Consider the following 72,089-nt stretch of genomic DNA (forward strand, 5'->3'; position numbering starts at 1 on the left):
CCTCTTAAACCTGGTTGATTTCTTTGAAACAGTCACCAAGGCCATTGACGAGGGGAAGGTGGTCCACACAGCCTACCTGGACCTCGCAAAAGCCTTCAATACAATACCCCACTCGGGCATTATAGATAAGCTCACCTGCTTAAATATAAACCCCTATGTCACTAGATGGGTTGCAAACTGGCTCAAGGACAGAACCCACATGGTTAGGATTGCTAGAGCTATGTCAGACTCCAAACCAGTTGCAAGTGGCATCCCACAAGGCTCAGTCCTGGGACCTCTCTTATTCAGTATATATTTCTCAGAGGTATAGACCAACACGGAAGGACTGTGGCTGACCAAGTTCGCAGATGACTGCAAACTGGGCGCCATAATCGACTCTCCAGCCGACACAAGCATCCTTCAAAAGGGCCTCATAGAAACAGACAACTAGTGCCAGAGCCATGGCCTCAAGCTAAACGCCAAAAAGTGTATAGTCATCCCCTTTGGAAAAAACAAAGTGCCCACAAATTACCACATAGGTGGTAATCCATTAAGTACAGAAGAAGTAATTAGGGACCTGGGGACCCAAGTTGATACCAATCTCTCATTTGACAACCACGTGGCCAAAGTGGTTAGAAAAACATTTTATATAGCCCACCTAATCATGAAGGGATTCACATCTAGATCAGGGGAGGTCATCGTGCCTCTTTACTCATCCCTCATCAGGCCCATAATTGAGTACAATACCCCTTTTGGGATGTACCTTACCAGACACCTGCAGCAACTGGAAATACCCCAAAAGTACCTCACCAAGAGGATCAAAGGGCTCAAACAGATGCCATATGCTGCCCGGTTAAAGAAACTCCAGCTCTACTCAGTGGCATACTGCCTGTTCAGTGGCGATCTGTGCCTGACGTATAAAGCCATGTCCAACCCGGAATTAATGGACATGCTGCACCTCAGAAAATCCAAATCCCATCGAGCTACACGCTTGAGAGACTTGACCCTCAGCAATGAAATAAATAGGACATGCTGGAGGGACAGATTCATAACCCAGAGGCTCCCTTCACACTGAAATAAAATCCCAGGCCAGGTTAGGCAGAGTCCCTCATTGACTCTCTTCAAGAGGAATCTTGATGAGTGGATGGGAGATCGTAGGTTTACCCCGGGTATCACTTCTGTGTCACTGTTAGACAGAGGCACAGTATACTAACCTCAAAAAAGGGCATAGCAAAATTAATTTAAAATGGGTGGCGAAAGTCAAACACATTCTGGCTAGGCTTATAAATGCCCTAGGGCAGATAGCCTAGTATGAACCTATGAACCTATGAACCTATGAACAACACCCAACTACAGGAAAAGTATAAATTACATATACATTCAGCTACACAACTATATTACTATACATACATTTAACATAACCCTACTTCTAACCCTAAAGTAAAAGTTGCATGTATTACTATGTATGCACTTAACTTAACATGCACCTTTATCCTAAGGTCCGTAACTATTGCACACTTACGTTAGTGAGCTATACCAGATAAGGGCCAACTATGACGATTTGACATTTTGAATTCCGTGCTTCAGGACATTTAGTGTTTTCGTGGTTTGCTATATATGTGTCAACATTTCTATATTCACGTAAGTGAGGTTTCGTGATTTTAATATAGACCCATTAGCTTCAGTGTAAATGGGGACGAAATGTAGAGCTATGTATGGGGCAAATTTTTTTTTTGCGGGACAGATGTCCTTTTTTTAAGGTGAGAGTGGGAGGTTGGGGAAGGGCTGTAGGTATGTTTTGGGAAGTAGGTTGGGTAAGATAGGTTGCATTTGCAGACAGACAAGACAGCAGAAAGGGACGGTATATTACACATGAGGGGGGGTGAACACCTTTGACAGGGAGGGTGGTTGGGAATCCGAAGGTCATAAGCCCCCAAATGGATGCAGTGGGACTGAAGTTCCCACCCATGGGCAGTCCAAACTGCTCCTGCACGGCCCATAAGGTGGCTGTGTTAGGGACTGGAAAGAAGGGGCAGCCTGCTCCTCGAGGTGCACCAGGCAGCCCTCAATCTGGTAGATGACCACCCAACTCTGCTCGGATGGCACTGTGCACCAAACCCTGGAACTGACTGTGGGTGTCCATTTCTGTTCCAAGGGTGGACAGGCCCCATCCCCTGAGGTAGTTCCACCAGGCGATCCATGACCAACGAATGAGGAAGTCACAGGTTGGGTCCCAGACATGCTGCGGCTCAGTGCCATGGGCAGATGAAGTGGGACAGGCAGATCTGCCAGGATCTACCTTCCCAAATGTGCTATGGTATTGATGTTTTACAAACTATGTTGGTTAGTCATGAACAACACATTTCAAAATTAGTTATAACAGCATGCATGGCTGTGCCCATTAACCCAAACCAACAGATTTGAAACAGTTGCATAGCAAACAGAACACATGCATAAATGGAGCAACAGTATGCATTGCAACAGCATGCCAGTAACATTGACATCAACAGCCCACCAACAATAGTATCTGAACAAGGTATGTTAACATGCAAACAATCAAACATATGAACAATAATAGAACACAAGTCCCAACATTAGGTTTGGAGAATAACATACCCATAGTATATGAATTATAGTATTGATCCAGATGAGGGGTGGGGGTACAGACAAACAGTCCATTAACAACTGTTTATGCTTCTATTTTACACAACAGTACTGCTCAATACTCTATGGATCTGCCCTCACTTTACATCTGCCTATGGCCCATAGCTTCTGTAACACTAACATCCCTATTAAACTGTCAGCCTGTTATGGTATGGGGCAAACTGTGACAACTCTGGTTACATGACTAGAGGGGACTCATGCATGTCAGGGTTACATATCTGGCACAGAAGGGGTACCCTGAACTGCTGTTATGTGAGGGTGCTACTGACATGCTGCAACTGGTTTCCTTTCTGTGTCAAGGATTATTGGCAGCAGTGACCACTAGCTGTGACAGCATGACACTTGAGAGATATGTATCATGAACATACCTCTCAACCTCTTTAGAGCATGAAATCTGGACAAAGTCATAAATAAAAGTGGACAAAGTCCCAAAAATAGGGACAATTTTAAATGTTGTTCTTACAAACTTAGAATGTTGATAGAATAACAGGTTTTGCATTTGCATGGATTTTCTGAAGGATTTAAAGTCTGAGACTTAAATGTCTATCATTTTTTTTCTAACTTCAGTCTTTAATGATTTGCCACTAATTTGCCATAAAGCCAAACTTTATGAAAAACAGACCATAAATCTGAGACAAAATTCTGGGCATTCTGCAAAAATCTGTACAGTTGAGAGTTATGATTCGGGAAGTGGGCATGTTGTATGTACCTGTCCTGCTGTCATTTGCAGGCATGTGGTGGGACAGTTGAACAATTGTACACAGTTTACAGCACTTTCACAAGGCAGACATTTCTGTTTCAATCTTCATACCCTGCAGAAAGTCCATGCTACTGCAAACCTTTTATTCTATCAGCTTTTAGGTTTGTCATTGCAATATTTAGGGCGTTTCCCTATTTTTTGTGGCTTTGTCCCCCCATTATTTGTGGCTTTGTACTCCTTTATTGCTGTAGGAATGTGAAACATATGTGAGGCGGACATCTAGGCATTCTGCAGACACCTGTACAGTGAATGGCTATGGCTGTATGGCACTTTTACAATGCAGGGGGTGTGGGGCAGAAGCTGTCACACACCCCCTGCATTTTCTTACCGATGTACTAGCTATTTCAGTATCCACAGACACTGACATAGCTATTTTATTAGCTGTCAATGTCTGTCGACACTGACAGCACTTGCAAAGTGCCGTACGGCACTTTTACAATGAAGGGAGTGTGTGACAGAACCTGTCACATACCCCCTACATTCCTTACAGATCTACTAGCTATTCCAGTGTCTGCGGACACTAACAGCACTTGCAAAGTGTCATATGGTACTTTTACAATGCAGGGTGTATGTGAAAGAACCTGTCACACACCCCTGCATAGTTTCTTGCTTCACTAGCTATTTCTGTATCTGCGGGGTTCCCTTCAGAAGGGGGAATGGCTGAAATCTCGCAATGCATATGGTTGAGACCATATGCTCAAAATTTCAAAGCTTGACTTTGTGAATGGGGATCGGCATACAGTGCAGAACGGGAGATTTCCCTTTCTGCACTGTAGTGTGATCTCAGAGTTGGTATAACTAAGTAGCGGGGGTGTGGGGCTTGCAGGGTGCTTGCCCCCCTGCAGAAACATTGTTTTATGTTTCGTTGTTTTTTTTTTTTGTTTCCATTCAGAAGATCGAACTTCGGCCATATGCATTTCCAGATTTCAGCCATTCGACCTTCAGAAGGGGAACCATCTGCGGACACTGAAATGCTCATTTTAATTTCATTTTGGTGTCTGCGGACACTGGAATACTTTTGAAAATGCTGTATGGCACTTTCTGAGTGCAGGGGTGTGTTCAATGTCCACAAACTACTTAAATACACCCCTGCACTCATTAACACTGTTTGTGTCTATTTAGCCTTAACAACAATGCGCCCTCATGAATATGCAAGGCGCGCTGCTGTTAATGCTAATACTGCACACACATGAACCACCCCATGCAGGAATAACACTATTCCTGCATGGAGTTTATTGAATTCAAGGGAATGTTAATGCTTTACCATCTGAAGGTTTTATTATTTTTGATATTCCAATGCAGTTGTGAAAAAAGTGATACTCAGGAAGCAATGCACAGTGCAATTCTGCTGATTCTTTGACAAGTAATATTATCTGATTACTAACAGTGAGGAATAATAGTCAAATATAGTCAAAAGGAGCAATTTATTGCAGTTTTACATTATTATAAAAAAGACTGGTGGCTGGTGAAATACACAATCTAGGTTGTATTAATTGTAAAACAACAGGTTGATGCTCCAGTACTGCCAGGTGTAAACCAAGGAGAAAAAGTGCAAAAATTCTTGATAGCTGTTAAATAATCAAAAGGTAAGCCACACAACTTGTCTCTTAAAATGTAGCGATTTATTTATAAAAATACAAGAAATATGTAATGGTATACCTAATACATATAGATAGATATTTGCTCTTAGATATTCTGGTTGTTAGGTGGAACGTCAGATCTCATTGTGATATCTATCTATATGTATTAGGTATACCATTACATATTTCTTGTATTTATACCAGTTGTTTTGGTATGTCGGAAATTCAGTATATACTGTGCTTATTTTAAACACTAGTTGGCTGGCTCTTTTTTCCGGTGGTTTGTTAGGTATTGGCCCTTTCAGGCATCTTGGGCCTTTACCTCTTTTTGGTGTAAGCAGGTATTAGATCCAGTCCTATACTAATTGGGTTGTATACACGGAGTGCGGCAGTCAATTCATTTCATGGGGTTGAATTCGCTTCTGTGGATTTACCATGCCCTTGGAGCTGCAACAGCTACTGAATACACTTCGTGAACTATTTTTCATTTTTTTCATTTCTTATTTCTTATTCTATGTATTGAATAGGCAACTTGTTGTATGTGTTAAGCTTGTTGGGGTGTTTGTTTATCACCTTGTTTAACATCTCGAATATCTATACTGTTTAGGGGCATGCATTTATTTTCGGCGTACAATTTCGTAGGTACGAACGCAGGCATTTTGTTCTGGGCAGTGTATTTATTTTATTTTTATTTTTATTTTCAATTGAATTTCACTTGTTTTTACTAAATGGTTATGCAACTTGACTTTTTCAAATGGGTGGTGTGTCAGTACTTGATTCAACTAATTAGTCAATGTTGATCATGTGAATTTAAATGTTTTTTGTATAAAAGTCAACGGCTGTAGTGAGATAGGGCAGGATTCACAAAGGCTTGCACGGAGTCTAAGAGTAGTGTAAGACTCCATGCAGCCCTCGCGATCCAGGAACAGCCCGAAATTCCATGTAAGAGACCAGCTAAAACGTCTCTTACACGGACTGGGCGTGGATATGCTAATCACCTCACTTGCAGCCGAAAGGCATGCAAATGAGGTAGATTAGCGATCCACGAAGCTCAAACCAGCCCGTGTAAGAGTCGTGTTAGCTGCAGAAATGTACTCATTTGACAACTGAGTACGTTTCTGCAAATAACACAATGGAGCCATGTCAGCTCCAAATAAAGGGTGCATATGTGTCAGGCAGCATGCCAATGGCCAAATATGTGGCCATTGGCAAGGTACCCCGATGCAAATATGCGAAAAAAGTAATTTTTTTTTCAGCGATCGCCGATGTTTAAACGCAGCGCAGCCCTGTGCAAACGGGCTGCGCTATATAAAACATAAAAATGAAGGTTATAAACCCACAAATGTGGGTTTTATGCAATACATGGATTTACAATGCAGGGACCAGCAGAGCAAAAACAACATGGCCACCGTTTAGTGGTTGCTAAGGGGGGAAGCTGAGTCTAAGACATGTAACTAAGCATTAGTAGTCAATCTTATGTAAATGAGTGTTAGGATACTGAATCCCACTGTCACATAGCAAATGAGCACATTCCGAGTAGTGTAAGAGTTACATAAGGGGGAGGAACAGAGTAGGAGATAGGTGACATCACAGGGGGGAATAGCAGAAGGAAATGCAGTTCATTGGAGGACAGTGTTACGTGACAGATGTCAGATACATATCATGGAAAGAGGAGTGCCACAAGATAAGCATGGGAAAGTCAAGAAATGGAAGGTGTACACTGTAGCCAACACCAAAGTTTCTTGCTGGGCGTGGATGCGCACGTGTGCGCACCAGGAGGTGCAAGTAGGGCAGTGTGCGCGCGTGTAAGGCAGACTGAGCATGTGGGAGCCTGTTGGCAGACTTGTAAGACTGTTTGCGCTGGTGTGCACGCGTTTTAACCCGAATAAGTAGATTCTGAACTGTGTAAGCATGTGTGCAGGTGTGTAAGCCACTGTGAGCGTGTTTCCGCTGGTATGCGCATTGCTCCCCCCTGAGGAAACAGAATGGAAAAAGGAAGCAACAGAAATAGTAGGAAGCTAGCAGGGAATACTGCTGGAGCTAACAGGTGAAAACAATTAGAAGCAGGCAATTACACAGGCTGAATACTAGCCCAGCCCACCTCTTCAAACTCTGCAAACAGCAGTGCAGGATGTTTCTCTCAAGAGACACTGCAAGACAGGAGTAAGCTATTAGAAGTGAAAACTGAAAAAGCCTCACTCAGAGCAGAAATGCTGCCATAGCTGTCATAAGGAGACATAGGCGACTTTCTGAGGGTGGTGACAATGCAAATGCTGTCAGACAACCCACAGTGAGGAGACGGAGAAGAGTGTACAGGCCCAGGGTCACCTACATGAGCTGGAGATAGTGGAGCACTATAGAGTGGACAGAGACCTCCTGCAGCAAATTGTTGAGCTGTGCAGGCCACGCCTCACACACAGAACCAACAGAGGGGAACTCATCCCAGTGGAAACCAAGGTATGTGTTGGCCTAAGAATACTAGCAACAGGTACCTTCCAGAGACCAACTGGTGATATGATGGGGATATCACAGGCATCAGCCTCCAGGGTACTGCACCAGTTCCTGGATGCCATGTCAGCACATGTCGGTGATCATGTGTATTTCCCCAATGCCCATGAGGTATTGGCTAGCAATATGCGTCTCTTCCAGCAAATAGCGGAATACCCTGAGGTAGTGGGTGCAATAGACTTCATGCACATATGCATCAAAGCACCAGCCGGTGAGCGGGGTAGGGCCTACATTAACCGCAAGGGCTTCCCCTCCATCAACTGCCAGGTCATGTGTGATGCCCAGGGCATAATAATGAATGTGTGTGCTGGCTGCCCTGGAAGCTACCATGATTTCCATATCTGGCATCTGACGCAGCTGTACCAGACATTTGCCAGTGGGGACATCCCACATGGTCACTTAGTAGGGGATGCTGGATATGCACTGGAGCCGTGGCTGATGACACCCATCAGAAATGCACACACATCTGAACAGGAACGCCATAATGAAGCACATGCACAAACATGAAATGTAATCGAGTGTGTGTTAGGGCTGCTCAAGTCACGGTTCCGGTGCCTGGATACATCTGGTGGAGCCTTGCAGTACTCACCAACTACATGTACCCAAATTGTCATGGTATGTGCTATGCTACATAATATGATTCTGTGAAAACAGCTGCAGCAGGATCACCATAGGGCTGGGCCAAACAGCCCCCCACCATTGCCAAGTCAATCACAGGCAGAGCGTGACTCGGAGGAGGAACAACCTGAGCCTGCCCCAGTAGGCAGAAGGAGGCATGCCCAGTATGCCTTGGCCTTGGCAAAGTGGCAATGCATAGCACATACACTGGCTCAGTAGGGACCCTGGAAATGATACCTCTCTCCGCTCACACATATAGTAAAAGGGACATCTAAGTTGACACAACCTGCTTTCAAACATGTACAGAGAGTGTAGTATGTGCATCCAACATAGGCAGCCCTGCAGCACCACCTGAGGCATGCTTGCCATGTGTTAAGCAATGTAACACCATGTAGTATATGCAAACTTGATGACCCTGACTAACATCCTACCCTCACCAAGCATGATGCCACAATATGAAGATAAGATGATCAATTGCAATAACTGGCTGAAGTATTGCTGTTAGTCAAAGGGGATCCAATGTGTGCCAGCCTGGGATGACATGCTGAGCACGACATGATGCTCCACCTGCTAGGAGTGGCGTGCACCTATCAGTCCTGGCCTTATGGATACTGGCAAAGGCTGTTGTTACCCCCAGCGTGCCTTGAATAGGTAAGGCTCAAAACACAAACCCACCTCCATAGGTATCACAAGGGATAAGAACCTAGATGTAATGCTACCCAATGCCAGAAGTCTAAACAGCAAGATGCATGCAGTCTAAACTCCCCCAGCATGGATAATGTTGATATCTGTTCTGTAACAGAGAACTGGGTCAAGGCTCACAACAACACCCTAACACTACTAGGTTACACCTCATACTGTGCTGTACAGCCCCAAAACATGGAACACGCTACAAAAGGAGGGTGACTAGCAATAATTGTCAAGGATAACCACACCCCCATGTCGGTACCACAACAAGAAGCAGCATGGACTAGCCATGGTCAAGTAACAGTGGCTAAAACTGCCTCCCAGTTTATAACATCCCAACACCAGGAACTGCACTTGGCCTATATTGGAATACATGAATATATCAAGCTCTCCAAACCACATTATATTGGGTGACTGAAAATACCCAAACATAGACTGGGAGCATTATTCTAGCTCCAACACCCTAGGACAAAGGTTCCTAGAATCCATAAACCAAAATGCTCAGGAACAACGTACCACTCCCACAAGAGGAGTAAGCATACTGGATGTGATAATCAGCAACATGGGTACTGGATGGCAAGATGAGAAGTGTATCCCTCACTGGTAAGATCAGACCATAGAGTAATCACACCGGATATACACATCCTGACCACAGTCCCTGGCCAGAAAACCACAGTGAAAAACATGTGTAAAGCAAATGTTGCACCCCTCCAAACTGATGTGGAATCCATTAAAGGCCCTGTTCATGTGCAAAATATGGGCCACACCTCAGAACCCATTATACAGGCATTCCATAAACACTGCCAGGAATGCATGGTTTATGCAATCCCAAATAAAACCAAGACATAATGCCATACACGCAGGCATCTGGCATGGTGGACCCCAGCCATTACCAAACCATGCAAGAGAATGAGGAAGCTACTACATGATAGAGCAAACCTAAAAAGGGAAGTAATCTCTGATCAGTATTATGGCAATAAAATATGTCCACTCATACAAGCCACTAAGGTCAGCTACAACAAGTTGAATCTGTGAATCTTGAGGCAATGTTACACCTGCCCCATGTACACAGACAACCCTCTCCTCCCCCCAAGAAATACAAATATATGTGAGAGATGCAACCATTTATCCAAACCGGAGGCTGAGCTCTCTCAACACAGTACTGTCAAAACTAGTCAGGAGGAGAAGGTAACCACACACACCACAAACCCAGTCTCACATAGACCTATCACAACTGCAAACCAAAGACAAACACAGAAAAACATTCCTGGAGGCTCTAATTACAAACACACCACATCAACAGAGGCCTCCAAAACAGACACCCAAGCAACCATTACCTCCAATCATAGCACATGCAACACATAGTACACAAAGCTGGTGTGCCAAACAGTCACAGGCCAGAAGGAGAAACAACATGCCTGATACAGTTGTAATAGGTGACTCCATAGTCAGACACACTGCTGTCCCGCTCACCAGACTGAACAAGGGAAAGGGTACAGTAAGCTGCCTGTAGGCTGCTACAATATGCCACATAACACAAGTACGTATGTCACCCCAAAGCAAGTACAAATATGATGCAGTCATTGTCCATGCTGGTGTGAGTGACCTGAGACGTACCTCCCCGGACTACATGAAAAGTGACATAGATGAGCTCTCCGATTATGTAGTCCAGGCCGGTATGACACTGACCTTGTGCAGCATCCTGCCCTCACCAAGGATGATGCCACAGTACAAATACAGAATGATCAGCTTTAACAAGTGGCACAATTACTGGTGTCATTCCAAGGGGATCCAATGTATGTCTGCTTGGGATGTCATGCCTGACAAGCCACGCTGCTTTGCCAGGGATGGCTTGCACCTGTTACCCCTGGGCGTCTGGATATTGGCTAAGGCACTTGCCACCTCCATAGAGCCTTTTGTAGGCAAGGCTGAAAAGACAAGCCCACCTCCCTAGAAAACATAACTGGAAAGAAACATACGGGTAATGCTGCCCAATGCCAGATGTCTAAACCTCAACATGCATGCTCCCGAGGCCCTCCCCAGTATGGGGAACATTGATGTCCGTGCAGTGACAGAAACCTGCAGCAAGGCTCCTGAGAGCACACCAGCTCTACCAGGTTATACCTCATATCATGCGTTATGGCCCCAAAACCTGGACCAAACCATAAAAGGAGGGGGGGTATCCATATTCAGCAAAGATACCCACACGTCCAGGTAACTGACAATGCACAAAGCATCAGAGACCACCCATGTGCAACTAACCATAGGCAAAACTGCTGTACAGTCTGTAGCATGCTACAAACCACACTCTCACACACAGAAACCCCACTCAGCCTTTCTGAAGACACTGGACAATATGAATGTCTCACCAAATATCAAACAAGGTACTCACAAATTACCACATAGGTGGTAATCCATTACATATGGAAGGAGTAATCAGGGACCTAGGGACACAAGTGGACAGTAACCTGTCATGTGACACTCACATTGCCAACGTGGCTAGGAAGACCTTCTATATTGGCCACCTTATCATGAAAGGATTCACATCTATGTCAACAGAGGTCATTGTGCCCTATACTGTTCTCTCATCAGGCCCATAATTTAGTACAATGCGTCATTTGGGATGTACCTTACCCAACACCTGCAGCAGTTAGAAAGACCTCAAAGGTACCTCACCAAGAGGATAAAGGGTCTCAAATATATGTCATATGCTGCCTGGCTGTAGACACCCTAGCTGTATGCAGTCACATGCTGCCTACGCAGAGGCATTGTATGCCTGTTGTACAAGGCCATGTCCAACACAGGATTAATGGACATGCTCCACCCCAGAAAACCCAAATCCATCAGAGCTGTGAGAGCGAGGGATGTCACCCTCAACCCATAATGAAATAGGATGTGCTGGAGGGACAGATACATAACCCAGAGGCTCCCTACACCCTGGAATGGAATCCCACTCCATGTTAGGCAGAGCCCCTCACTGACTCTCTTCAACAGGAATCTTGCCAAGTGGATGGGTGATCATAGATGTACACTGGGGGTCTTCACTGTGTCATGTCCAGACAGAGGCACAGTAAAGTAAATCCTAAATGGCCATAATATTCACATAGCAAGGGGTGGCAAAAGCCACACACACTCTGGCTAGGCTTATAAATGCCCTAGGGCGGATAGCCTAGTATGAACCTATGAACCTATGAAGATACAAATTGTACAGGACACTAAGTATAATCACAAGGCTTTCTTAACTGATGGTAGGAACCTTGTTGGGAATTCACAGATATGCTCTGAATCACTCAAATATTACAAACAATATACCAAACACACACATTGCCAACATCCAACCTGACAGGTGCAGTGCAAACCCCCTCCCAAATGCCAAATATCTATCCCAGCAGAGTGCTGGCCCCCTGACATTGCAGATGCTGAGGTAACAGCCAGCATCTACAAAGCAAAACACACAGCATCAGTGGTACGAGATGGTGTCCTGGCCTGAGTCCAACATGGACTCCAAGAAGAATGGAACGCCAAATAACACTACTGCTCAATGTCAGCCTTACCACAGGATATGTACCCAAAGAGCAGTGTACAACAACAGTGGTCCTTCTCCACAAAGGTGTTGCCTGAATGGATACTGCAAACTACCACCCCAGAATCCTGACAAGCTTGGTCTGCAAAGCTATGGAAAGGATCAGCATGTACCTCAGACATAAAGATATTGGGGACCTACTGACACTGGACCCTACCGAGTGTGGCTTTCTTAAGTGCAGATCCTGCCCCTTAAACATGTCTGGCTCATTTGAAACAGTCATTAAGGCCATTGATGAGGGGAATGTGGTCCACACAGCCTAGCTGGACCTTGCAAAAGGCTTCCATACAATACCTCACGTGTTCATTATAGATAAGCTCACCAGCTTAAATATAAACCCCTATGTCAGTAGAGGGGTTGCAAACCAGACCAAGGACAGAACTGACATGGTCAGAAATGCCGCAGCCATGTCAGACTACAAACCAGATACAACTGGCATCCCACAAGGCTCGGTCCTGGGACCTCCCTTGTTTGGTATATATGTCCCATAGGTACAGGCCAACATGGAAGGACTGTGTCTGAACAAGTTTGCAGAGGACTACAAACTGGCCACCATATCTGACCCTCCAGCCGACACAAGCATCCCACAAAAGGGCCACATAGAAACAGACAACTGGTGCCATAGCCATGTCAGCAAGCTAATTGCAGAAAAGTGTATAGTCAACCCCTGTCGATATACAGTAAGTGCCCACCAATTACCACATAGGTGTTAACCCATTAAGTACTTAAGATGTAATAGGAGACCTGGGGACACAAGTTGATAGATATCGTACATTGGACAAGCATATGGCTGTAGTGGTTACAGAAACATACCATATACCCACCTAATCATGAAGGTAGTCAGATCTAGATCAGGGGAGGTCATTTTGGCTCTGCAGTCATCCTTCATTAGCCTCACAATTGAGTACAATGGCCCCTGTGGGATGTACCTCAGCAGACACCTCCATCAACTGGAAAGACCCCAAAAGTACCTCACCAGGAGTATCAAAGAGCTTGAACAGATGCCATGTGTTGCCTGATTAAACAAACTGCAGCTCCACACAGTGCCATACTGCCCGCCCAGAAGCAAGCTGTGCCTGATGTATAAAGCCATGTCCAAGCTGGAATCAATGAACATGCTGCACCTTGTACAATCTGAATGGCAGTGAGCTATGCACATGAGAGACCTGAACCCCAGCACTGACATACATAGGACATGCTGTACTGATTGATCCATAACACAGAAGCCACCCCCACTCTTGAGTAAACTCCCAGTACAGGTTAGCCAGAGAGTCACTCATTGACTCTCCTCAAGAGGAATCTTGATGAGTGGATGGGAGATGGTAAGTTTACCCTGGGTATCACTGTTATGTCACGGGTAGACGGAGGCACAGTATACTAACCATGACATATGTCATGGCAACCTACAGTTACAATGTGTGTTGAAGGACAAACACACTCTCTGACTAGCATTAGAAATGGCCTAGGGCACATCGCTAGTGTTTGCCAATGTCCACCTATGTTGTGGAATACACTACCAATGTTGGACAAGCCTGGTTTAAGTAGTCCATATCTGAACATAATGCAACATGTTCATATGTGCACAACTGGCCCCTAACCAGTCTGTTGTGCTCACTATGAAAATTTAAAGCAGTGATAGGACTAAAGCCCAGGATACTGTCCACCACAGTCAAAGTACTGAACCAGTACACTATACGGTACTACAGTGTTTGGTCAGTATGAAAGGATGTTGACAACTGTATGCAAAGTATCCCATGCAAACCCTGCAGGCACAGTATAATCCCTGTTGTGTTCAGACACAAAGCAGTTGGCCAGTAAGTACACAACATGACACCCAACACACAACCATAAACGTGAGATATTGTTGAAGTTCACACTCATCCACAAATGTGGTGGACTGCAGATTTCAACATATGGAAAGCTCACACTGGGCATGCTCGCACACTTTGATAAATAAGACATATGTCAGACAACATGATATGGAAAGGCTGAACTGGGCATGCTCACACACTTAGGCCATATCTCAGTTTAGCAGTTGGCCACACATATCTGGTATTTGTACATGTTATTCCAGGAACCAACCACATTACAGCAATCTGCCCAGTTAAATGACTACAGAGACATAAGTGATATAGTGGATCCCTCTCATATTCAAACATCTTCCTCAGATACACAAGTTGTTCATAGAAACAGGGAATGCTATGGCAATAAAGACCTGCAAACAGTCTATCAGCAACAAATATTGTGCATCTGATGATTAGACATATGGGTGTAGAGGTCAATACTAGGCTGTTTGCCCTAGGGAATGAAAGCTTAGCCAGAGTGTGCTTGGTGTCTGCCTCCCCAGTACGGTAGGCTACTGTGCCACTGTAAAGTAGGTCACATAAGGCACCGTTTGAGGCTAGTGTGCTGTGCCTCCGTCAAGCAGGGACACAGTGGAGATCCCAGGGGTTGGATTTGCTATGCCACATCCATGTGGCTGGTGTTTGCTGGAAGAGGGTTGGTGAGGACTTCTAACAGTAAGTGGGCGTCAATAACAGACTGAGGGGAGCCTTATCTGCAGTGTCTGGACAATTTCACTGTCAACACTTTGTCTTGATCATTATGAGGGATTGAAGTGTCGTGCCAGTACTGTTCAGAGATGTCCTCCCCCTGTGGGCTACTGCTCTGCAATGTATTAGCTCACTCCATCTGTTGGACAGTTCATATATGGCTGGTGTACACCTGACAGGTGTCCTGTTGTGGAGGAGTCATGGGTATATTTGGGATAGCATGATCAATGCAAACCTTCCACATGCTCATAGAATGCAATTGTCAAGGATTATGCAGAGTGGCCTGTATACTCCCCCAGCAGAGGTCCTTTGAAGTCTTCCACCCCAGTCTTCACAAGTGCAAAGTCTGCTTTTGATAAATACACTTTGTTTGCAGTGACAACCTTGCCTGGGGTGGGGATGGGATATGTATGTCCAGGGAAAGGTGGGTATGGTCAGATATCAACAATGGTGGTCTACCTCTGGTGTGGAACAGTGAGTACCCATGTTGCAGATGGTCAGGTGCAATATGTATTCCCCCATGTGGCTGTGGTGAGTGGTCCTGCCATAGCACATGGACACACAAATTGTAGTGCTGTAGGGTAATGTTGTAGAGGCCTGAGTAGTTCCCACACACAATATACCTGTACCTGATGTTAACAACTGGAATGGTGTATGTGAACACCTTCATATCTTGGCACTGTTCCCAGGGAAGCAAAGTGTGTGTCCTGGATGTGGGAGGGGTGGTCTGAACTGGTTGTGTTGTGTGTTACAGGTCCTGTGGTCATGAAGCATGGTATAAAACATAACCTGCCAGTGCTGATGTGCATATATGACCCTGAAGTAGGTGGCTGCAAATGCATATATATGCTATCCCCCACCTGACAGGTAGTAATAGATGTACATACCTCTGTAGAAATAATGATGTCAGCACCCTATAAATACTGCAGGTGCAGAGTAGATGCCCAGTAGTTCAGATAGTGCACTCCGCTAATGCGTCTCCCTCAAGTATCATAATTTAGTTAGGTAGGGGTTTGAATCCTGCAAATGCTTAGTGTGTGCGTGGGTGATCAGGGTTGATGTGTGTGCAATTCTGTGTGAAAGAAATGTCCCTTTTGGCAACTAGGAGAACACACTACAGGATGCACATTCCCCTTTCTAAACACTGATGATGTCAGCACCCTCTAAGTACATCCGGAGAAAAGAAACACCCCACTAGTGCGAATAGCGTGCTCTGCTAATGCATCTGCCTCGAGTGTCATAACATAGTTAGGTAGGGGTTTGAATCCTACAAATGCTCAGTGTGTGTGTTTGGGTGAGGGGGGTTAGTGTGTGTGAGAGAAATGTCCCTTTCGGCAACTAGGAGAACACATTACAGGATGCACATTCCCCTTTCTAAACACTGATGATGTCAGCACCCTATAAGTACAGCCGGAGAAAGGAAGCCTCCCAGTAATGCAAATAGCGCGCTCTACCAATGCGTCCGTCTTGAGTGCCATAACATAGTTAGGTAAGGGGTTTGAATCTTGCAAATGCTCAGTGTGTGTGGAGGGGTGTTAGCGTATATGCAATTCTGTATGAAAAAAATGTCCCTTTTGGTAACTAGGAGAACACACTACATGATGCACATTCCTCTTTCTAAACACTGATGATGTCAGCACCCTATAAGTACAGCCGGAGAAGAGAAACCTCCCAGTAATGCAAATAGCGCGCTCGGCTACTGTGTCTCGTACTAGTGTCATAACATAGTTAGTTAGGGGTTTGAATCCTCCAAGTGTGTGTGTGTGGGGGGGGGTGCAGTTACATATGTGAGAAAATTGACCCTTTTGGCAACCAGTACAACACATCAGCTGCTGCATATTTCAATCTCTAAACAGAGATGATGTCAGCACCCTACAAGTACAGCAGAAGAGGGCAAATCTCCCAGTAATGCAAATAGCACGCTCTGTTACTGCATCTCTCACTACTGTCATAGCACAGTTAGTTATGGCTTTGAATTCCACAAATGCGACGTGTGTTTTTGTCACCCTACAAGTACAGCAGAAGAGGGCAAATCTCCCAGTAATGCAAATAGCACGCTCTGTTACTGCGTCTCTCACTACTGTCATAGCACAGTTAGTTATGGCTTTGAATTCCACAAATGTGACGTGTGTTTTTGTCACACAGAATGCCCATGTGTGTGGGTTGTTGTTCACAATAATGTATGACATCGATTAAACCAGTAATGGCAATGCACACATATGATGTATGTGTGTGCCAACTACACATATATACCTGTGACCTTCAATAGTTCCCATGTCTGACGCCTGACACATGTGAATACATGGTATTTGCACTGGATAACATTATGACTGTGGTTTTCTGTGAGGGTGCTGCATGTGGTATGTGTATATGCAGTGTGAGTTGTATATGGTATCATCCTAGCAGCGAGGGATACACATCTGGTCTGGTGCATATAGTCTACATGTTGTTGATGAACAGGTGCTGCATGTTTTTACCTGTTGTGGGAGTGGTAACAAGTTGTTCCATAGCAATGCAGTGACTACATGCTAGGAACCTTTCAGCTAGGGTGTTGTAGCTACAGTAATTCATCAGCATTCAGTAATACTTCTGCATTCTTGGTGAGGGTATGATGCCAACCAAGGTCAGGGTCATACCAGCCTGTGCCACATGCTCAGAGAGCCCTTCTATGTTCCCTATCATGTAGTCCAGGGAGGTACATCACAGGTCAGCCATAGTGGCATGGACAATGACTGAGTCATATGTGTCCATGCCTCTGACTGACCTGTATGCTTGTGTTATGTGGTGGACCATAGTGCCCCACGGGCATATCACTGTGACCTTCACCTTGTCCAGCCTGGTGAGCTGTAGCAGGTGTGTTGCCTAGCCGTACAGGCTGTGACTGTTTGGCACACAGGATTTGTGTGCTATGTGTTGCACGTGCTGTGTTCCAGATTAATGTATGCCTGTGTGCCAGCTGCAGAGGTGTCTGCTGCTCAGGCAGGATGCTATTCTGAGGCTCCAAGAATGCCCCAGTGTGTTCATGTGTTTGGATTGCTGTCAGTGTAGGTCTACATCAGACTAGTATTGTAGTCACTGTAGTATTTCATGCCACCTGACAGGTTATGCCAGTACTGGGTTCAGAGTGCTTAGTCCCCAGTTTGGCTATGTGGTTGCATCTCACACATGTGTTGTACATTCATGGGTAGGGGAGAGGGTTGACTGTGTACATGTGGCAGCTGTGACATTGCCACATGACTCACATATTCCACAACTGTACCATAGAGGTGATTGACAAGTGACCTTTGCACATGCTACCATAGTATTGTGATTGTCATGGTGATTAACAGCACATAGGGCCAATAGGGAACAAGGTACAGAAGGTGAGTATGTGAGGGTGTAGTGCCTGTGATTAGTTAGCGCTGGCATATATGACTGCTCACGTGGTCAAATGCCAGGTAAGTCATATGCAATGTGTCACAGGCAACGTACATGCGAACAGGACAAACAGTGATGTTTTGTCAAGTGAGACATGGACATACGTATAGTAAGCTATGCAGATGTCACTAGGAATCCACAGAGGCTCTGTAAATCTGCATTACAGGTGGAATCAGTGTTCCAGGGTAACTGCAAGCAAACATGCATGCAAACAAAGCTACAGTAAGCAGGGCTGCATGTAGTCCATTGTATAACAAACAAGCTGTACCACTTCCAGTAGGTAACAGTGCAAATATGCAGGCACTATACACATGTACATGGAAATACACAGGTCAGATGGCCAGGGTCCAGTCTCAGCATAAACAAAGTGTACAGACCATGTACCGTCAGGATGTACAATAACCAGACGGAAACCCAGTTGCTCATACCTGCAGTAATACACATGTCAAATAACAAACCCTGAGCCTTCACTCAGTGGTTCCATACTTAGTAGGATGTATGCTACCTGTCCTGCAACCACAGTATCCCTGACATTTATGGGGACCCTCCCTCCTGTGAAAGTTAGTTTTGTGTGTTGGGGCTGTCTAGCATGGTATGAGGTGTGAGCTTGCAGTGCTAGGGTGCTCCTGTGTGTCCTGTACCAGTTGTGTAGTACTGCACACATATCAACATCCTCAAACATCCGCATTGCAGAGTCCAGTGTGGGCAACATGCCACTTTCAGTTTACATGTCCATCATTGCGTATCCATACTTTCATTACCTTATCCCCTGTGCTACCTATGTATGTGGCCTTTTGTTGACATCCTTACCACCAGTATGCAAACATGTGCAAATGATACACTATGGTACTTACCATGGGTGTAGAAAACAGTACAAGACAATCATACCCTTACTGCATCAGGCATGCTGGGATATACCCACAATTATATCAGCACACTGTACTGTTAACAACATGATACTATTACTACACATCTATGTAGTCACCCTGTGCATCAGCAACATGTTAACCTGTACCTGCACTGATGTTATTGATTGCAGTAGGTGGCACAGTTTCATCATATGCACAGGGTGTGAACTTGGTATGCCTGAGTCTGCCACTGATACCACCAATTGACATGTATGTGTATGTGTGTTGGTAAGGGACAGCAGTACAAGGTGGGGCAATGTTGATGCAGTGTGTGCGTGTATGCGGTAGCCCTAGGTGATGTCATTTCGCATGTGTGTATGGATGCACACAGTTCCACCTCATGGCTGCCATATACCGGTGTTTGTGGACAGCCACAGACTGTACTTGCCAGGTCATACAGATCAGTGCTCTGGCCACGGACACGGTACCTGTGCCTTGCAGGGGTGCTACAGACCATATCCAGTACTAATCCAGACTGGGTACTGTCATCAGAAGCAGGTGTTCATTGACTGGACACAGATCCCTGTTGGGCCTGTCCAGAGCCACGTGCACGTGGTCTCCTGGGGTGGTCTGATGACAGCACCGACCCAGCATTGCTGGGGCTGCTGCTGGCACTATGGGGGTGGCCGCGGCCCTGTTGTCATCCGCGACGACTGCCAGCTGCTGCTGTTGCTGGCATACGCCCACGTCGACACCTCAACCGTCCACCATTGCCCTGGCTCATGGACATGTAGTTGTGGAACTGATCTAATATGTCCCCACAATGTTTGTCTATGACATTGGTGAAATTACGGATGGCAGCCGCAATGTCATGCATACTGTCACTCATGGCTGTGCGACATTCTGTCAGCTCCCTCAGACCCTGTCTGGTGTACAGTTCCATACCTGACTGTGCCTGCATGACAGCCCGAAACATAGCTGAGGTTGTAAGACCTCTGTGGGCACGTCTGACAGGGGCAGTACGCCCACGGATACTCCCACGAGAACCCCTGGACATCTGTCTGTGTGGTACCATCTCAGGGCCATGCCCATGGCTGCTGTGTGGGGAAGCATGTGCCACAGATACCACATTACCCTGGTCAATGCCCACTGTATCCTGTCCACCTAGGGACATTGGTGACAAAGGATGCATTGGGAGGATGACTGTGCGCATTGATGGGGTTGACAGCTGTGTACTGTCAATTGGCTGACCAATGACGGACCCTGGCACACCTTCCTGTGCCATTGCACAGATATCATCATTATCACTACCCGTGGCACCTGATTCAGGTTCCCTGCTGCATGACACCAGAGCAGCACCAGAACCTGTGGGAGGGAAACAGGAAACACAGTTTACAATGTCTACACAATGTTACCAGTGATGCACACATGCACATGCAGACATGCACACATGCAGACATGCACACATGCACACATGTGCACATGCGCACATGCACACATGCGCACATGCACACATGCACACGCACACAGGTGCACACATGCACACATGCACACACACACAGGTGCACACATGCACACATGCATACAGGTGCACACATGCACACAGATGCACACTTGCACACTACTCAGTATGCAAGATATCAACACACAGACACAGACACATCTGCATGCATACACAGAGCACTACTGATTGAGCCTAATATTACTATTACTATCAAGACTATTAAAGGTATTGTTAATACACACTCACCAGCATGGATAGGCTGCATTGCTGTTACACCGGAGGGACCTGCAGAAGTGAGGAAATTAATGTCAGTGGGCACAACTGTGCCATTGTTACTGAGTATGATACAGGTCAGTAGTACAACAGTTGCCTTTCACAGGTCAGCTGCTGATATTGAGAATATCACACTTGCACATTAAATACTATGATGACAGCTACAAACCAAGGACACACCTCACACATGCATTAACTACCAGTGTACACAACAGTCAACTATACATATGGCATATTACCTGCATGCTCGTAGTCATGGTGCTGTGTGGCTCCAGCCTCAATCATAATGCAGGTCTGCTGCTGTTGTTGTTGTTGGTGGGCTGGAGCCACAACACTTAGGAGTAGTCCCTCCAGTCTGGTGAGTGGGAGATATGTAGCCACCCCACCACCTGTGGCAACCTGTTGCCTGTGGATATGCGACGCACGCTGATGGACATTTCTGATTAAATCACTGCAGTGATGTCGTACCTGCTCATATGTCCTATTATGCGTGCCTATGTCATTTACCCGACGGACCAGGTCTTGCCACAGTGCAGCCCTCTCCAGCTGATTCTGGCTGGTGCGGGAAAAGAGTATTGCAAAATCCCGCACCATGCTCTGGTGTATTTCCTCATCCTCGGCTGCAGAGTATGCCGGATTGTGCTGGTGAACCATGGTCCTGAAAAAGACAATAAAATGATATCAGCAAAATATGTCAGCAGAATTTGGCACACATACTACACATGCTACTCGACTGTTGTGATACAACATATCTCCCATATATAGCATCTGTCTGTCTATTGGTGGATACACATGTAAATGGCCAGGTATCAGTGCTCAGCCAACAACTGTGCAGCAGTACCTGGCACACTCCATATGACATACTACCAAACCCCAGCAGTCAGCACACTGATTCAGGTCCAAAGCACCTCCTCACTCTGGGGTTTGTATCGAGGTACTGTATGGGGAACATCATCAACTACTGTGATCTGACCACAAACTAATCGCCCTGGATATACATATCCCACCTCCACCACCAGCACAAACGACTACAGTGAATAACATTCCAAACGCAAACTTTACACTTCTTAAGACTGAGATGGTATCCTTTAAGCCCACTGGGCCAGTGGAAGCCACAACCCACAATGCTGACTCCTTCACAAATGATTTCTACGGACATCTCCGAGAATGCATGGATCATGCAATCCCATATAACACCAAGACACTCTCCACAAAGGGAAAGCATCCTGTCTGGTGGACCCCAGCCATAAACAGATTGTATAACAAAAGATGGAAGCTACTGCAAGACAGAGCATAATTCCATAAAGGGAAGGCATGTCTGATCAGCACTAGTAAAGAGCTATGTTCTCTCATACAAACATCCATGGGCAACTTTGAGAGGGAAATCACCAGGGACACTACAGATAACCACAAGGCCTTCTTCAGTTATGTTAGAAACCTGGTCAGAAACCCTCCAATATGCTCATAGTTAGTACACAACAACAAATAATTCACTGAACCCACAGATATTGGCAACATTGTGGCAGACAGGTTCAGTGCAATTTTCCACCCTCCCTCTCCCCCAAACGAAGACATACTTATCCCAGCAGAATGTAACCTCCCTGTCATCACAGATGTCCAGGTGGCAGCCGCCCTCAGAAAAGCAAAAAACACAGCATCAATGGGACCTGATGGTATCCCCGGTTGCATGCTACATGAACTCCAAGAGGAGCTAAACCCGCATATAGAAGTGCTATGTAACACTAGCCTGACTACAGGATATGTACCTGTACACTGGCGTACAGCAGCAGTGGTTCCACTCCACAAAGGAGGCACCTCTACATACCAATACAATACAACACAACACAATACAATACAATACAATACAATGCAATACAATATGCTATTGCCCCTGGGACTACAGCAGCATACTGTTCTGCTACCCTGACCCTTGTGACACATGTGATGTGATGGTACCTGCTCCTGTCAAACAGTTACATAGGGTGACTCAAATGGCATATTACTTATCTGACTAACATTCAGCAGGGGTATGTGTGACATGTACTCATGGGGAGTCTTGCTTCTTAACGCTGTGTGGGTTATTGCAGGGTATGTCTTATCTGTGGGTAGGAACCTGTACCTCTGCCATGTGCTCTCTACTGCGGTGTCAAGGACGACACACAGCGGTCATTTAGGTTGTGGATGGTGTGAGGTGTTACTATGGTTGTTGGACATCTGTCATGGGTGTGACTTAAGTATGTAAATCCAGGAGTGGTAACCTCTATGTGGGTAGTATGTGTGCACTCTGTGGTGTTGTCAGTCACTGTGCATTGGTAATGTGTTTGAGTGCATTGTCACAGTGTTGTACATGTCACTGTGCCCTTCTCCATATCTGTAGCTGTCATGTGAGGCACATACCGAGGCAGACATTGTGTGGTGTGGAGGGGTACACTGACCTACATGTCCATAGCTGACACACCATGTCTGCTGACACATACCATGTACAGGTATTTCAGGAATAGTGTGCCACTGTGACTATCATTAGGGGGCCTATTGTACATGTTTATGACCCTGTTCACCCCTGACACATGCAGTGGTGGGCAGCCAATCACATATCTGGTGGTTACTGGTGTAGGTGATTAGAAATGGGGTATGCTACTCCAGTTTCGACACTGGTGTTCACTCCATGCCTTTGTCACCAGGCACCTGTTGCAATACATCTGTACACATGTGCCTCACTCAGAATCTCTCTCTCTCTCTCTATATATATATATATATATGTATATATGTGTATATATGTATATATATATATATGTATATATATATATATATATATATATATATATATATATATATATATATATATATGTCTGTATGCATATACACATATATATATCGATATACATATATTTCTATAGATATGGAGACGGGGGTGTGTGACAGAGAGGGGTGAGAGTGACAGAGGGGGTGGGACAGGGGGAGTGTGAGATAGTCATATACAGTCATATCTGTAGATAGTCAGATCTGTCTGTCAATGTATATGTATCTACATATATCTATATCTGTATGTGTGCATTACATATATATGTTTGTACATATTCTATCTATCTACATCTGTCTATGTATTCCTACATCCCTCTCTATCTATGTATACATATATGCATATTATATATATATATATATATATATATATATATATATATACATACATATATTGACATACAAACATATCCATATGATAGATAGGTATATCAACATGTTTGTTTACAAAACTGTATACACACACTAACATACTGCTAAACATACATAACTGTGAAACCTACATTGTACATTGCACTACAACCTACATTCAACCTACATTGATATGTGCACATAGATGCCCTCACATACATATGTATGTACAGCCTTCACTGATAGTTGCTGTATGTCCCCTGCCCTATGCACATCTTCATATACATATAGATACAGACCAATGACACATATGGAGGGTTCACAGTATGTAGACTTTTAAAGTATTACTTTACATTACCTGTGTTTGTCACAGCTGCTTGCGTTTTGGATCGGTGTCCTGCTGCTGCTCCAGTTGACAGATGACAGCTTTCTAGTAGGTTTTGTTAATAAGTGTTTTTGTTTGTGTTTTCTCTCTCTCTCTCTCTCTCTCTCTCTCTCTCTCTCTCTCTCTACCTCCAGAGGGTGCAATGAAAGTATTGCATGTGTGGACTGGGAGTACAGCATGCTTTTGTAGGTATCTGCATATGTCCATGTGCTGGCCTCTGCACCAATTGTTAGCCAGCATTTGCTAATTACATGCAGCCAGTTGTGTACTGATTGCAGTTCTCACTGTGATTTCAGGACAGTGCTATAAAAGGTATGTGAGATAGGCGTAGCCCTTTCAGATTTTAAGGGCAGGGACCATGCTGGTATGCTGTGGACACTGTTCTGTGAGTGTAAAGGTTAGTATCTCTCTCATATTTCCAGCTGTGTTGTAGATTAACATTTCTCCATTCATTTCTCCAGTTTCCTGTACTAAGTGTGTATGTACACTGACACCTAAGATTACTACGACTGTTAATGTGAGTGTGCGTGCTTTCCTGTGGGACATGTGGTGTAACTGGTATATAGCAGTGGCTCTTGCACTTTGTTGCTATGGGTTCATTATTTGCCCTTTACATTCACTACTTGTATGCCTGCTAGGTGTCTTGACTGTAGTGTGTTGCTGTGGCTTTCCTATCTTCCATGTACATTCACACCTTGGAATGCTTGCTATATCTGATAGGATGTTACTGCATGCAGTGTGGTCTGGCCATGGTGTGGGCCTTGACATCTATTAGGGTATTTGAGTATGCTGCTGAGCAGGCCCCAGAGACTCTCAGGTGCATCTTTTATCTGCCTCATGGAATGGTACATATCAGTGGGGTATACCCATTAAATTGTCTGGTACTCTGCAGTTGTGACTGTGGGTTAGCATGAGCATATGTATTACTACACTATTTCTGCCGTGCAAGTGGTGCATACTTTCAGTACTTCATAGTTACCTTTGCATGTGTTGTAACACCTTTCTGCCTACTGTTTGTACATTACACAGGGAGTCTGTGGGGCATCCCTGTAACTCAGTCACTGTTGCTATGTCTAGGCTCTTAACTATTCAAATATGGCAGTGTCATACCTCTCAAGTGTACAGATATTTACAGGATGTCCACATTTTTGCCTCATATTTTGGTCCATATCTCATAAAACAGCTTTTTCTGGCAAATCACTCAGGGCTCAAGTCAGACTATAGTGACAAACATTTCAGTTTCAGACATCGTACCCTTCCAAAAATCCAAAATAATGCAAAACCTGTTACTCTCTCAACTGTCTAAGTTTGTTGGAGCAATATTTGAAATGTGTCCATGTTTTGGGGCCTTTGCTCCACATTTTTTATTACTTAGTCCAGATGTCTTGCTGTAAGAGGTTGTGGGGTATGGCAGTGATTATCCTGCTGTGAGTATGTGTGTGGCTTGCAAGGTGCTACAGTGACATTATTACCTACTAGCTACCAGCTAGCATGGCTGTTTCTGTTCACACACTACTATTATAGAAATCCACTACATTTGACAGTAAATATACATGACATGCTTTGTGTACTACACATCTTATATTCCCTTTACATTCATTCCTACTATTGCATGATATATTTATTGTAGGACGATGCTCTTGTATAGCAGTCATGGCTTAGTGGTAAGTCATGCAGACTACTGTTTCCAATGTCCTGGGTTTGGGACTGACAGTGGGATTTTATTTTGCTTTTGAGCAGACTACAGGCCTTGTCATTCAGAGTGACTAAGGCACTTTTAAGCAGTTGTAAGCGGGTTAGCGCTGGTTTGCGCAGAGCTCACGCATGCGCACTGGCGTTTAGCTCCGTGCACACACGCGCATACCCGCTTACAACTGCTTAAAAGTGCTTACTCTTACACCAGCTAATTTCTTTGAAAGAAATGAAAATGGGGAGACAGGAAAGTGGTGAAAAAGGGGTCACAAAGAGGGTAGGACAGTAGGGAAACAAGCTCGGGTTTTGCAGGAGGGATGTAGGTAAGGCCCATAGCTGCCCATTTCTTCATCAGCAACAGTTGTGCATATGTTTGTAATTTGGTGTGACATTTGAAACCTTCCACCCTGAGAGAGGTGTAAGGACAACAATAATACTTGTTGTACAGCCAATTGTAATTGACAGTTTCCATGTCCAGTAGACATGTGTGCAAAATGGGCAGCTATGTATGGGGCGTAATTTTTTTGTGGGTACAGAGTGCCCTTTTTTTTTTTTTTTTTTCAGGTGAGAGTGGTATGTCAGGTACAGGAAGTCAGTATAGCTGGGGAGGTAGGTTGGGTAGGTTAACAGACAAGACAAACAAGACGCATACAGGGGCAGTGTATGACACATGTGGGGGGGTTACACAATTGACAGGGACGGATGTTTGGATATCTCGAGCCCATGAGCCCACAGATGGCAACAGTGGAACTGAGATCCCCACCCATGGGCAGTTGCCACTGTGCCTTCACTGCCCAGGATGGGGCTGTGCTGGGGGATGTGTAGGCTGGGCAGCAGGCACGCCCGTGAGTTGTGCCACCCATGCCTCAAGCTGGCGTAGGGGCCCAAGCACAGCATCCCGGATCTCCCTACGCACCACAGTCTGGACACTACGGAGGGTGAGTGGATGTTCTTCTCTGGCCACGCTTGCAGAGGGGGGATGAGCCCCATCCCCTGCAGTGCTTCTATCTGCAGGTGGCACAGGGCCACCGGAGGAGGGTCCGGCCTGGGGCACTACTGCCAGGTGCACTCACCAGCTGAGGAGGGAGAGGTGGGTCCGCTGGAACCCGCCTTCCCTGTCGTCCTATGTTTTGCATTATGTTATGACAGTTTGGGTTAGTAACGTACAATACCATTCACAATTAGTTGTAACAGCATGCATTAGTATTCCCATTGACCAAACACCCATATATTCAAGCCATTGAACAGCAAGCATAACACATGCATAATTTGAACAGCAATACACAATCCAACAACATGCAGGGTTGATTGATGGCAACAGGCCATCAGGTTTGGATGTATGAACAGGGCAGATGCATCAACATACATGCAAATATGTATGAACCAACAGGACAAATGCCCAGGGGTGTTAATTGTGATTGCAAATACCAATTTCACGTGGAATGGATTATATGTGGTTATAAGGTAGGGTGAAGAAAATTTAATTAACAACTTCAAATACCAATACATATGCTGTACATTTCTACTAGCTGCAGATATATACACACTACAGTTCTGCCTACAGTTTCCTATGTGATAACTACTTCAGGTTGGTGATAGGAATGTTACTGCTACATCAATATACATTTTCATTTTTATTCATACACATTCATATCTGGCTCTGTTCAGCTACATCATCCTGCTACATTTGCTTTATATAGCTATAGACAACTGTGGATGTTTGGTATTTCAGACAACCATACTATCTGCATATTGCAGACTGAGAGCAACATATCCAGATTTTGGGACACACATTCCAGCTGCAGTACCGTTTTCAACACATGTTACTGCTTGGTTCTGCCTGTCACATTCATTTCATTCTGTACTGACTGCAGTATACTTTATTCAGGCGTTATTACTACTTTATTGGTGGATTCATACCTCTTTCTCACACTCTCTCACTTGTTTTATTTTTACAATTCAGGATGGTACTTAATTCTAGGCTTTATTGACATGTTTTACCTGTAGTTATAACAATCCTTTCCAACAGTCTCACTTCTGTCATGTTTCTGTATTTCAACAGGGATATATTTCACACATGTTTACTCAGCTTCTGCAGCTGTACTTTTCAGCCTGCTGCAGGTTATGTACTATTATATTACAGGTGGGACATCTTTATTTCAGACTTGTTTCATTTTTATGTTTGGAGTACAGGCTGCATCACACTTTTGTAATCAAGCAATACTTGCAAACCCTCTTACACTGTTACTTGCACATTTTATTAATTAGTGACTACACTGCACTCTTTTGCTAACTGTCATACTTATATATTTATTTACAGTTACAGGAAGAGAATTACTGACCTGCCTGGTGGCGCAACCGCACCAGCCTATTGCCATAGGCTCGACGATTCGCAGAATGGACACCTGCAGCTGTAATATAAATAAAGTAATATTGGAATACACATCTCCATAATATCAGCTAGGTTAATTTCTTACATAAATAATTACATGTAACTTACTCAGTAGTAGGGCGTTGGGCATTTTCCAGGCCTCCTGGATCCAACGGTTCAGTTGGTCCTGCTTCCGTCTCTTCAGGTCTGCATGGTGGTGACGGACCTGCTCACCAGTCCTTGGTATTCCTGTGGCACTGGTGAGATCATGAGCCAACTGGTCCCACGCCTCAGCCCTATATGCTCCCCACAGGGCCTGGCCCTGCATGAGTTGGGCCTCATGATTATGGACGAGGAGCCAAACCATATATTTGGACTCCTCAATGCCCCACCTCTGTGCTCGGAAGCAACTACCCTCACCTACACCTGACATCCGGGCTGCAAGTCTGTTCTACAATCGGTTATGCTGTGTATTCCCGCCTATGGGGCTTATATATGCCGTTTTTCCCACACTTATCTGTGATTGGCCATTTTGGAATTGTATCAGCTTCACAAAACCTGCTTTGTCATGCTCCTCTTTCTATTCATTCCTATATATATGCTATTACTGCATTTCTAAGTGCAACTGTCATGGCTTAGTGGTTCAGTACTTTGACTATGGTGCATGGTATCCTGGGTTCGAACATGGCCATTGCTTTTTATATTTTATGACTGTCTACACAGGCTAGGAGGTGTGTCTGTGTAAAGGCAGTTTTGATACATCTTGCTCAACGTTGCCCGTCGGTTAGCTTGTTGGCACGGTGCGCAGCTCTGCGCAAACGGGTCACGCTGGTTTACGCGTGGTTTGGCTGTCAGCACGTATATTACGCTCAGCTCAGCTACGGGCACACAGTTTCAGCGTGTTAAAATGCTGCTCAACCCCAGGCACTCATTCTACACCTATTAAACCACTGCTCACCTACGGGCACTCATTCTACACCTGTTAGAACACTGCTCACCTATGGGCACTCATTTTACAACTGTTAAACCACTGCTCACCTACAGGCAGATATCCTCAACTTGTTAGACTGTAGCTCAGCTATAGGCACATCTCACATTTTTTTTTTTTTTTTTTATCTCACATTTCTTCAAAATACATGGCCCATTTCATTACATTTTACATAAAATATAATTTTATATATGTACATATATGTCAGGGACTTGTTTCGTGCTTATTTCACTAAAAATAAAAATTGATGTTGTGGGGGCTCGAACCATGACTGCCTTCTCTTCAGCCGATGTCTCTACCGCTACACTGTTGCTTCTTGGCTTACTTTGCATATTTAGTTCTTATATGCTTTTCCACTGACTGCTAACTGTGGCTAAGCGACGGGCACGCCCGTGCAAACGAGCGCACTCACGGGCAAACATCTTTACAACTTACAAAAAAAATTATAAGATGTTAATTTATACATTTTATGTTCATAGTCTGTGGGGGCATGTGTTGTGTTGTGTTGTGTTTATTCACATTTACACGGACTCTGTTGTGGGGGTTTACTTTCGGGACTTTTACTCTTCTGGGGGAGTGTCCGTTTGCAGGGCTCGTCCTACGGGCACGCCCCCTACTGTCTGCCATGGACCGTGTTAGCCTTAGGTGTGATTCAGCATGCCCTCATGCATATGCATGACATGCTGATGTCACACCGTTTAACTGCAGCCTCCGTGTAAGCCTTGTAACTCTTACACGGAGGCTTCGTGAATCCTGCCCATGCTGTTTGCTGCTTTTTTCTAAATAAATCGCTACATTTTAAGAGATGACTCATGTGGCTTACCTTTTGATTATTTAACAGCTATCAAGAATTTTTGCACTTGGTCTGCAGTTTTCTCCTTGGTTTACACCTGGCAGTACTGGAGCATCAACCTGTTGTTTTTCATCAGTTTTCTTTTGGTACCTGAGTTTGTCTTTTGTATTAATTGTACCACAGTAGTGCACTTCAGGGAAAAAAAAAGTTGATCATTTAGAAAAAAATATTCAATAACATGATTTACAGTGACAGAAAATATTTTAATCAATAATGCATGTGGCAGTATGGGGAATGGATGATCTACCCATGAATGGTGTGGTTTGTTCCTGAAGGCAAAGCCCACCTGATTACGCAAGGCTATTGATGTCTAAAGTCTACATTAACAATGGTTGAGAGTGAGCAATTGCTATTTGGATAATGTCATTATTTAAAAAAATAAATATCTTGCATTTGTTAAATAATCTCATTGTATGAATTAAGTTTATTCTTTTTCTGCTTTTCTAAAACTTGGGCAATGTTTCAATGACACACAGGCCATATATAGCCATGTGAGTAATGTGACATGCATAGTATATGTTTAAATAAAGTTTTGACCATTTTTTTATGGACTCAGAAGTGGTGTGTGTGTGGGTGTATTTGTGTAGCGAGTGCCTGTGTGCATCTGTCTCTGTGCATACATGCTTATGTATTTGTGTGTGTGTGTGTGTGTGTGTGTGTGTGTGTGTGTGTGTGTGTGTGTGTGTGTGAGTATATGTGTGCCTGTGTGCATCTGTCTGTGCACACACGTGTGTGTGTGTGTGTGTGTGTGTGTGTGTGTGTGTGTGTGTGTGTGTGTGTGTGTGTGTGTGTGTGTGTGGGTGTGTGTGTGTGGGTGTGTGTGTGCGAGGGGGTGTCTTTTCTCACACACACCTGGCATTATTTTTTTTTTATTTTTATTTATTTTTTAGTTTATTTTACTTACTGTGCATTTTCCCACTCTGGCATATGGTACTGTATTACATGGAAAGGTGGGATACAAATGTTTGGATGGCTACATTTTACTTTTACTTTTCTGCTTAGTATTGTGGAGAATATGGCCACTCTAGGTATTATAATCAGAGAGAGTGATTTCATCAAGCTTCCTTTTTTCCCATAGGGATTTGTTCCCATGGATATGGCTTAATTTTTACAATAGTCACACTGATTACTGTGTCCAATTATCATGTATGTTTTTGAAAAGTAAGTAGACTTCATCATAATAAAAATGTCATGTAGTATTGTTTATTTTATTTTGTAACTCAATGTCTACACATTATACTATAGTTACTTTCCTATTTTGTTCTGTAACCTAATGTCTAGACATTGTACTATTCTTATTTTCTTACTTTTTTTTACTTCCCTGGAAGAATTATGGTCCACCTTGATCAGTGTCCCAGTCCAGTTAATAAATTAAATTAAAATAAAATGTAATGATGTGCAATATGCAGCAGTGAGAATAGTCTACATAGTTGAAATGACAACAATAATAAGAAGGAAATGGGTGACAAGTAAGTGCTAGTTGTGCTGTAATGTTGGGAAGAAATGAAGACATGGGAATGTTTTCTTTACTTATAACCATCAGCAGAGACTTGTGGAAACAATAATTTAAAAGCCACTGAATCCACTACTGAAGGATGCAGGATACAGAATGTGGAATGATATCATAATACACTTAAAATTTTAAGACAGCAAGCAACCCTTTGTGGCTTTCACAGATAAGATCAACATTGTGTGTCTAGTCATTATGATGGTCATTCGCCAACCCCACCAAGAGACAGTGAACAATGTTTTCTGTGCATCATCAGAATGCACTGAAAATTAATTATGAATGCAAAAGCTGCACAGACTGCCTCTGTGTTTGAAGAAGAAAGCTCACCTGCTAGGATAACCAGTGGACATTGTGTTAAACAGGCAGTATCTGCCAATGATCGACACAGAATGCTGTGACTGCACAACCTAAAACATGGAACAACATTGACAAGTAAAACATGTTAAAGAAAAGACATAAACGACTCACAAAAGACCACTTCTAGTTTTTGTTACTTCTGTAGTACATAGCTTGTATAAGAGTCATAATAAATAAAAAAAACAATTGTCGTAAATCATGCAAAGGTGTTTGTAAAGTATGGTGAAGCTAGTTTCTTAGTCAGCTAGGGCACAGACTTCTAATTAGTGTTATCAAATAAATGAAGTTAGAGAAAATTATATTCATGTTCAGTTTGCTTTTTAGCAATAGTTTACTATTTTTTGGTTTAAAGCAGCAGTATCTACTGATAAAAAAAAAAAAAAAAAAAAAAACTTTTCAGTACTTTAATTCAATTTAATTATCAAATTGAACTTCAACAAAAAAATGTCACTCTGAGTGGATTTGCAATCATAAAAAAATAAATGGAGCTATTCCTTTTGTCTATATTTGTAATCATGTACAGAGCCACTTATGATATGAAGGATGCATTAATTATAACATGCTAATGCTTTACCATCTGGAACTGCATTTTTTAATATGCAAATGCAGTTATGCAAAAAAAAGACAATTATTGTGTGATAAAGAACTAAGTATAAGTCTGAGGAAGGATGTTATTTGCATTTTCAGTCATAATCAGACAAATAGCTGTAACAAACAAAAACATTACAAAAACAGTCGACAGGTATCCAAATGTCTCTTCTCTTGTACAGTGACAAAGAAGTATTTGTTGCATAGGATCGCTTCTGGAATTTAATTTATACTACAAGCTAAGGATCACATTACAGCTGAAGAAGCAAGGGCAGACCCAGAAAAAAAAAATATTCCTAGGAAGAGACATTTGTGGGGATTCATAGGTTATCACAAAGACTACACTTTCTGTATTCAAAAACAACTCTGCCACAATACCTGTGCTATCTATTCACTCAGAACATTGCACTAAGTCTACACTTTGTGCTAACCTCTATGAATCCAGAGTGATAACCTAGGTAACAAAAGAAAAGGATATATCTTGGGTCTAGTTTTACATCAGTGTTTTTCAAATTATCAAACTAGCATCAAGATTTCAAGCTGTAACTCACTCCATCTGTTGAGTCGACATATCTATTTTATAAAGTCTGCTTAGCAATGAAACCTCGCTGATCTAATCTCAGTTATCATCATCCATGTACAAAAGCAGGTTCACCACCGTGAATTGTAACAAAGTGTATAAAAGCCTGCATTGCCATAACTGCTGTTTTGCCAAAACTCTACAAAACATTGCTAGAAAGTAAGCAAAACATGTAAAGAAGTTTTTTTCTAACAGATAATTGATCAAAAAGGAAAGTTTTTTTTAAATTGTGTAGAAAAGCAAACTAATCTCCCCAGTGTTGATTACAGAAATTGTTATTGTCCAATCACATGCACTGTCCAATGAAGCCAGTTTGGAAATATCTTACTATATAAGTGGGACTCGAATTGAAAAAAAAATGACAGTTTGAGATTAATGCATTAATGCTTTGTCAGACACACAAAAAAAATCACAAGAACAATCACTTTTGACAAAAATTGAATGCATTTTAAAAGAGTTTCTCCTTCACTAGCACTGGACGTTTTTTTTTTTTTTTAACCACTAGTAAATGATGACTGTAGCAGTTTAAAACAATTATACACCAAACATGCACACACGCACACACGCACACACACACACACACACACACACACACACACACACACACACACACACACACACACAGACACTCACACACACACACACAAGTAGAAAGCAGTCTTTCTTTAGCAATTTAAATCACTGAAATAATTAATATTGACATTACTGCCTGTTGCTGTCTGCACTACAACTTATGCACTTTGCTAGTTTTCTTTCTTTATAAACTGTTATTTGTTTGTAATTGTCCTTGTCCTAGTAGCCAGGGTCATGGCTGAAAAAGGTATTCGGACAGGGCCACTTGCATAGTTAAGAAAGCATAAATAAACAAATTAAAAAAATAATAATAATTAAATACATTGGAGTCCAGCTAAGTGCTAAATGGTCTCATGTTACATCCTCACTGTAAGGCAGCAACCATTGCCAGAGACATTATTCTGAATCAAACATCTTATGTAAGCACTGATTTTGTATTAGAGTAAAAAAAAATCAATGCTGAATATTAGCTTTTAGGTTATTAGCAATTTAGAATTAGGAAGTAATGGCAGAGGATATTTTGAATAGTATATTCAGTATGAAATGTAAGATTTATGAAAATTCAAGAATGATTGCCATAGTAGAAAAACAGATATATATTTAAATTACAATTTGTTAACAGAGCCTGTTTTTACTTGGATACTTCCACCCGTCAGCGTAACAATTTATGCTTGTTTGTTTTGTTTACATTAAGCTTCCTATAAACTTTATAGAGAATGAGATTTAAGATATATAATGTATATGTATAAACATATTCCTAAAAAATCATATGTGGAGTAGCTTGATATTTTAGATCAAAAAGAACGAACAATCACCATACCTGAAATAAAACCAAAACATTTAATAAAAAAAAACAAAGCAACCAAAAATACAAGGTAAGCGCTTTCACAGTCTTCAGACTTGCTTCTTAAGGCTTATTAAACAGTGCTACACCCAAACAAATTTAACAATCAAGGCAACCAATCAGTTACTTTGAAGTAGAGTTACATGAAAAAGAGAGAAGGCGCAGTATATGTTGAAGAAGACTACAGTTGGAGTGGGCATGCCTTCAGCACTGGTTTATGAGAAACTCTCTCATTAATACCTTGGTGTTTATCTGCATTTACATAGATAATCCACTTCTGTTCCCTCATTTCAGTAAAATTCATAAAATCACCACCTCTAATGTTAGGACTAAGTAACTCTAAAAAAAAAAAAATGGCCAACACACAAAGTCAGCTCTCCATTATTTAATATATACCATTCAAGTGGTGTAGATACAATACAATAAATTCCAATAAATCTGATACATCCACATAAATTAAGGGATGTAACTAAAACCAAAACACCCTAAAGGTGAACTGAGACTAGCATATCGGTTTCGGCATCTAGCCTTCATTTTTTACCTGACACAGTAAAATGGGAAAAATTTATATTTATGTCTTATTTGTTGTGAAGACCATATACCACATTAATTAGGGTTCTAAAGTAATTTTGAACTATGTATGTGATTGGATATTTTTAATTCTATGTCATTATGATGTAAATAGATTTTACTTGTCTAATTGTTAGTTAATTGATTTTTCTTCTTAATGTCTGAGAAAGCATCTTTATAAGGATGTGAAAGTGCTTAATATTTGATTTAACATTTTTATTAAAGTTATCACCCCTTGCCGTGTCTGTTCCATTTAGTCTCTGTTTTCATTCATTTGGATATCTTGTGAATAAGGAACTTTATCCTCATTGGATTCTGCATTTGCATTTGTTTTCTTATAATGATTAAACCAACCTCCCATTGTTTTCCCTTTCCTATGAAAAAAGACATTTTGGGATATTAAATCCCTTAACCAGTTAACCATCAGCAAAATATCCCAATGTTTATGAACTAAATTCATAAAAAATTATGTATTATTACCAACATTTGTTATAAATCTAAGTGATTGCTTGACCTTGTTCTTAACCCTATATTGTAATAATGTTGATCTGTGCACCTTATTCACAGATGATAAAGTATTCTAAAACTATATGTTGTTGATACCCTCTGTGACACTGCCAGCCCAGCTAGCTGGAATTTTGTAAATTATGTTATTTGTGAATATTGCTATGATTTATACAGAACAGTATGTTATATACTGAGCTTCAAGAATGTAACCACCGTGTACGCTACTGGGAAAGAACAGAATGTCTTATGATTGTGTTTATCTCTCAGTTTCACTGAAACAGACACACTGTCTAGAGCTAGAGGTTTTCATATCATCTTGAAACAGAAATAATTACTAAGTTTAAAATGTAAAGTGTTTTTGTTAATCTTTGACTTCCTAGCAGCTGCACACCTAGGAGATAAATATTTTTGACACAGAGGTGCTAAATTCTAAGTATCTGTTTAGCCTGGGAACTGAAGGAAGGTGACAAAGAGTGATATCATCCAGCTGACCCAGCAGTAATGTTTGATAGTAATTTAAGAACTCTCTCAGAGACAGACTTGCATTTTGTATCTTGTCTTTAACCTAGAAACATTCATTCAGCACTTCTGCCTGTGTGTTGCTCTGTCAGCAAGATTTAGGCATACTATTTATTTTGGAGATAGATATGAATATAGTAAAGATTAGTTTAGTTGTTTTCTGTATTCATTTGAGACTGTCCTGCAATGTTGTTTTAAATATTTCCTGTGATTCTGAACTTTGTAGTTACTGTGTTGTGTTATTGAGTATTGTCTTGTTCTTTTATTATTAATTATTAAAAGTATTTAAACCTTTTAATTGTGGCTGGTTTGTTGATCAATATTTAAGCTCTACTTGCATATGTATTTGGTGACACTGTATAGGCCACTTTTAAATAGCCTTAGTCATGATCACACTTACCATTTGGATAATAGTAACATTACACAGTAAGATTAGGCACCCTTTGTAAGGGCCTTTATAGTAGCTGATAAGTAAGGGTGGCTGGTGGCAGCTGGTACTACCTTATAGTCTGGGCAGAAGGGGGCATAGATATTAAACCTGTGCCCGCCTTTCCCAAGTGTGTGTGTGTGTGTGTGTGTGTGTGTGTGTGTGTGTATGTCAATTAAATCTGAAGATGTGTGCCTGCTACTTGGGCAGGGAAACAGAGGGCACTGCAGGTCTTGGTTTGACCTCTCAGCTGAGATCTTAACTTTATAGCTGTGCCACTGGGGAGTCTTATTGCGGATCTGGAGAAAGAGGGAGAAACCAGCCCCAGACTGACTGTGATCTCTGTGTGTGCTCTTAAGGGAAATTGTACTTTACTGTGTGTGTACTTGTCATCCTCCTAATGTGTGCATCCCTCACTGGTGCCAGTGGTGAGGATTGAGAATCTTTGATTACTGGGCCAGTGCAAGGACATCACACCCTCTATTACAAAACCCATAAATTAGGTCCTGTTCTTGTTCTTGAAATTCCAGTTGGGAGGAACATATTCTGTGAAGTCTAAGAAACTGTGACTTTGGAATATTTTTAATAATGTGCAGTGGATGTCAACTAGTAGCATGCAAGTGTATTAAATTTTGGATATGTCCTAAAAACAGAACTTCGTAGAGTCCCATCACTTTGCACCGTAATTTGTACATCTAAAATAGTAATGGTGGTAGAATGAAAATTAACAGTGAAGTGAATTCCCCATTTGTTTTCATTTAAATAATCCACACATTATTGTAAATAAACAGAATCTGACCTTCAGACCAGCCAGCACTCATCTAAATATCTCCACCAAGTATTCATAGAATCCAGATATATATTATGAGAACAATCATATAAGATCTGCTCCTCAATATATTTCATTAAAAGATTGTCATAAATGGGTGCAAAGGAAGCCTCCATAGCTGTGCCCTTTAACTGTAAAAAGCACTGATCCACAAAGTAGAAAACATTCTTTGCCAATGCATGTTCGTTTAAGCAAAGCAAAAATTTATTGCAAACAGGGCTATATACTGATGCTCGAGTCACCCAAAATACAAGTTCCAAAAGTCCCGACCAGTGAGGAATGTTAGTATAAAGGGCCAAAACATCAAGGGTACACAAAAAACAATCTTGTTCAATTTGCATTTCTTCTAAAATATTGAGAAATTATGTTGTAGCTTGCATCTTGAAACATACATATACTAACAATGCTTTAAGATATCTAGTTAAATAAATAGATAAAGGTTCCAGTAGCGATCCCTTACCTGAAACAGTCGGTCTTCCCGGAGGCTTATCCAGATTCTTATGAATTTTGGGTAACATATCGAATGTCTGCCTGGCTGGATCTACAACAGTCAAATGATACACTGTCTTCTTGGAAATAATACCCTCCTCATGTGCTGTTTTTAAAAAAATATCGATATCTTTCTTAAATGCCAATGTAGGATCTAAGTACATCTGCTGATAAAATCGATGGTCTGACACGTGGCTTTGGGCTTCATTAAAATACATAGCCCAATCCCAAATAATCACACTTCCCTCTTTATCCTCTGTATTAATAACTAACTGCTAGTTTTTACTCAATCTTTGCAAGGTTTGCCATTGTAACACTGGAAAATTATCATAATGTGTATGTCTGTTTGAATTGTACATAAAATGTAAATCTTTCAAAAGTTGATACTAAAAAATTGCAACATTTTTATTAGGGGGAGGAATAAAGGAGAATGGTTTAAATCTAAACTCACTGTTATGCTTGTCTTCAAATGTTTTTGATAAAAAAACAATTAATATTTAATGTTCTACAAAAAGAAATAGCATCTTGTGCAAAAATATTTTCAGATACAAAATAACTGGGTATAAAGCCAAGCCCTTTATTCAGTAATTCAATTTCAACATTGGACCATTGTAAGAAAAAATAGTGTACATTCTGATCTAAACTTATTTTGGTGCCATTATTTGTAACACTGTTGCTAAAGTAGATACCCCAGTGTTTATGTTTAAGTCCATCCCTTCTAGTTCTCCTAAAGGGGCATCAATATTTCTCTTCTTAGTTGTTAGAAAAACAGAAGGTATAGGTAATCATTTGTCAATAGAGAAGAAAACTCATCAGGAGAAGTATCTGAAGAGAGATCTTGTTTCCTCAAATAAACGTCTTTCTTTTACATTTTGCAGTCATTGATGACTGAATATTGTCATGACAATCCTCCACTGGACCAGTAATCAAGAAGCCTCAATCCTCACCACTGTCACCTGTAGAGGGACGATCACTGAGAGGATAACAGGTACACATACAGTATTTCCAGATGCAGCTCTCTGCATCAAGTGCAATTTCACTTAAGAGCACACAGAGACCACAGTCAGTCCAAGGCTGGTTTCTCCCTCTTCATCCAGATCCAAAATAAAACACCCTACTGGCACAGATAAAGAGTTGAGATCTCAGCTGAGTGACCATGGCAGGACCTCCAGCACCCTCTCTGTTTAGCTAGTGTTTCATGTCCCTGCCCAAGTAGCTGATGCAGACACTCTTTGAGGTTTGGTTTATACACAGACAGATAGACAGACATGCACACACACACACACACACACACACACACACACACACACACACACATACACACATACACCTGGGAAAGGCTGGGACAGGTTTACTAGCTATGCACCCATCTGCCTTGACTATAAGGTAGTTACCAGTTCCACCAGTCACTCCTTATCAGCTACTTTAGGGCCCTTAACAAAGGGTGTCCTGTTTTACTGTGTAATATTAATACTAATACAAATGGTAGTTTGATCAAGAGCAAGACTTAGGAGTGGCAGACACAATGTCACAAAATAATTATGCAAGTACGCTCAAAACATAAATATCTCTACACAGATCAGCCACAGTGGAAGGTTTAAATACATTTAATAATAAGTAATAAAAGAACAAGACAATACTAAATCTATATTCACAGTGACATCAGAGTTCAAATCCACAGGAGATATTTAAAATAACTTTGCAGTACAGGCTCACACAAATAGAGAAAAACATCTAAACTAATCTTCAATATATTCCTGACTGAATCTAAGAGAGTTGTAATATTCCTTAGAAACTTGCTTCAATAGATCAAGGCAGATGATGTGGTAAATGGATGTGGTAAATAGCTCTTGTTGCCAGGTCCAAGGCATAGTGCAGAATGCTCTGTCTCACTAAGAGACTTCTCAAAATAATATCTAAAATATTACTGCTTGGATAGCTTGCAGAATGACATCACTTCTGTTCATTTGACTTCTGATCCCCAGGCCAAAACCCCATTGCTGGCAGCTGGTAGCATTTAGCATCTACCTGTAAAAATGCTCATACAAGGGCTTTTCCTTAAACCTTTGGCAATGCGAGAAGTCATAAAATAATTACATTCCTTCATGCTTCTAAAGTAGCAATTAGTTTACTCCAAAGACAATAAAGAAAGCTTCCTAGTACAGACGTTGTGTCTCTAGATGCATTGTAACCTGTCAGATAGCCTATAAAGTAATTTAATTTCAGATTTGTTTTTAAAGTTTGCTGGACTGAGGTTAACCTCCTGTATTCCAGTTTCCACTGTTAAAATATATACAATTAAACAGTTACAATAATGCATGTGCACTTCTGTTGTCTTCCAGAAGGGCGCACTGTGGATCCATTTTAAATACAGCACTTTACAAATACATTTTCAACACAAACATCAGTACAGGGCAGTTTGGTATACACATGACATGCAGTTCTAATACATTTTTAACACAAGCATCTTGTATGGCATACAGTTCTAATACAGTTGTAACATAAACATCTGGCATAAATTAGTTTGATACTCACAAATGAAATATAATTATTTACAAAACTCCAACTAGCTGGGCTGGCAGTACCTCTGTAACACTTCGTCACCTTCAAAGACTCAAGCTAGTTTTTCAAGTGACCCTACAGAAACATTGCTTGAGAGGGATGAGCCTATCTGGGAACACATTACCTCATACGCTGTCATGAGATCCCAGATGCCTTTGCATTGCTGACTCCAGTACAGTGCTGCACTGTCATATCACATGCCTGCAAACCTAGGCTCCACCATAGTAATTTGGGATTTTGCTGGCTGGCTGGCTCCCTGTAGCCATAGATCCCCCTCAGACTCCTCCTGCCTTCTACTTCAAATACTTAGCACCAGAGCCTCCCTATTATGGAAGCTTTCATCATGTTAACATGGTACAATTTGTGCCCCTGCCTCCTTCCTAGCAGTTCTGCCATGTAGTTAACATAACTGACCTTTCTTACCAGTTTGAAGGCTCCCTTCCAAGCTGCATGCAGCTTGTTGTGTCTGATAGGAATGAAAACCAAGACCTGTTACCCCACAGCATACTAACTAGCTTGGGCATTCCTGTCACACCAGAACTTTTTCATCTGTTGGGGTTCTGCCAGGTTCTCCTGGGCCAAGCCCATGACTTCCCTGAGCCTTGTCATGAGGGTTAGCGCATATGCCACAACAGACTTCTTGTGAGATTTACACTCACCCTTTGTCTTTTCACAAATTAAATCTGGAGGTCCCCTCACCCTATGCTCATACATCACCTCAAAAGGTAAAAATGTGTGGTTTCCTGAGGCACATGTCTATAGACAAACAACAGATTGGACAAATATTTGTCCCACTCCCTCTTAAACTGGTCTGCAAATGACTGTAGTATGGTCTTTAGTGTAGAGTTTAACTTCTCCACAATACCATTATTCTGGGGGTGGTAGGGGGAGGTCTTTAGGTGCCTCACCCCACAGTGATGCCACAGACAAGCCAGCAGATCTGACATGAAATTGGCACTGCTGTCAGTCACTATTTCTTTTGGGAAACCTACCCTGCTAAAAACCTGTAACAAAGCATTTGCCACCTTTTCTGCCTCAATGGGGGACAGAGACACTACCTCAGGGTGCCTGGTAGCATAATCTACTACCACTAGGATATATTTCTTCCCTGTGGAACTTGGAGTAATCAGAGGCCCTACAATATTCATATCTACTATCTGAAATGGCACCTCAATCACAGGCAAAGTCATCAAAGGAGCTTTGACCTTGTCTCCTGCCTTGCATATTTCTGGCACTGCTCACAGGTCTTAGAGTCCCTGTTACATCCCTGGAAATCCCAGGCCAAAAAACGTTCAGTATAACATGTCTCTTGGTATGCTTTATGCCCATATCACCTGCAAGGGAATGTCATGGACTATGGCTAGAAGTACCAGACAGTAGTCTCTGGGCACTACCAGCTGCTGTATTCTCTCACCCTCTATCCCTCACTCAAGGCTCCATTTTATATACAGAAAACTTTTGCCCCAGTATACAGATTTCCCTTTTCCTTGAGAATCAGGTGCCACCCTGGTTACCTCCCTCAAGCCTTGTAATGTAGGGTTTGACAGCTGAACCTGTATCATCTCTGTCTTTGTAACCCTTCCCAGCTCCCCTTCCACAAGACGTCTGGTATCCTCTGACAGCAGTGCCTCACTGTCAGCCTGGGTACTACTACTCATGTCTGCCCTTGCAGTCACTCTGTCCAAGGGAACATCATTACCCACAAGCAGCCATGTCTCACCTTCAGTCTCACTGCTACGGGGTAGCTCCCTCTCTGAAGTAGCCATCTCACCAGTCTTGACTTCAAATGTTTGGTTCATCTGGTTCATCTAGGTACTCTCAGGTTACCAGACCCACATGCTATTCTCCAAGCCTGACTGTGTGTCACTGCATGCCTATGAGGTACTGCATTATCAAAATCATTCCCTATCAGGACATCTCCAGAGATATCCTCAAACACACCTACTTCCTTGCTTCCTTTTCCACCCTCCAGGTCTAGATGAACCCTAGCCAAAGGTATTTGGAATGCGGTCCCTCCTAAAGCCCTGACTGGAGTAGATTGACTAAGGAAGTAGTGTTCTTTTTTAACCATTGCAGGCTGCACAATGGTTAGGACAAAGGATGTTCCTCTCTTAGCAGTGGCCTGTTTCCCATCCGCTAAGATAGAATATCACCTCTTGTGGTAATTTGGTATGCTTGTTGTCTCCAGACAACTTACCACTGGCATTCTGTTATTACCACTTGCTGATTCCCCACCTTTTGTTCCCCACCTTGCCGCTATGGACATCTATATGTTACATGGCCCCATTGGTTACATTTAAAACAGTTAACCCTTGATCCCAGCCATGTACCTGAACTAGTGGCTTCCCCTGCTACTGGCTGACTCTTTTGGGGTGATTTAGGCTGCTCACCATTGGTTCCCTTATACCCACGTGGAGAACTGGTTATGGCTTTCCTGTGCAGTGATGCCCTGTGTGCTAGGTATAGTTCTCTTTTTTTCCCCAACTCGTCTGCAATATTGTATTCTCTATCTGTCAACTAGATTCTCATGTCCTAAGGTAAAATACTAAGGGCTTTTTCCCTTACCAAAAGGTCTGCCAGCCTTTCAAAAGTGGTAATCTGACACCCACTCACACAATTTTTAAAATAATTGCTTAACTCAGCAACATAATCACACACACACTTTCATCTGTCTTGTGTCTATGCTCACAAAAAAAAAAGCAATTTTTAACCGTATTATAATTTACGTGAGTCTGCTTTTAAAATTTGAAATCCCAAAAATCCTGACATGCAGAAGTTCGCAGATTTGTAATCTTGAAATGTATCAGTGGAGATCACCGTCTAGTGCAGAAAAGGAATGTTCATAGGTTCATACTAAGCTAACTGCCCTTGCAAGCCATTTTAAGCCTAGCCAATTATCCCTTGTGAGACTCAAACCCTGTACCTTGTGTTGGTAAGGCAAACACCTTAATCATTAGGCCACCCTCCCAACCCTGTTAACATTCTCTTCACTCTTCACTGTAGTTCAATCTCAGAGTTGTTATATTTAAGTAGCAAGGGGTGTGGGGTGCAAGGGAGCTTGACCCCTGCAAAAACATTATTTCTGAGGTTTTCTTCTTTTAGGTGTTTTTTTTTTATTTTTCATTCCAAGATTCCTTAACTTTGAACTTCTGAAAGTCAGGATTTAGAGATTCGAGGTTTTGGGGTTTCAAAATTTAAAAGTAGACCCAATTTAAGCAATCAGTATCAGACACTTTAGAAACGGTAGTTACAGCTTAACCATGGAGTCAGGGTCAGGAACCATACCCAGAGCCTTTGGTCAACATTATACTGTTTACATACCCTTTCAAACATATGAATAAAGCTATCAAAATTTTCACCCTCTATAAATTGTGGAAGAAATTTACTGACCTTTATTTCTTCTACAGTTCAATTATTCCCTTCTCCATTACCTCCATGACCCTTAGGAGAGTTGTACATCCCTAAAGCCAGTCTTGTTGTCCTCCTGGTTGCTGGTCTTTGATGCAGCTGTGACTAAGGCTGCAGTCATTTCCACTTTAGTCATCTTGGCATGCACCAGTCCTTTGGCTTGGCACATCTCACCAACTGACTCCTTGTCAGCTTGGCAAAATCCTCTGCTAACATCCATGCCTGCTCTCACTGACTAACTAAGCTAATAAAAAATAAATAAAACTATTGTGATATGAAACTTGTAATGTCTACCATGTGGCTGCTTGAGAATACAAACACCTTCTTTAGTGACCACTGTTGACAGGCAGTAGGAGTTCAATATTCACACTACTGAATCCCAATATATGCTGTGGTGATCCCACCAATGACAACCAAATGTGACAATGCTACACTGGACCAGTAACCAAGGACCCTTCAATCCTCACCTCTGGCAACTACGGGGGGAGGTTCACTGAGAGGATAACAGGTACACATACACTATTTCTAGATGCAGTTCTCTGCATTAAGTGCAATTTCACTTAAGAGCACACAGTCAGTCCGGGGCTGGTTTCTCCCTCTTTCCCCAGATCCCCAGTAAGACTCCCCACTGGCACAGCTCTACAGATCAGATCTCAGCTGAATGACCAAGGCAAGAACTCCAGCACCCTCTCCATCCAACCAGTGCTTCCTGTCCCTGCCCAAGTAGCTGACACACAGACTCTTTGATGTTTGATTTACACACACACACACACACACACACACACACACACACACACACACACACACACACACACACACACACACACCTGGCAAAGGCTGGGACAGGTTTACTAGCTATGCCCCCTTATGCCCAGACTATATGGTAGTTATCACTGCCACCAGTCACCTCTTATCTTCTACTTTAGAATGCTTAACAAAGGTTGTCCAATTTTACTGTATAATATTAATGCTGATACAAATGGTAGTTTGACCAAGAGCAAAGCTATTAGGAGTGAACCACACAGTGTCACCCAATAAATACCTAAGTACTCTCAAAACTTAAATATATCTACAAAGATCAATCACAATGAAAGGTTTAATATATTTAATAATAAATAATAAACAATAAATCATAAATAATAAAAGAACAAGACAATACTAAAAATATATTCACAGTGACATCACAGTTCAAAACCATGGGTAATATTTAAAATAACATTGCAGTACAGGTTCACACAAATAAAGACAACATCTAAACTAAGCTTCACTATATTCCTGACTGAATCTAAGAGTGTTATAATGTTCCCTAGAAACTTACCTCATTACAGCAAGGCAGTTGATGTGATGAATGGTTATTGTTGCCAGATCCAAGACATAATACAGAATGCTCTGTCTCACTAAGATACTTCTCATATTAATATCTAAAATATTACTAATGGGATAGCTTGCACAATGACATAATCTCTGGTCATCTGACTACTAGTTCTCAGGGCAAACCCCCCATTGTTGACAGCTGGTAGCATTTAGCATCTACCTGTAAAAATACTGATACGAGGGCTGTTGCTCAGATCTTTGGCAGATACTGGAAGTCATAAAACAATTACATTCCTTCATGCCTCTAAAGTGGTAATTAGTTCACTCCAAAAACAATGCAGAAGGATTCCTAGTAAAGACTTTGTGTCTGTAGCTGCAATGAAATCTGTCAGATAGCCTATAAAGTAATTTAATTTCAGATATTTTTTAAAGTTTGCTGGACTGAGATTAACCTCCTGCATTCTAGTTTCCACTGTTAAATATATACAGTTAAACAGTTACAATAGTGCATGTACATCTCTGTTCTGTTCCAGAAGGGCACACTGTGGATCCATTTTAAAAACAGCACTTTACATATACCTTTTCAACACACATATTTGTACAGAGCAGTTTGATATACACATGACCTACAGTTCGAATACAGTTGTGACACGTGCATCTTATATGACATATAGTGCTAATACATTTGTAACACCAGCATCTGGTATAAATTAGTTTTATATTCTTAAGTGATATATAAATATTTACAAAATTCCAGCTAGCTGGGCTAGCAGTACCTCCATTTGTCATACTTGTTATCAGCAAACAGCACTGATTTCTTATATTTAAAAGGCTTGCCTTGTGAATAGTCTTTTTATATCTCACTGTAATTTCTTAATCATATGAGGTTTCATATCTCTTTCCAGTATCATCAAATCTTTAGATGAAGAAATTTGTTCTTGGTATACTGTTAGTAGTTTAAACGGTTTGGCCAGCTCAAATAATTCAGTTATTGTTGTGACCAAACTAGAAAATTAAATGAATATCTTGACACATGAAATTGAGGCTAACTATTGAGCCTCCTGTCATTACTGAGATAGCAAATCATCCATACCGTGATTGGGTAATATATCTGGGCATATGTACATGCTTCACATTTTAGTGGGTCAAACATCCTGTCCTTTGAAATTTAGGATGTCAGAACATATGAGTGACATTAGATGTGACAAAAATACAAATGCTTTATATAATCACACTATTAAACATGTTTCAGTGAATTTACTTTTATTATTATTATTGAAATAATATGTTTAAATAAGAAGAATAAGGCTGGATGGCATTCTTTGTTGGATCAGAAAGGAAAAAAATGTGCATTATAAAATTGGGTGCTTTATTTGCACTAGGTCTTAATGAATATCTGTAAGAACCAATAGGAGCAAAGGAATACTAATTTCATGAACTTTAATCGTACTTTGACTTAGGAATGGGGTTCATTCTCATCCTGGTATTAGAAACCCAAAAGATTTGGAGAAATTAAAAGAGCAAGGGACAATGTATTTAATGTGATGAGTGGTTGGTGTTATTGCACTGATGAAGGCATGATGCCGAAACCAGTATGCTAGTCTCAATTCACCTTTAGGGTGTTTTGGTTACGGTTACATTCCTTAATTATGGAGATCTGACATTGTGTGCTGGCCATTTGATTTTTTTGTATTTTGGTTTGTAACTCTAGAGCCATGAACTTTAATGTATGTCTCTGTCCCATATTAGAAACCTAGTTTCTTATTCTTAACATCATTCATATGTTGTAAAATTCTATCTTTAAAAAGCCTGTTTGCTTTACTACATAGAATACAAAACACTCTACACAAAAAACAAAACATATAAGATTGTGTGTTGTACAAGCAGCATGAAATTATGTCTCTATTACAAAACTTTGTGTATGATGTGTAAAGTAGGGGATAATGGTACATAGTCCTTAGTATTCTTATAATAAAGTTGTCACTTAAATGTCATGCCATTTCTAAAACTAAATTGTAGTTTATCACTTACAATCTGTTTTAAGTTGTCATATACCACAAAATTGCCCAATTTTCTTTACTATATCACAAATTGTATTCACATTTCTAGAATAAGTTAAAGTTAATCTGGCATCACTGTTGGTAGTATGAGTCAATTTTGTATCTACGAGATGTCTAGGCGAATTAGAAAAATATGGTCTCCCTATAGTCTGTTTTCCAGATTGTACACTATTTATACAGTCATCTAGTACATTCCCATCATACCCCTTTGCAAGAAAATTCGTCTTTAACTCTAGTAGTGCTTGTTCCATAACTAAATCATCACCGTGTAGTCTCATAATCCGCAAAAATTGTCCCTTGACATTCCCGGGTATTTGACAAACTTGCAAGTTTGTCCATACAGGGTGCACTTTTATGTATCCTACACAAGGTTTTGTAATAGAAACATTGTTTATGCTGATTGCACAATGCAGAGTCTTATATATTTTGCTTTTTGTGTTGTTTTGTATTCTATGTAGATAAAACAAACATGCTTTTTAAAGATAGAATTTTAGAGCATATAAATGATATTAAGAATAAGAAACTAGGTAATGCATTAGCACAACATGTTTCTGATATATTTTAAGAATTTTACTGAAATCAGGGAACAGAAGTGTTTTTTTCTGTTTAAATGCAGATAAACACCAAGGTGTTAACAAGTGAGTTTATCTTTAAACCAGTGCTGAAGGCATGCCCACTCTGACATTAGTCTTCTTCACCATATACTGTGTTTTCTCTCTTTTTCAGGTAATTCTACTTCAAAGCAGCTGATTGGTTGCCTTGAGTGTTACATTTGTTCAGGTGTAGCACTGTTCAATAAGTCTGAAAAAGCAGTCTGAGGACTGTGACAGCCCTTACTTTGCATTTTTGGTTGCTTTGTTTTTTATTAAAAGGTTTGGTTTTATTAGAGCTGTGATAATTGTTCTTTCTTTTTGATATAAATTCAAGTACACTGCTGGACTTTTTTCTTTTCTATTTAGATATTTTCACTGAATCTTTGAAGTGCAAGAATCTATACAACAAAATGTGCTGGAATTCAACAAGACTCATTCAGAAAAAAAGGTATGAAACATTATGTGAACAAGTCTAGTTAATAAAAATAAATCACCAACTGCCTTATTCATCATACTGGTTTATCCACTTACATATCTATCTCCTTGGTCTTCACTTCCATGGGACAAACAAATGACAAATGGGACTGGAAGATATTATTACTGACATGTTGGTCCTTGAGAACCAGTCTAACTTACAAGCTTTCATTTGATTTGTGCGGTGCATTTTTATGTGGGGCAAAAATGAAAGAAGAATGAGAGTTTATTCTTATGGAGACATGTGGAAGCTTTGGGTAATATCTAATCTGTCCACTTGAGATAGATTTTCAAGGACAGAGTGTTCCCTTAAATAAGCTTACAAACTGAACAAAATCTTGTCTGTCCTTGGGAAAAGTTAAGAGGGCTCTAATTATGAGTTAACCTGATTGGACTTGGAACAACAGTAAGGTATTGATGAAGAGTGAGAAAAAAAGTCTGGTTTCAGGACTGGTGCAATGCAGAACATTAAGATGTAGGGGGATAATGCCAAGCTAAGCAAAATCCCAAACATCCTATTCTGTAAAAATAGTGATGCAATGACAAAGACAATAATGTTTGGCAGATCTTTTATGAGAAGCTCAAGACTATTGCTTTCCAAAGTTATTGCACTGATGATGAAAACTGAAACACTTTGATGGGTCCTGACCTTTACTCTGTAGATGTGAACAGGTAAGGATAGCTCTAATTTCATGGCATTGTTCAGTTCAGAATAATGGATCTCTTTATAATATACTCAGGAATAATTACTAATTTTATGATTGATGCTGGTGGCTAAGAGTGATCAATAAATATAAATGGAACTACTGTTTGACAGAAAGACAGACTAGAAATATCTTATTGTACTTGGTGGGACTCAACCTGAAAAAATGACAACTTGAGGTTAATAGCTGAAGATAAAGTCATGTCCTTTTTGTACTTTGGGCCATAGTTGTGGCTACAAATAGTCTCTGTCTAGCCCATTTGTCCATTTATCAACTGAATACCAGAGTAAAAGAAAAAAGTGAAGAAAGAATGACTAAAGAAATGACATGATTAACATCACACACATCATGACTATAAGTAGCAGTAGTAGTAAACATACATTTCCCATTTTCGCAATAAGGAAAAAAGAAAACTCTATTTTTTTTCTAATTATATCCCCATTTGCCACTGATTATGTCACTGTCCTTATTTTTGGAAATATAAGAGGAGCGAAGGAGCATCTGAGTTCTGTGTCAGTTTGGTACGGAGTCAGTGCACGTACTTGGTTTGTTGGAACTCACTGTAAACTCTCACATGGTTGCATTCATTCTTACCAGTTCAAAATACTGAAGAACTGCATTCATGTTGTTGGATATGCTATTCATACTCTGAGATAATTTCTTAAAGAGCATATGTTAAAGAATGCAAAATACCCTATAAAACACTATTAGGCAGTGATGAATGAAGGACATGCACATGTCAATACAATTAATTTAGAAATAAAAGCAAACAATGCATGGCAGCTACAGTGCAACATGTTAAAGGAAATCTTTATTAATTTGGCAAAATATTTAATATTATTAATAAAGATATTTGTGAAGGACAGAATAAACTTTCTATCAAAAATCAGACAGCTGCAAAGAAGTAAACATTATTTTCACTTAAGCGATTACTAGCTGAATACTTTGGGGTTCATTTTATCTAAGGATTTGCAGAAGTCATCTTTAGCTATTACAAATAGTGCACATTTAAAATTTGTGAAGATCATGGCAATTGGATTTGGAAAATATCTGATTCCCTTTAATGGATTAAATTATAGCAAAACATGCTACATGATTTTTTTTATATTAAATGTTATCATAAATTCCAGCAATCTACTGTAGATATTCATTTCCAAAAACTCTCATAATGACTCATACAAACATAATTATGTACATATAAATAACACCGACAATTTACTCTTAGGGTCAGATTAATACTCTTGTTTCTATGTAATCAAAGTAGTGAAATCCATATCAGGAAATGCAGACATTTCAGATTTGGACAAGACATTTTCTATAAATGGGACACTATTACCCTGAAAGCTAATAATACCCTTTAATTCACTGCCATGCAATTCAATGCATTTTTGCGTATGTCTTTCATTCACAAAAAGATCTCATGAAGAAGAGAAGCAGAAAGAGTTTGAAGACTAAAAAATTGTATATGTATTTCTTGGATTCAGTCACATGCATTTCTAAGAGGTTATAAGACTACTATTCATTATTATAACTGTCTCCAGATTGTGCATTGCTCCATTTGTTTCTGTGATTTGGGGAATGATGACATCAGACAAAGAGAAAGAGAGAGATAAAGAGAGAGATGACAGAAAATAAGACCATGAAACAATATGTAGGCCAAAGAAAGTATGCTGAGAACATATTCAGCAGAACAAAACTGTTACTGAGACAACTAATACATATAAAAATATGATTGTATTGTCTAGATTATTAATAGGTGATGGATGAGAAAAGTGTTGCATCTTATGAGAAGCATACCTTGACAATACAGTGCTCATTTAGAAAAGGAAATAGACATACTAGACATAAAACAATAATTATAACTGGATGTGACACTGTAAATATACTTGATGATTTAAAAGATCAGTATTAAGGATATTTTGATTAAGTAATAAAGCAAGGGATTATTTAAATGTTTATCTCTGGTTTGGAATGATTTGAAAAACTAAAAATGATTTTAATTTAAAAATCAGTTTAAAAGTAAATTAATTATGTCTGTAATGAAATATGTAAAACAGATAAATGATCTGAATTTAGAGGTGAATGTGAAAGTGATGAAGACATAGTGCAAAAGTATAATTGGCAAGAAAATTATTTCTATAACTATTTATTAACATTGTTTACACTGACACTAATACCCTTGCTCATAAACTGCAGTGAAAAACAGTATTTTATATAAAGCACATTTACTTCTTTGTAGAATCAAATGAATTATTTCTCAAAATGTCAAACCATGTGAACTGCTAAAATCTAAAATTCAAAAATAATTTTTGAGATGAGTAATATGATGTTCTGACCATGCCCAATGTTGTCTTCTTCCAATAGTTATCTGCAGTTGTTTTAAAATAAGTTGAAATCAGGAGCAAGTGATTTTAAAGTATACTAGAGATATGACATGGCACTAATCTGATGGCATATTATACAAGCCAAGATCTATACTGCAATTCATAACCTTACCTTTTAATTCACCTTGTATTATCTCATTCATCATTGCAGAGATGATCATGTTGTGTCCACCTTCACATCTGCAGCAGCAAAAGTTGAGTCAAACTGCCTTATGTTACTCAAGCTGCAATGCCTGAAAAGCAGGCTACTCACAATGTTATTGTTATAGTGCATCATGGAAAATGAAAGTTAAGTCTTTAATGTCACAACTGACTCCTTTATATCAAGATCTCTGATCACACAACTTATTGCTTCACACCAGTAGTGCTAGTTGTGTGGACTGCTTATTTTATTCAGTCTTACATCTCTTAAAACACAGACCACAAATGGCCTTTAAATACAGTGTAACATAATTGTTGTACTGAATTTGTAGTATTCTTTGAGGTGATTAGGCAGTTTAAATGTATAAACATGATTTAAACTAAATATGTAAATCAAAAAGCTATGTCCCGTATTCAGTTGAAAGATTATTCTCACATTTAATTTTTTTTTTACTTTGAGTGCCAGGCAATTGTGGTCCAATCTGCTAGAAGTTAAGATTATAATACCTCATTAACTAATTGCCAGTGTGTTTTAATAAATTAAGCAGATTGAATGTGAAAAACGTATTTAATTTAAACAAGTAAGGTAAAAAATAACTCTCTCTCTCTCTCTCTCTCTATATATATATATATATATATATGGATTCACTAGACAATCTCAAAATACTGAAATGGTGAATTTGAGTATTTTGCGACCGAATAGTGGAAAACCCACATACTCGAAAACCCAAAACTGCGAATAGCACAATCGCAACCATTCACACACACACACACACACACACACACACACACACACACACACACACACACACACACACACACACACACACACACACAAACCAGCACATAAGCACACACACATACACCTACCTAACTACACTAAAACAAACATAACAACACACACAAACACAACATAATACACAAACCCACCTACCCTACCTATAAGTAGTGGGGAAAACCCCCCTGCACCCCCACCCCCTCCTACTTATATATTCTAACTCCGAGGTCGCACTAAACACACAAACACACAAAGAAACACCACTACACACACTCGCACACACTAAAATCCCTACGCAATACCCTTACACAAACACCACTTACCCGAAACCACAGATAAACCCACAAACTGCACCACATATCACGAATGTGACATCACGATAGCAAATTCGACATTTCCGCATATGACATAGTGCAGTTTCACATAACCGCACTTTCGACTATTTCAGTATGTCGAGATTGTCTAGTGAATATATATATATATATATATATATATATATATATATTGATAGTGATAGTCCAGCGTGATGTATACTGTTAGAAATAGTAGGTGGGATGTAAAATTACTCAGAGGAGTATAATGTAAATTAGACATTTATGGCGAATATCATGGTGGTGGTATTGCGGTAGCGTTGTCACCTCACAGTAAGACGCTGTCCGGTTCGATTCTCAGCTAGAGCGTCTTCTGCGTGGAGACATGCATGAATGGGCGTACCTTCGTTGAAGGTTGTGTGTCAGGGCTGGTAACTCGGGATGTAAAAATCAACTACCAATCATTAGCGGACCAGAGTTCCGCTGTGGCAACCCCTAACCGGGAAAAGCTGAAAGACACAACAACAACAACAGCAACAACAACAACAAGGCATTTATGGTGAATGAAATATAACAATTCAACAGTTGTAACAGCTATAAAATATATATAAGTAAACAAAATGACTATTTAAAAAAAAAACAAGTTTGACCTGACCTAGTTGCATGTTTAATATATGTGTAATATGTCCATTGTTCTGCTATCCCTAATTAAGGTAGTAACAGGACATCAAACATATTTTACATATACTAAACCTAGTTATCCGCCTACTCTCTCACAAAGCAATGAGCTGTACTAAAAGCTATAATATTCTTCATACCTCTCAACCTCTTAGAGCAAAAAATCTGGACAAAGCCATAAGGATAAGTGGGACAAAGGCCCAAAAATAGGGAACATTTTAAATGTTGTTCTTACAAACGTAGAACGTGGATAGAGTAACTGGTTTTGCATTAGCTTGAATTTTCTGAAGGGCATGAAGACTGAAACTCAAATGTCTGTCATTATTGTTTAACTTTAATCTTTAATAATTTGCCAGAAATTTGCCAGAAAACCAGAAATCTATGAAAAATGGACCAAAAATATGAGGCAAAAATCTGTACAATTGAGAGGTATATTTTTGCAGAAAAAAATCTCTCCCAAATTAACACAGCCCTCCATCTCATCATTCCCACTTCCCCATTCCACTGCTCTTTTGTCTTGAAATTAATGTGGGTGAAAATCCTTCAACAATTTCCAAAATGAAAAGTATTAATTCCATGTGCCTTTAAAATATATTTCAATGCCCACTGACAAAAGTTAAGTCCCACTTAGCAAAATCCGTTCACCAGTACTTCAGTCTGAGACTTTCTCTAATGAATACATCCATAAAATGTGAAAAACAGCTATTGTGTCTTTGCATAAAGGTGGTACCTGTACTGATCCTGAGAATTATAGATCAAATAGTTTCACTAATATAATTTGCAATGATAAGTCATGCATTCCAGCTGAAAAAATAACAATATAGATGACCTTATATCCCTAACTCCACACCAGAATGTTTTTTGTAAAATGAAGTTCATGTCTGCTCAGTCCAGTTGAGATTTTTGAAAGGTTTACTGGATATTGATAAGAGGCATGCAATTCATACTGCCTGCTTGAACCTTGCCAAGGCCTTCAACATTTTCTTCATGCTGAGATTATTGACAAATTCTCCAAACTCAACAATAACCAATACATAGCTCATAGGATAGGTAAATGGCTATGTGGCATAACCCATACTGTTAATGTCAGGTGTAGAGGTTGAAAATAATTAAATGCATGTGTATGTTAGCAGGTTAGTGTACATGAATGCAAAAATATCCTGAAGTCATGGAAAAGTGCAGGAAAGAAACTTCTCGCAGTTTCTAGTACCTTAGCCCGAGGCCCTGATTTCCTTGCAGGCATGTAGCAGAATCAAATGTTATTCCTTATTAGGACAAAATATAGAAAACAAATATGAAATGTTATTTCTTTCAACTTGGCATTTTTCTATTGGATACAGAGTAGTGGTCTGATGGATGAAATGTACTACTTTGTTATATTTCTATTGGATGTTAGGAGTGGTTTCATAGGTTCATAGGTTCATAGGTTCATACTAGGCTATCTGCCCTAGGGCATTTATAAGCCTAGCCAGAGTGTGTTTGGCTTTCGCCACCCATTTTAAATTAATTTTGCTATGCCTTTTTTTGAGGTTAGTATACTGTGCCTCTGTCTAACAGTGACACAGAAGTGATAGCCGGGGTAAACCTACGATCTCCCATCCACTCATCAAGATTCCTCTTGAAGTGAGTCAATGTGGGACTCTGCCTAACCTGGACTGGGATTTTATTCCAGAGTGAAGGGAGCCTCTGGGTTATGAATCTGTCCCTCCAGCATGTCCTATTTATTTCAGTGCTGAGGTTCAAGTCTCTCGAGCGCGTAGCTCGATGGGATTTGGATTTTCTGAGGTGCAGCATGTCCATTAATTCTGGGTTGGACATGGCTTTATACGTCAGGCACAGATCGCCTCTGAGCAGGCGGTATGCCACTGAGTAGAGCTGGAGTTTCTTTAACCGGGCAGCATATGGCATCTGTTTGAGCCCTTTGATCCTCTTGGTGAGGTGCGTTTGGGGTCTTTCCAGTTGCTGCAGGTGTCTGGTAAGGTACATCCCAAAAGGGGCATTGTACTCAATTATGGGCCTGATGAGGGATGAGTAAAGAGGTACAATGACCTCCCTGATCTAGATGTGAATCCCTTCATGATTAGGTGGGCTATATAAAATGTTTTTCTAACCACTTTGGCCACGTGGTTGTCAAATGAGAGATTGCTATCAACTTGGGTCCCCAGGTCCCTAATGACTTCTTCTGTACTTAATGGATTACCACCTATGTGGTAATTTGTGGGCACTTTGTTTTTGCCAAAGGGGATGACTATACACTTTTTGGCGTTTAGCTTGAGGCCATGGCTCTGGCACCAGTTGTCTGTTTCTATGAGGCCCTTTTGGAGGATGCTTGTGTCGGCTGGAGAGTTGATTATGGCGCCCAGTTTGCAGTCATCTGCGAACTTGGTCAACCACAGTCCTTCCGTGTTGGCCTGTACCGCCGAGAAATATATACCGAACAAGAGAGGTCCCAGGACTGAGCCTTGTGGGATGCCACTTGTAACTGGTTTGGAGTCTGACATGGCTCCAGCAATTCTAACCATGTGGGTTCTGTCCTTGAGCCAGTTTGCAACAAATCTAGTGACATAGGGGTTTATATTTAAGCTGGTGAGCTTATCTATAATGCCCGAGTGGGGTATTGTATCGAAGGCTTTTTGAGGTCCAGGTAGGCTGTGTGGACCACCTTCCCCTCGTCCATGGCCTTGGTGACTGTTTCAAAGAAATTGACGAGGTTTAAGAGGCAGGATCTGCCCTTAACAAAGCCAAACTGGGTAGGATCCAGTGTCTGTAGGTCCCCAATATCTTTATTTATGAGGTCCATGATGATCCTTTCCATAGCTTTGCAGACCAAGCTAGTCAGGCTTATGGGGCGATAGTTTCCAGGATCTGTTGAGGCACCACCTTTGTGGAGAGGGACCACTGTTGCTGTACGCCACTCTTTGGGTACATATCCTGTAGTAAGCCTAAGATTGAACAGTAGTTTTATGTTTGGGTTTAGCTCTTCTTAGAGTTCATGTAGGACGCAGCTCGGGACACCATCTGGTCCCATTGATGCTGTGTTTTTTGCTTTGGAGAGGGCGGCTCTTACCTGAGCATCTGAGATGTCAGGGGCAGCACTCTGTTGGGATAGATATTTGCCCTTTGGTGGGGAGAGGGGAGAAGTTTGCACTGAACCTGTCAGCTAGGATGTTGGCGATGTCTGTGGGCTCGGTGTATTTTTGTCATTTTGGACTAATTCTGAGCATATCTGGGAATTCCCACCCAGGTTCCTAACATAACTAAAGAAAGCCTTGTGATTATCCTTAGTGTCCTGTGCAATTTTTCTCTCGAAGCTGGCCTTAGATGATTTTATGAGTGCCCGTAGTTTTTGCTAATACTGATCAGAGATGCCTTCTCTTTTTGGGATTTTGCTCTATCATGTAGTAGCTTCCTCCTTCTATTGTATAGTTTGTTTATGGCTGAGGTCCACCAGACAGGACATCTGCCTTTGGAGGATTGGGTCTTGGTTTTATTTGGGATTGCATGATCCATGCATTCCTGAAGGTGTTCATAGAATGCGTTTATAAAGGATTCTGCGGTCTGGGCCGTATTTTCCACAGGCCCGGGGACTTTGAAGGATTTCGCCTTGGTTTTGAGGCGTGTGAAATTTGCTTTAGAGAAGTTTTTCACTGTGGTTTTCTGGGCAGGGGGTGGGGTCGGGATGTGAATATCCAGTGAGATTAGTTTATGGTCTGATCTTACCAGGGAGGGATACACTTCTGGTCTGGAGCATAGTGTCCCCATGTTGGTGATGATCAGGTCCAGTATGTTTTCCCCTCTTGTGGGAGTGGTAACAAGTTGTTCCATAGCATTTGAGTTTATAAATTCTAGGAACCTTTGGGCTAGGGTGTTGGAGCTAGAGTAATGCTCCCAGTCTATGTTTGGGTAGTTGAAGTCGCCCAATATAATGGTGTTTGGAGAGACCTTCATATTTTCCAGTATTCTCAGGAAGGCTAAGTGGGGTTCCTGTGTTTGGGAGGGTGGTCTGTAGCAGGCTATAAACTGGAAGGCAGTTTTACCCACAGTTAGTTGCACATGGATAGTCTCTGATGCTTTGTGCTGTGCCACCAACCTGGAGGTGTGGGTATCTTTGACGAATATTGATACTCCCCCTCCTTTTGTGGTTCGGTCCAAGTTTTGGGGCCGAAAAGCATGGTATGAGGTATAACCTGGTAGTGCTGGGGTGCTCTCGGGAGCCTTGAACCAAGTTTCTGTTACTGCACAGATATCGATGTTCTCCATGCTAAGGAGAGTTTTGAGTGCGTGCATCTTGAGGTTTAGACTTCTGGCGTTGAGTAGCATTACTCTTAGTTTCTTATCCCTTGTGATACCTATGGAGGTGGGTTTGTCTTTTGAGCCTTGCCTAAAAAAGGCACTATGGGGGTAGCAAGAGCCTTTGCCAATATCCGAAAGCCCAGGGGTGACAGATGCAAGCCGTCCCTAGCGAAGCATCGTGGCTTGTCGAGCATGTCATCCCAGGCTGACAGGCATTGGATCCCCTTTGAATGACACCAACACTTAAGCCAGTTGTTGAAATTGATCATCTTGTCTTCATATTGTGGCATCATTCTTGGTGAGGGTAAGATGCTACTCAAGGTCAGGGTCATACCGGCCTGGGCTACATGCTCAGAGAGCTCCTCTATGCCTCTTTTCATGTAGTCCATGGAGGTACATCTCAGGTCATTCACACCAGCATGGACAATGACTGAGTCATATTTGTACTTGCCTTGGAGTGACCTGAGTGCTTGTGTTATGTGGCGGATCCTAGCACCCGACAGGCAGCTCACCGTGACCTTCTCCTTGTTCAGCCTGGTGAGTGGGACGTCAGTGTGCCTGACGATAGTCACCTATTACAAGTGTATCAGGTGTGTTGTTTAGCCTTAAGGGCTGTGACTGTTTGGCACACTGGCTTTGTGAGCTATGTGTTGCACGTGTTTTGTTTTGGGGTAGCGGTTCATAGGTTCATACTAGGCTATCTGCCCTGGGGCAATTATAAGCCTAGCCCGATTCTGTATGGCTTACGCTACCCCTTGATTTGAGTATACTGTGCCCTTTTTAAGGTTTAGTTTACTGTGCCTCTGTCTAATAGTGACACGGGAGTAATCCCTGGGACAAACCTACGATCCTCCATCCACCTATCGAGATTCTTCTTGAAGAGGTTCAGTGAGGTGCTCTGCCTCACATGAACTGGAATTCTATTCCAGTTCATAGATAAAAATTATTATCATGATAAGGTTTTCTATATAATCTGTGTGAATTCTTTGTTCGGGCAGACATGACTTTCTGAGTACTGTCTCCCACACATGTGTGTTCTTCTACTTTACTTTAATAAAAGAGTTGTACTTTGAACTGCCAAGAGGTAAAACTATTTATTTGATATGTTTTACCTTAACAGCTGGTGCCATGAGAGTCAGATTTTCAGGACTTTTGGGAACTGCTTCTAAATAAATAATAAATCTAGATAAATGCACAATTTAACTAAAAATAATGGTAAACTAAGCTTTCCTCCTACAGGAAGTTCTGATAGAGATATTTTATTAAATTTGCAGAAACAACTTAAAGAAAAAGGTAAAAAAGTTCCTGCTATCTGCTGGTCAGCTTTTATTTCTTGGCAGGTAGAATCTAGAGACAGAGAAAAGGAATCTTTTATCTGTAGTTTAAAGCATAATCCTGCAAAGCTAAAGTTTCAGTTACAAGCTGCAGATAAGACAGTCAATCATCTTCAGTGTGCAGACTGTAAGGCACAATAAGATTTTGGACTTTATCCTCTTAGAGTTACAGAAAATGCAACTTAATCGGAAAGATTCGTCTGAAGAGGACTATGTATTTAGCTTAGTAGTACACACTGCCCCACCTCTACCATATCCTGCACTTCTTCAGCATGCAGACTCTACTACCTAACCTCCTTCCCAGTCTCCACCATCTTCACCACCCCCTCAGAGAGACACCTCTTCCCCAGCTACCTCTTCAGCTGCTCAGGCAGCTGCATCTTCTATTCGGTCTCCTGTGTCAGATCGCACCCGTTTTAAACATGCTAAAAAGTCTATGATTGCCTCTAATTTTGTTAGCAAGCAGACAGGATATGCAGATTCTTCTCAAACGTAGTTTGGCTTTCCTAAACTGCATAAGCAAAAGATTTTATTTCCTTTCTATAAATGAAACAGGCTGCATCCATGTCATTATGTTACCCAACTTCCTATAATTATAGATGGGGATGGTTATGTTGGCCCTGACATGTTTAATCCAGATAGAGAGGATGATGATGATTCATCTTCAGAGGAGGACAGTGCTTCTGGGACAATATTTACAGCTACTCAATTACACCCTCTGTGCGAGGTTCCTAATCATGTGCATGGCAGACATGAAAATGTACCCTCATTAATACATGCTGTGCGTACTTAGTCTGCTGTAGATTTTCAAACTATTGTAGACTCTCTTCTGCCTATCCATACTAACCCAGCTAAATTTGCAAAAGTTCTTATGGGTCATGTCAAATTGCATAATCCTTCATTGGAAGAAATTAGGGCTGTGTTGGAGTATGCCCTCCCACCAGATTTACTTAAATGTATTTGGGATCATGCACATATTCCTGATCCTATTCCCTAGCACACTGATAAACAGGCTTTTAAAAATGCTAGGGAGAGCTTGCTAAGCTATAACTGTTGTGTGCCCCCAAGTTCCTAATTGGTACTGTATAAAAGCGATCATACAATAAGAAGATGAACCAGTAGATTCCTACTTATGCCATATGACTGATGAATTTGAAGCTTATTCTGGTTACTCTTAGCTCACTGAAGGTCCAGCAGCTAGTGGTCTGTCAGCTGTTTTTGTAGATGGCTTGCTTCTCCCTATTCGTGATCAGTTAAAAAAGGTTTGTTTAAATTGGCCAAGCTTAGGGCTCCATGAACTCGTGACTCAAGTTCAGTACTTAGCAGATATTCTTACACATGAGAAGAAGGAGTGGCAGGAAGATTTACTTAGTGCACAGTTACAAATGTTAAGTGCTTCCCCACCTCCAAGAGGTAGAAGGAGAGGAGGAAGGGGAGGAAGGGGCAAACCTCAATTCCCCCAACCACAGGCAGCATTCCCTCTACAATTCCCAAGTGCCCAGCCTCATAATAGTCAGAACCAGACTCCGCAGAGTCTTAACTCCAAGTTTTGTTTTAATTGTGGCCAAAGTGGCCATTGGAGGTATGAATGTCCTTTTCTGCAGCCAATAGTGCCAACACTACAGGCCACTAATCCTTTTGAAACACCATCTTCTGGCCTGAACAATACTAAAGAGCAGCAGTGACCTCCTACATGGAATACCCCATGACAACCACCAGCCTGGCAAACGACTGCCTAGGACAGCCATGAACAGGAATTACAGCTATTTCCATTGGTACTAGTAATACAGAAATGCCCTTTCATCAATATCAAAGTTCAAGATACTGATGAACCTTTTCTAATGGACATTGGAGCTACTAGATCCATGCTAGATGCATTGGCTGCCCAAAGTCTTCCTTTGTCTACTACTTTGGTACATGGGGTTAAGTATCAGGAGTCCTTTTAGACTGTCCCCAGATGATATCCGTCCCCTTTCAACCTGGCCCATTGCCAGCTAAGCATGTCTTTCTTGTGGGGACTTCTGCACCCCTTAACCTGCTAGGAAGATATCTCCTTTGTAAACTGCAATGTGGAATATTTTGTACTTCTGAGAGAGTGTATTTACATGTGCCTGATAACTCCCTAGCCATGCAAATGTGTTTTGTCCCACAGCAGTTGGATGAAAATGTCCTTTTTTCTTTTCTTACTGAGACAGAACCTGTTGAAACACTAGATGTAGCATTACTAGATTCATTTTCTAAACAGCTATGGACTATGCATGAAAATAAAGTTGGTCTTATTAAAGATGCCACCCCAATTCAAATTACATTAAAACCGAACAAACCCTTCTCTATGGTGGCACAATATCCACTTTCTGCGGAGACAGAATCTGGAATTGAGCCTGTTATTTCAGCCTTATTACAAAATGGCATCATCATACCTACTAGAAGTCCTTGTAATATACCTATCTTGCCTGTAAAGAAACCAACCAGGAAGAGAAAATTATAGATTTATGCAGGATTTACAAGTTGCAAATTCTTTGGGAATACCAGCTTTCACTGTTGTTCCCAACTCAGCAACTATTCTTAGTTCCATTCCTCCCTCTGCTACCACCTTCTCTGTTATATATATCTCCTCTGCATTTTTCTCTATTCCAGTCCATCAAGATAGTCAATATTTAATTGCATTTACCTACAGAGGGCAACAATAAACTTGGACTTGCTTGCCTCAGGGATATGTCGAATTGCCTACATTGTTTTACTGGGAAATTAAACGACAATTAGACAAATTGCAACTACCTTTTACGTCCACATTGATACAATATGTAGATGATCTTCTCATAACTTCAAACTCTTTATCTGCCTGCCAGACTGATACTGTTTTCCTATTGACTAAGTTAGCTGAGCTATGATTTAAAGTGAATTGATGTAAACTTGAATTTTGGCAACCTCAGGTTCAGTATTTAAGGCGTTTAATTTCTGAGAATTCATGACGCATTTTACCCTTCTGAATAACTGCTATCCAAACTGCACCACAGCCAATAACATTAAAACAACTCAGAGGGTTTCTTGGGAGAGCAGGTTATTGTCAGCAGTGGATTTCCAGTTATGCTGAAGTAACAAAACTGTTGTTAGAATTGCTTAAAAAAGAGATTCTGGAGCTACTTCCCTGGCAACAAAGTCATGAACAAGCCTTTGTTCAGCTAAAATATCTTCTTTCAAACCCACCAGCCTTAGGATTGCCAGATTACTCTAAAGAAGTCTATCTTTTCTGTTGTGAATGCAATAAGATAGCACTGGAATTGTTAGCTCAAAGAAGGAATGATTCTTACAGACTATACTATAGTACAAATCTTGACCCAGTAGCAGCCGCCCTTCCCCCTTGTCTCAGAGCAGTAGCAGCAGTTGCCTGCTTAGTAGATATGGCAGCATCTCTCACTTTCGGTCATAATACTTTTGTTGCAGTGCCGCATTCTGTTGAGGCTTTTTTACTGAAAACTAAGACACAGTATTTGTCTACTTCCCGGCTTTCTAAATATGAGCTACAATATAACCCCCTCTTTGCAAATTATTAGGGTCTATATTAGAACACCAAACATTCAAAATGTCGAGTGTTTTAATATTGACCCGTTTTCAGCGAACGTTGAAAATATCGAAGAAACAGAAAACCAAATTTTTTCCTAGGGAAAGAATTCGGTTGTCCGTTTCTGTTGCTTTGGTATTTTCAGTGGTCTGGTGGAAAGTTACAGGTTGGGTTCAGGTAAGTGTGCGATCGTGTGGATGTAAGGGTTAGGGCGGGTTAGGTGAGTTAGGGTTAGGGCGCGGGTGAGGTGACTGTGCGATAGTGACTGACCTTAGGGTTAGTGTTTGGGTTAAGGTAAGTGGATAGTTAGTGGTGTATGTATAGTTTAGTGTAGGGTTAGGTGTAAGAGTTTAGGTGTATTTGTGTGGATTGCTGTTTGTTTGGTGTGCTTGTGTTGTGTGTATGTGTTTTGAAACAGCAGATTTTTTCCCACGGAAAAATTCGCTGTTCTGAATGTTTGATGTTTTGAATTTTCAATTGATAGGGTTCGATATTAGAACACTCGACATTTTGAATGTTCAGTGTTCTAATATAGACCCAATTATTAGGTCACCACCTTTAAATCCTGCTTTTCTTATTCCAACTGCTGATGAGGGTGACCCACATGATTGTGTTTTTGTTGTTAACAATGTGCTTCCTATTAGGACAGATTTGCACGATACACCATTGCAGAATCCTGACCTTATTCTTTTCGTCGACAGATCCTGTATACGAAGAGAGGATGGACAGCTCACTGCTGCTTTTTCTGTTTGTGCTATGGACACTGTTTTAGTAACTGGACAGTTACGGGATGATGTCTCAGCCCATGTAGCAGAACTAACAGCCCTTACAGAAGCTTGTAAGTTAGCTAAGGACAAATATGTTACCATTTATAGAGATTCCTGCTATTGTCACGGGGTCATGTATGACTTTGGAACCCTGTGGCGGGAATGTGGATATTTAACTTTTGCTGGTGGACTTATAAAAAATGCTGTTTTTGTTCAGGAATTGTTAGATGCTTTACTGTTGCCTAGTGCAATTGCTGTAGTAACATGTGCTGCACTTAAATCTGATTCCTCTTTTGAATCAACAGGAAATGCTTTTGCAGACAGAGAGGTAAGACAGGCTGCCTTGTCACAACCTGTTCAGGCTTTCTTTTTTCAGCTTTTTCAAACTGAAGATATATTTGTGTCATTGATTAATATGTTACATTTTCAAAATAAAGCTGAAGACTCTGAAAGGGTAAGGTGGGTTCATAATGGCTGTTGTCATTTCCCAGACTCACTTTGGCACCAGGTTAGTAGCCCATTTTTACCTCAGTTGACAAGGGCTTATCATTTGCCATCCATTCCAGGAAAAATGCATTACTAAAACAACATTTGACTTATTGATATTCGCCTTATGTTTTAGATATCGTTCAGCATCTTGTAAATACTTGCAATATATGTATTTCTTTTAATGTGTCTAAATCTGTCAATGTTCCCACACAGCATATTATGAAACCATGGGGACCATTTTGTTTTGTTCAGTGGGATTTCATTGAACTCCCGCCAAATTTGAATTTTAAATATGCTTTAGTTATTATAAATATTATTTCTGGTTTTGTTGAAGCATATCCGTGTGTTAAAAATGATGCCACTATGGTCTCAATAAAGTTGGTGTATGAGCTTACCCACCGTTTTGAGATTCCTTGAGATATACAGTCTGACAGATGTTTGTATTTCACCAGCCAGGTTATTTAGCATCTTTGTAAACTGTTAAATATTAACTTACATTTTCATTTCCCCCAAGACCTCAGGCTTCAGGTATGATTGAGTGTGTTAATCATACTTTAAAGATTAAATTTGCTAAATTTACTGCAGAAATAGGATTGAAATGGCCAGAGGCTTTGTGGCTTGTGCTCTTTACACTTCGAAGTGTAGTTAGTGCTCCTAGAAAATTTTCACTACATTAAATTTTAATGGGAAGACCAATGAGAATTCCAGCCACACCCCTTGTAGCTAGTTTAGAATTACAGTTGACTGACCTGGTTCAAGGCTCCCGACAGCACCCCAGCACTACCAGGTTATACCTCATACCATGTTTTTCGGCCCCAAAACTTGGACCGAACCACAAAAGGAGGGGGGTATCAATATTCGTCAAAGATACCCACACCTCCAGGTTGGTGGCACAGCACGAAGCATCAGAGACTATCCATGTGCAACTAACAGTGGGTAAAACTGCCTTCCAGTTAATAGCCTGCTACAGACCACCCTACCAAACCCAGGAACCCCACTTGGCCTTCCTGAGAACACTGGAAAATATGAAGGTCTCTCCAAACACCATTATATTGGGTGACTTCAACTACCCAAACATAGACTGGGAGCATTACTCTAGCTCCAACAACCTAGACCAAAGGTTCCTAGAATTTATAAACTTAAATGCTATGGAACAGCTTGTTACCACTCCCACAAGAGGGGAAAACATACTGGACCTGATCATCACCAACATGGTGACTCTATGCTCCAGACCAGAAGTGTATCTCTCACTGGTAAGATCAGACCATAAACTAATCTGACTAGATATTCACATCCCAACCCTAGCCCCTGCTCAGAAAACCACAGTGAAAAACTTCTCTAAAGCAAATTTCACACTCCTCAAATCTGATGTGGAATCCTTCAAAGCCCCTGGGCCTGTGGAAAATACAGCCCAGACTGCAGAATCCTTTACAAACGCATTCTATGAACACCTTCAGGAATGCATGGATCATGCAATCCCAAACAAAGCCAAGACCCAATCCTCCAAAGGCAGCCGTCCTGTCTGGTGGACCCCAGCCATAAACAAACTATACAATAGAAGGAGGAAGCTACTAAATGATAGAGCAAAATACCAAAAAGGGAAGGCATCTCTGATCAGTATTAGCAAAAAACAATGGGCACTCATAAAATCATTTAAGGCCAGCTTCGAGAGAAAAATTGCACAGGACACTAAGGATAATCACAAGGCTTTCTTTAGTTATGTTAGGAACCTGGGTGGAAATTCCCAGATATGCTCAGAATTAGTCCAAAATGACAAAAAATACACCGAACCCACAGACATTGCCAACATCCTAGCTGACAGGTTCAGTGCAGACTTCTACCCTCTTCCCCACCAAAAGGGCAAATATCTATCCCAGCAGAGTGCTGCCCCCCTGACATCTCAGATGCTCAGGTAAGAGCCGCCCTCTCCAAAGCAAAAAACACAGCATCAGTGGGCCAGACAGTGTCCCGGGCTGCGTCCTACACGAGCTCCAAGAAGAACTAAACCCAAACATAAAACTACTGTTCAATCTCAGCCTTACTACAGGATATGTACCCAAAGAGTGGCGTACAGCAACAGTGGTCCCTCTCCACAAAGGTGGTGCCTCAAAGGATCCTGGAAACTATCGCCCAATAAGCCTGACTAGCTTGGTCTGCAAAGCTATGGACAGGATCATCATGGACCTCATAAATAAAGAAATTGGGGACCTACACACATTGGATCCTACCCAGTTCGGCTTTGTTAAGCGCAGATCCTGCCTCTTAAACCTGATCAATTTCTTTGAAACAGTCACCAAGGCCATTGACGAGGGGAAGGTGGTCCACACAGCCTACCTGGACCTCACAAAAGCCTTCGATACAATACCCCACTCGGGCATTATAGATAAGCTCACCAGCTTAAATATAAACCCCTATGTCACTAGATGGGTTGCAAACTGGCTCAAGGACAGAACCCACATGATTAGAATTGCTAGAGCCATAGAGCCATGTCAGACTCCAAACCAGTTACAAGTGGCATCCCACAAGGCTCAGTCCTGGGACCTCTCTTGTTCGGTATATATTTCTCGGAGGTACAGGCCAACACGGAAGGACTGTGGCTGACCAAGTTCGCAGATGACTGCAAACTGGGCACCATAATCGACTCTCCAACCGACACAAGCATCCTACAAAAGGGCCTCATAGAAACAGACAACTGGTGCCAGAGCCATGGCCTCAAGCTAAATGCCAAAAAGTGTATAGTCATCCCCTTCAGCAAAAACAAAGTGCCCACAAATTACCACATAGATGGTAATCCATTAAGTACGGAAGAAGTAATTAGGGACCTGGGGACCCAAGTTGATAGCAATCTCTCATTCGACAACCACGTGGCCAAAGTGGTTAGAAAATCATTTTATATAGCCCACCTAATCATGAAGGGATTCACATCTAGATCAGGGGAGGTCATCGTGCCTCTTTACTCATCCCTCATCAGGCCCATAATTGAGTACAATGCCCCTTTTGGGATGTACCTTACCAGACACCTGCAGCAACTGGAAAGACCCCAAAAGTACCTCACCAAGAGGATCAAATAGCTCAAACAGATGCCATATGCTGCCCGGTTAAAGAAACTCCAGCTCTACTCAGTGGCATACCTCCTGCTCAGAGGCGATCTGTGCCTGACGTATAAAGCCATGTCCAACCCGGAATTAATGGACATGCTGCACCTCAGAAAATCCAAATCCCATTGAGCTATGCGCTCGCGAGACTTGAACCTCAAAACTGAAATAAATAGGACATGCTGGAGGGACAGATTCATAACCCAGAGGCTCCCTTCACTCTGGAATAAAATCCCAGTCCAGGTTAGGCAGAGTCTTTCACTGACTCTCTTCAAGAGGAATCTTGATGGGTGAATGGGAGATCATAGATTTACTCTGGGTATCACTTCTGTGTCACTGTTAGACAGATGCACAGTATACTAACCTCGAAAAAGGGCATAGCAAAATTCATTTTAAAATGGGTGGTGAAAGCCAAACACACTCTGGCTAGGCTTGTAAATGTCCTAGGGCAGATAGCCTAGTATGAACCTATGAACCTATGATGATGTGTTGCTCTCATACTGCAAATCTCTTGTTTCTCTTCTGCAGCACCACCATTCACAGGTTGCCTCAGCACAACTCCACCCTGATCCAGATGCTGACCGTGATGCCCAACCAGGGAACTGGGTATAAAGTCGATCCTTCTCCAGAAAGACTTCATTGCAAACTCACTGGGAGGTTCCTTTCTTGGTCCTCCTCACCACCACAACAGTGGTTCGACTCGAGGGGTATTCACCTGGATTTATGTTTCTCATGTTTGAAAAGCAGTCACAACTGAAGGAAATCAACCCATTCCCTTCAACTCCCCTGCTGACACCTTGTCAGATGATGGGTCAGTCTTTTCTCACACCAGACGAAAAACCTGAGAGATGGAAGAGAATTTTGATGATTAACACTGAAGGCCCATCAGTGGAAGATATTTCCCTTGAGTCAGGTGACCAAGCGCCTCTCACGGGGCAGACAGAAAATCTACAACAAATAGGAAATGTATGCGGTGTTCAGCAGCAGCAACAACAATGAGCTACTCATCACAAACCTCATCTGTGCCTGGATGTCTGTGAGAATCCACTCCAAACCCACCCAGTCCACTCTTCTTGTGTGATCTCAGCCCTGATGACTGCCATTGTTACTTTTTTCTTGTTGTTACACTTTTTGATCCCTGTGAAGACTGTGAGTACTGTTCAGCCTTTTTATAGTACAGTATCCAAATCTATAGCACCTAAGCATGAACAAACTGTGGCTACCTGGCATCCTACATTTAGTACATTTAATGCCATTCTACAGACTTATGCAGTGACATTCAATGTGAGCAATTGTTGGGTACATGCTGCTATACCAACTGCACATATTGGTATCCCATCTAGCGTATCTCCTTTGAATGTTTCAGAGACTTCACAGACTTTGTGAAAAAGGAGAGGAATGATAAAGATGACATCTAAACCTGTAGCCCTCCCATTGCAGGAAAATTTCAAAGGTACCCAAACTGTAAGGTAAAGTAAATGCAATATTACACTAATTAGTAAACCATGTAGATATGAAGCCAAAGGAATAATATGTTGGGGGCCTTCAGAGAATGTGACTGACGGTGATCCTGTTCATTAACTTGCAAATAGTGTTTGTCCATTTAGGCACCCAAAAATAATTAATGAAGACTAAAAACCATATGTATATACATTAGAATAAGATTCTTATTTTGTCTGTGGGGAAAAAGGCCTATGGGTGGCTCAGAGTTGATTGGGAAAGGTAGCTGTTTTGTTGGAAGTGTTGTTCAACCTATCCGACACATAACTTATTTACCTATCTGAAAGATCAGGAATGTCTGAGATACTCTAAACTGTAAAAAATCCAATTAGTAAAATTGATGCTTCTTGGATTAAACATCATACTTAGAAAAAAATAGCTGTTTAATTGATAGGTTTTACATCAGCACGGGTTTATTTGTTCTAGACAGGAACATATCACTATTGGTATCGCACAGGGCCCTGCTTTGCATCTCTTACTCTTTATTATATACCTTTCTGGCATGAAAGTTGATATAAAATAGACATGGCTAATCATGTTTGTTCATGATTGCAAATGGGGGCAGTTACCAAAGCCCATTCTAATACTCAGATTTGCCATCCAGGGCTAGATCCAATGCTTATTATGGCAGTCCTGGATTTACCTTCAAAGGCTAGAGCAGCATCATTTATTTTCTTAAATATAGCACTATTTCTGTTTACAATATAGATAACATTCAGCATAAATATGGCACAGTCATCAGGAACTTGAGTACCTTTGTTGTTAAAAAACTGACCTTTGACAGACATGTTTTCGTGATGGAGGGAAAATCCTTCCCCCTAGCACAGATTATCCCTTGTGTTACCTTCTCAAAGTCCAAGGATATTGCAGTCTAACTTTATTCTTCTTCTCTTAGTCCCATCATTGAATATGATGCTTCCTTTTGCATGTACCTGACTAAGTACCTAAAGTAATTTGAGGCTCCTCAACATTTTCTCACCAAAGAGATTTCTGGTCACAGTACACTTAGCTAGTATAATAAAATAATATATCTCCCTCTATTATGTGTCATATAAATACCTCAGGAATGATCTAGCTGCTTAACTTTCTGTGCTGTGAAGGACAGGCATTCTTTGAACTCCTTCATATAAATACAGCCAGTTATAAAGCAAACACTTACTGTAGAAACCTAAACCTATACTGCATCAACATCAACAGCAGCAGATGACATAACACATACCAAATGCAAAGTATTTCCTATTTCTGGAACAGACTGCCATTACATGTCAAGCAGGGTACTCCCCTTGCAGCCTTTGTAATCAGTCTGGATGACTGGATGGGTGAATACATTTTTTTATTTGGGATATGTGGGGAAAAATCTACTTAATGGGAGATATTCTTAGTCTCCCTCTAGTATTGGGTGATGTAGATGAGTCTCTTAATCGATTTCTTGGCTATATCATTAGTAAGGACCTATGAAACTATAATGGGAAAAACGCTATTTGAAATCCATTGTTGAAAAGTGAGTGATTTGAAATGTGATACTGATGTGAAGTGCTAAGTTTCCCACTGCAGGACACCTAGTGTGTACTTACTATTAGCAGTAAAGTAAATATGACTTTGTTGCCTACTGGGAATACTGGCATTAAGCTGGACATTTGGTGAGATGACTGAGATCTATCTCTGCAGGTTAATGACTGAAAATGTGAGTTAAAAAAATGTCAGAAGAAAATCTTTCTCTGAGAATCAGAACAGACAGAACCCGGTATTACTTCACAACCATGTTCCAGTGTGTGAATAGCATCTTCCTTTTTGTAGCCACTTTCATCTCTTTCATATTTGACACAGAAGCTGTAGTACTTAAAATGCCCACGCCTGTTCTTTGTAGGCAATTTTTCAGTTAGTAGCTGTAACCATTGCAGTCTAAATTATTAATCAAACACATGCCTATCTAGACAGACAGTGGGATGTCAGTGGAGCGCTCATGTGATGTACCGATATGCATGTCAGTGCTGGCCTGTTTATTTACAGAGCTCAGCAACAGTGGTTCAGGCATGCATTGTAGACTGGATTAGGTGCCATCTCTGTCACTGATAAGGCATTGATCTGCAATGTATGCTGTTGCTGCAGGAGAAAGAAAAAGTACCTCTTCATGAAGAGGACTTTAGCCAAAGGGATTCTTAGCACTTCTTCAGACCAGTACATTTGCTTATCGTTTCAGGGAGGGGTTGCACTTTTCATGATTTTAGACCCAATGGCAACAGTGATGGTCTACATATTTGTCAATGAACATACCTGCAGGCAGATGCCTAGGGACTAGTAAACAGAACTCATTGAACTACACAACACTCTTTTTAGGAGTAATTATCAAGTAATAGCTTTTTAAAGAGCACATTCTTTGACCTCTGATGTATGCACACATTTCCACAAAGTTTTATGTGATCTCCCTATCAGCAAAAACGTTATTATTTTGGGTGGTTTTAACTACCCTTCAATAAACTGTGAGCTGCATACCTTGATTGTAGGTTATGCCTCCGAAATTCCTAGACTTAATAATCATAGACATTCTTCAGCACTTAATAAATAAACTTAATAGAGGGCACAGCATTCTTGACCTGAATCTTACAATCATGGCTGCCTGTCAGGAGCATAGGAATTAGTGTTTTTTAACTACCAGTCTTTTCATCATGATGTGATAATGCTTGTGAGAAAATAATTTTATTTAGCATAACTAATTTCCAAAGGAATATCATCAAGGTTTAAAGATGTGCTGAATTTCTTATAATCATCATTGATAAAACAAATTATCATTTGCAATGCCACTTTTGGGATTTAGTTCAGCAAAAATATCACCCAATTAGAAAGACCCCAAAAGTTCCTAATTAAAGAGATTACAAGCCTAAAGTTGCTGAGTTACCAAGAGAAGTTGGAAGCTCTATCCCTTTATCAGTGTATTATGGGGGTCAACTCTGTTTCACTTGCAATACCATTGGAGACAGACTTGTCCTGGACCTGTTGTATATCTAAAAGTTCAATATCTCCACCAATATCAGAATGTGTGATATTAAATCTTCACCAACAGATATATAAAACAGTAAAAGAACAGGTTTACAACTCAACATGTCTCAAACCTCTGGAATAAGCTTCACCTGGATATTAAGCAATGTAAATCACGATCATCCTATAAACATAACCTAGATAACTGGATGGATAGCCATAAATTTACTATGAGATTGAAGGGTATGACCGTCATTGTCAAAAAGATGTATGGTATGACCAAGGATACAGTCAAGGTGTGAATGGTCTTAATTCAGTGGCCTTGAAATATCCATAAAATACATAAATCCAATCATTATAAATATCAGTGGCATGACCTAATATACCATAGTCAAGAGCTCCAATAAGAGCTGCTCAGCATTTGGTGATAGCACCAGAGAGATTGTGGACCTCTGCTTGCA

Source organism: Protopterus annectens, chromosome 4.part0 (genome assembly GCF_019279795.1).
Source record: "Protopterus annectens isolate FY-2018-M chromosome 4.part0, PAN1.0, whole genome shotgun sequence".
NCBI classification, from domain to species: domain Eukaryota; kingdom Metazoa; phylum Chordata; order Ceratodontiformes; family Protopteridae; genus Protopterus; species Protopterus annectens.